The sequence below is a fragment of the Sorex fumeus genome, unplaced genomic scaffold (assembly GCF_029834395.1).
Source record: "Sorex fumeus unplaced genomic scaffold, SorFum_2.1 ptg000111l, whole genome shotgun sequence".
Taxonomy (NCBI): domain Eukaryota; kingdom Metazoa; phylum Chordata; class Mammalia; order Eulipotyphla; family Soricidae; genus Sorex; species Sorex fumeus.
Genome location: NW_026606168.1, coordinates 10,231,752 through 10,303,840, shown reverse-complemented (window position 1 = coordinate 10,303,840; position 72,089 = coordinate 10,231,752). Strand labels below are relative to the sequence as shown.

The following is a 72,089-nucleotide window of genomic DNA, read 5'->3' as shown; positions in this document are numbered from 1 at the left end:
TCCTGAGCGCAGAGCCAGAAATGAACCCCCAAAAGAAAAGGTTTCAGAGAATAAAAGTGTACTTCCCAGGCCAGAGCAGCTGCTGGCTTTGCACGTGGGGGTCCCGGGTTGGCCCCCCAGACGCCCCATGGGGCCCCAGCCCAGGCAAGTGTGATTCCTGTGTGATCCCTGCGGGCAGAGCAGGAGGAGCACTGCCAGAGGAGACAGGGAGGAGGCGGCCAGGAGCAGGAGCACGGCCTGGAGGGGACAGGGAGGAGGTGGCCAGGAGCAGGAGCACTGCTGGAGGGGAGGAGAGGAGGCAGCCAGGGGCAGGAGCACCGCCGGAGTAGACAGGGAGGAGGCAGCCAGGAGCAGGAGCACTGCTGGAGAGGACAGGGAGGAGGTGGCCAGGAGCTGGAGCACTGAAGGAGGGGACAGGGAGGAGGCAGTCAGAGGCAGGAGCACTGCGCAATGCCGGAGGAGACAGGGAGGAGGCGGCCAGGAGCAGGAGCACTGCCGGAGGGGACAGGGAGGAGGTGGCCAGGAGCAGGAGCACTGCCAGAGGGGACAGGGAGGAGGTGGCTAGGAGCAGGAGCACTGCCGGAGGGGACAGGGAGGAGGCGGCTAGGAGCAGGAGCACTGCCGGAGGAGACAGGGAGGAGGCGGCCAGGAGCAGGAGTACTGCCAGAGGGGACAGGGAGGAGGCGGCCAGGAGCAGGAGCACTGCTGGAGGAGACAGGGAGGAGGCGGCCAGGAGCAGGAGCACGCCGGAGGAGACAGGGAGGAGGCGGCCAGGAGCAGGAGCACTGCCAGAGGGGACAGGGAGGAGGCGGCTAGGAGCAGGAGCACTGCCGGAGGAGACAGGGAGGAGGCGGCCAGGAGCAGGAGCACTGCCGGAGGAGACAGGGAGGAGGCGGCCAGGAGCAGGAGCACTGCCGGAGGGGACAGGGAGGAGGCGGCCAGGAGCAGGAGCACTGCTGGAGGAGACAGGGAGGAGGCGGCCAGGAGCAGGAGCACGCCGGAGGAGACAGGGAGGAGGCGGCCAGGAGCAGGAGCACTGCCGGAGACAGGGAGGAGGCGGCCAGGAGCAGGAGCACTGCCAGAGGGGACAGGGAGGAGGCGGCTAGGAGCAGGAGCACTGCCAGAGGAGACAGGGAGGAGGCAGCCAGGAGCAGGAGCACTGCCAGAGGGGACAGGGAGGAGGCGGCCAGGAGCAGGAGCACTGCCGGAGACAGGGAGGAGGTGGCCAGGAGCAGGTGCACGGCCGGAGAGGACAGGGAGGAGGCGGCCAGGATCAGGAGCACCGCCGGAGGGGACAGGGAGGAGGCGGCCAGGATCAGGAGCACCGCCGGAGGGGACAGGGAGGAGGCGGCCAGGAGCAGGAGCACCGCCGGAGGGGACAGGGAGGAGGCGGCCAGGAGCAGGAGCACCGCCGGAGTGGACAGGGAGGAGGCGCGGCGGCGGAGGAAGACGACACACAGGCGCTTGTCCCGGGAGGCCCTACTACGTCCCGCGCACGGTCCCACTGACCTCGGCTGCGGCCACTGGGGGCCACCGAGGAGGCGGAGTGGCCCCCGCCGCCCTGGCGCTGACTCCGGGGCGAGAGCGGCAGGCGACTCCGCGCCCGCCCCGAGCGCCGGCCGGGCGCCCCGGAGCCTCCGCGGGGTCACCAGGCGGCCGCCATCTTCAAAGCGCCCGCGCGACCGCCTGCTGGCGCCGCCAGCCAATGGGAGCGCGCGGACGGAGCGCCGGACGGGCCACGCCGGGAAAGTGCGACCGCCACGCCCGACCCGCCTCCCTCGCTGGCGTTTCTGCGCAGTCCCACAGTGAAGAGGCTCTATCCTCGGGGTGTCAGGGTCGGTGGATAAGGAGGGGCGCCTTTACCTGGAACTAGCCCCGCCTAGAGAAGGCTGGACCACCCTCTAAGAGAGAGTCCAGAAGAGAGGTCAAGAAAAGTAGGTTCTTGTGGAATTGGTGTTGAATATTATCTGTAACAAACTATTGTGAACTACTTTTTTTTTTTTTTTGCTTTTTGGGTCACACCCAGCGATGCACAGGGGTTACTCCTGGTTCTGCACTCAGGAATCACCCCTGGCGGTGCTCAGGGGACCATCTGGGATGCTGGGAATTGAACCCTGGTCAGCTGCGTGCAAGGCAAATGCCCTACCCGCTGTGCTATTGCTCCAGCCCCCTTGTGAACTACTTTTATGAAAATAAAAGATATATATAGATACATATATAGATGGGCTAAAGTGATAGCACAGCGGTAGGGCGTTTGCCTTGCACGCAGCCAACATGGCCGACCCGAGTTCGATTCTTCTGCCCCTCTGGGAGAGCCCGGCAAGCTACCGAGAGTATTCGATATGCCAGACACAGTAACAACAAAGTCTCCAATGGAGACGTTACTGGGCCCGCTCGAGCAAATCCATGAACAATGGGAGGACAGTGACATAGATAGATAGATAGATAGATAGATAGATGAGGTTTAGGGGGCCAGACCCATAGTAAAGCAGGTTGCTTTGCACGCAGCTGACCTGGGTTCCATCCCTGGCATCCCATATGGTCCCCTGAGTACAGCCAGGAGTAATTTCTGAGTGCAGAGTCAGGAGTAACCCCTGAGTACCTCTAGGGTATGACCCCCCCAAAAAAGGCGGGGGTGGGGGGAGTTTTAAAGAAAACCATTCCAACTCAACTCCTTGGCAATTCCCCCTAGCAATAGAACTCTTATCTAGATGGAAAAAAAACCCATGTGGGGCAGCTTGGAGAAACACTATAAGAGCCAACTTAAAGAAAGGAAGGGTGCGAGTCTGTTTGCTGTGTGTGCTGCCTCTGTCCTGGGCCAAGAAGTACTGGGACTCTCTGCCTTTGGAGAAGCGCTGGTTCTTTCTAGCACATTCTCTCTCTCTCTCTCTCTCTCTCTCTCTCTCTCTCTCTCTCTCTCTCTCTCTCTCCTCCCTCCCTCCCTCCCCCACACACACTCCAGATTTGTGTCTTTCAACCATGTGGGCTGCAGAGGGTGAGGCCATAAGGTCCATCACGCAATTCTCAGAGGTTTTGGGGATTCCCTGCTGACTCCAACACCCCCTCTAACCTAGGAGCAGCCTGCTGCAGCTTCCCCCGCCCCTTCTTTCCAGGCATCCTGGGATCTTGGGGACGTGTTATTTCATTAAAGTATTTCTAGCAAGACGGGGGGTGGGGGGGTCCTGGGTGGAGGAGGCCCAGTCCCAATCCGAGCAGGTTTAGAGATCTACGCCCCGGGTCCCGCACACCTGGGTTCCTCTGCCAATTCCTTCATGCATGAGGCTTGTCTGAACGTATGGAGAGTGGTCTTAAGCATAGCTGTGGCTGGAACTGAAGGTCTTCAGCTGCCGGGGTTCTGCTCGGGGTGAGGAGGGAAACTCAACCTACCCTCCTCCAAGGGGCCCCAGTGAGGACAGCCAGGCGTGGAGGCAGAAGACTCTACCAGTATGTAGGTGTTACACCCACCAACTGCTTATTATCTTATCAACATCTTATTATCTTATCAACATCTTATTATCTAGTTCTTACTCTGGAGAACCTGGAAGGCTACCAAAAGTATCCTTCCCACATGGCAGAGTCTGGCAAACTCCCCGTGGCGTATTCAATATGCCATAAACCAGTAACAATGATGGGTCTCAATCTCCTGACCCTGAAAGAGCCTTGAATGTGGCAGTTTCTAAAATTTCAGGGCTAGGACGAAGGAGACGTTACTGCTGCCTGCTGGAGGAAATTAATGAACAACAGGATGACAGTGATACAGTGATTTCTAACAAGAATCATTTCATCTAAGCATCATCTAAGGTTGCACCTTGGCCCTGCACCCCAGACATGAGTCCAAGCTTCCAGAAAGCTCTTGGTCCCATTTCTTGCCCACAGAATTTGTACGACACAGGCTCTTTAACAAGAGAAGTGGTAATGATACAGGCAGGTAGGTTAGGGAAGCGCCCCTCCCCCCCACACAATGATAATGAAATATGTGGAAGTAATAAAGCCACCAGTCCTAAGTCTGACCCACCTTGTGGATACCGAAAGCAAGACTTGATAAGACCTTCTCCAGTGACAGACCCTGAGGGAGACTGGACCCCTCCCTACAGAAAGAGTCTGAAGGAAATTACTGGAGAACCCTCAATTCCTTCTTTTAATCTGATTAACCTTCAGCTAGCCCAGACCAGAGAAGGCTGGACCGATCCTCCTCTGATAGAAGATCCAGCAGGACCAAAGGTCAAGAAAAAGAGTTCTACCCACTTATCAACAACCCTAGCAATGGACTCTTATCTAGGTAGAAGCCCCACGTGGGGGCAGGTTGGAAAAACCTTGACCAAAGGAAGGGCGCGCACATGGTGCCTGAGCCCATGTGCTGCTTGCACTCACGTGGCAGAGCACATGTGGTGCCTGAGCACATGTGTCACCCACACCTCCCCTCTTGAGATGTGTACTTTCATTTCTAATGCTGAGATGTGTGTAAGGGCTCGCTCTGCCCTTGAAGAGGTCCAGATTCTCCCTTGTGCATGTTACTCTCCACTCTCTCCCACTTTCTCTTCCTCCTCCCCTTCAAAATCTCCAAAAAAAATTTGCTTCACTTTACTGCTTGTCTACTCCTGAAATTCTTCTTGCGAGACAAGAACTCAGTAACCCTGGGTCCTGGGTGGCAGAGGTGGATAGGGGAGAAAGTGACCGTCTTTCTCCTCCCCGCTTCACATAAGCCACCCGTGGGGCCCACCGACATCAGTAAGAAATAGTTCATGGAACTTCTGTTTCCATGAGCCTCTAAGAGACCAAAAATCCTGGCCTGTGGGTCTCTGGGAGAACACAAACTGAAACTCTCATCATGTGGGCTTGAAGAGTGTGAGGATGAGGACCTAAGACCAGCATGCAATTCTCAGAGGTTTGGGGGATTCCTTGCTGACTCCAACAAGCCCCGTCAAACCTAGGACAACGTGTTACAGCTTCCCGTACCTCTTCCTCCCATGCAACTTGGGGAAACAACCAGACACAGCTCACCGGGTCTGATCTCAGGACACACCAGGAGCACTGGGGATACAGCTAGTTCGAAGGTGTCAGTCCAGATGCTCAGGAAGGAGAGGCAGAGGATTGGGGGTTCCGCTCAGTGAGATGCTCATGCAGGCCTGGGGGAGACCATATCAAAAGGGAGACAGCAGGTGACACTTTTGCCCACACCCTAACAACAAACCAGAGGTGGGGCAGTGTGGGGGAGCCCTGTTCTGCACTCTACCCACTGTACTAGGTACAGGCCTCCAGTCTTTTCTTCCAGGGAAGAAAACAAACCTGGAAAAGCTGGGCAGAGGTTGGGATTAAATTTCCTTTTCCTGCAAAAGCAGTTCCTGGCTCCAGCCTGAGTCCTTGGCTCTTCCAGAAATTGAATGGTGAGGACAGTCTCAGTGCCTTGAACGTCAGATGGACTTAAGGCACCCTCAGGCTGGCAGGACAGCACCATCTGCTACAGGTGAAGGAACTGCCAGAATTAGTCCCCTCCCTTGTCTCCCACAACTCATCCCTTGACATATGGGATGTCGGGGATCGAACCCAGCTCAGCTGCCTGCAAGATAGACCATACCCACTGTACTGTTGCTCAGGCCCCCTCCACTTAAACTTTTTCTTTTCTTTCTTTTTTGACTTTTGGGTCACACCCATCACACCCAGCAATGCTCAGGGGTTACTCCTGGCTCTTGTCACTTGTCATCACTTGTCATCCTGTTCACTGATTTGCTCAGGCAGGCGTCAGTAATGTCTCCGTTGGACCCTGCCACGTGCTAATTGTAGCCCATGGGCGTCTGCTTACTCCAGGAACACGAAGAGCATCAAACCGTTTGTTCAGGGTCTTGAGGAAGAAGTCCGACCATCTCATAGGTGGGCGGCCAGGTGTTCTTTTGACGTCCCATGGAATCCAGTCAGTAATGGCTCTAGTCCAGTGGCTGTCTCTAAGTCACATTACGTGTCCAGACCATCTGATTTTCGATGCCTTGGCAAATGAGGCAGCATTCCTAATCTTCGATCGTTGATGGAGGTCGGAACTCTGGATTCCTTCTTTCACTTGAGTGAAGCTCGGTACTCCAAGCATAGCTCTTTCAATTCCTCTTTGGGATATCCAAATAGCGTTCTCATCCTGTTCTTGCAGGGCCTAGGTCTCTGAGGCATATGGTGGAGGCGAAAAGATGTGCCCGGAGCTGGAGATTCTTTGTCCTCTTAACAACTTCTTTGATGCTCTTGGAGGCGTCCCATGCTGCTCTCTTCCTCCTGTGCAGTTCTGGCGCCACGTCATTCCTCATGTTGAGTTCTCAACCGAGGTACACATAACTCCTGGCTCTGCACTCAGAAATTACTCCTGGCGGTGCTCAGAGGACCATATGGGATGCTGGGAATCAAACCCAGGTCGACCGCATGCAAGGAAAACGCCCTACCCGCTATACTATCACTTCAGCCCCCTCAATTTTTTTCTAAGTAAAATTTCAATAAAAATTGGGGGCTGGAGCTAGTATAGCACGGAGGGCACTTGGAGTCGCCTCTGAGCATCGCCGGGGTGTGGACCCCCTGAAAAATTCATCTTAAAGAAAAGAAAGGTTTTCTCCCACAAAGCTGTGGGGTAATGGCAAGAGCAAAAACAACACAGCAGATGAGGGATCTGTCTCTGGAAGCTGGCTGAGTACTAAATAAGAGGCAGCTGGGCCAGTTTCCTACCCCCAAATATCTGGCTCTAGACTGTTTCCCACTGGACCTGGCATAAATACAGTTTCCTGAAAGGAGAATTCTGACAAGGGAGCTGCCTTGAATGAAAACTGACCCTGAGGAGCAGCAGATCTGGCCCATAAATTACCCAAGATCACATGTGCACGCGCACGTATGCGCGAGAGCACACACACACACACACACAAACACACACACACACACACACACCTCATCCTTTCTCACCAACCCCCCCCCCCCACACACACACACACACAATAATTCACTTTATTTTCTGGTTACCCACAGTCTGCTAAGCTAGTGGTTCTGGCCCTCACATTCACTCAAGATTCTGGTTCCACAATCACCTGAAGTAAACAGTTCCTGTGTTTACTTTACTCACAAGACAACTGAGAGTTCGCTACCATCTACCCGACACTCATGGTTGTCCTTCCTAAGGCTCCACAATTACCCAGAGCTTTCCAGACCCCACATTAGCTGGGTCCCCACAGTCACCTGAGTTCATATTGCCAACGTCTCCATCATCACATCACTGTATTTCCCACAATTCCCTATAGTGCTGATCCCTGGAACCCACACACCCACATACCTGCCCAGAGTTGGTTGGGTTTTTTGGTGGGGTTGGGGGGCGTAGTTGGGATCACATTCAGCGATGCTCAAGGGGTTACTCCTGGCTTTGTATGCACAAATTACTCCTAGCGGTGCTCAGGATACCTTATGGGATGTCAGGGATCGAACCTGGGTCCTTGGTGTGCAAGTCAAATACCCAACCCGCTGTACTATCACTCCAGCCCCACCCTCTACCCCAGAGTTTTCTGACCCCTGTAATCATCTAAGATAAAATTCCCTTGGACTGGGGAGATAGTACAGCAGGTAAGGCATGAGTCAGAAGTAATCCCCAGATTAGTTCTGACCCGGTGTAGCCTAAAAATAATATAGATAGATAGACAGGTAGAGAGATTTTATTTAATCTTGGGATCAAATCCAGGTTCTTATACATGTGAGGCATGTGCTCTATTTGAAGCTGCATCATTGGTCCTGATTTTATCTTTTTTTATGTTTTCAACATTTGATAAACTTTATAACATCAGCAGGCAACATTTATTACTAGAAATAAAAATGATACAGGATCTTAAGTTTTTGTTGCGGTTTGGGGCCACACTTGGCAGCGCTCAGAGTTTGCCTCTCTGTGCTCAGGGATCACTTCTGGTGGGGTTTGGGATTGAACCTGGGTCAGTTACGTGCAAGGCAAGTCCAGCCCCTTAGGAAGTTTTTTTTTTAAAAAAGCATTAATCTACCCTGGGCATTCGCCTTACAAGCGGCCAACATGGCCGACCCGAGTTCGATTCCTCCGCCCCTCTCGGAGAGCCTGGCAAGCTACCGAGAGTATTGGATATGCCAGACACAGTAACAACAAAGTCTCCAATGGAGACGTTACTGGGCCCGCTCGAGCAAATCGACGATCAACGGGAGGGCCTTTACCTTTACCTTTACCTTAATTCTAAGAAAATACTGGAAGCTGTCAAGCGTTTCTGAAATGATAACACTTATCCACCAGATGGCGCCTTGCCTCTAAGTAAGAGCTGGCTGAGCCTGCATTCGATTTTTTTGTTTGTTTGCTTTTTGTTTGTTTGCCATACTATGGGTGCTCAAGGGGTCTGCCTGGTTCTGCACTCAGTGGTGGCTTCTGAAAGTGTTCAGGGGACCATGCAGCCATTGGGATGAAAACCAGGCCTCCTGCCTATAAAGCACATGCTCGCCTGGTTAAGTCTGGCATAATTCCACCTGAGAGCCCAAAAACCATGCTCAGAGGGTCTCAGAAACTCCTTGCACTCTAATGCCTGCCTCTTTGGTCAGTGATAATAAATATTATAAATTCAAGGGACCAAGATAGCTCCAAAGTCTAAAATGTCAGTTCTGTCTTCAGAAGCCCTGGATTCCGTCCCAGACACTTCATGGTCCCCCTAAGCTTTATCAATAGTGATCCAGGATCCTTGGGCCAGCAGTAGCCCCCAAGCACGATAGTGTTGTTGACCAAACTAAATAAATAAATCAGATGTCTGTTTTCTCCAGCATCCTTTAGCAAGTACCATTTAGTGAGACCTGGGCACCACAAGTTTAAGGAAGAACAGGCTTGTTGCTGGAGGTCAGGGGGGGAGGGGGGAGGATGCACCCTCCCGCCAGACAGGCCAATTCACACGCTCTTTCTCAGAGTAGGAGTTGGGAGGGATGGGGGGGGGGGGGTCTGTGGGACCAGGGGGGAGCCAGCAGAAGCTCAGCAAACCAGACTCCATATGACAGAAGAGCAGAGAACCCTCACGCCTCCACATCACACAGATCTCCAAGGGAAGGAAGGGCCCAAGTGACTTGCAAGCATCATTTGGTTGGTCAGGGGGAAGCAGCAACCCATGCCCAGCCCACGTCTTGCTTCCCTGCTTGCTCTGAACAGATGGGGGGCAGCCCTGGCCAGAAAGCTGGGAGAAGGAAGGCCAGGAAATCATGCTCCTGGGGTCAACGCATCAATGCACCTTCTTGTCGCAGATTCGTGGAAGGAGCATAGAGGAACTCCCCACAAACCAACCAAAGATACAAGAGAAAGAACCTGGGGCTGGAGTGATAGTACAGCGGGTAGGGTGTTTGCCTTGCACGAGGCCAACCCGGGTTCGATTCCAGCATCCTATATGGTCCCCTGAGTACCGCCAGGACTAATTCCTGAGTGCAAAGACAGGAGTAACCCTTGTGCATTGCCAGGTGTGACCCAAAAAGAAAAAAAAAGAGAGAGAGAGAAAGATCCTGGAGGAGATGGTGCTTGGTACTTGGTGCTTCAGTGCTTTGGAGAGTTGGGAGGAGACAGGGTGTGTGGGCCTGGAAGCAGTGGAGGGACGAGCAGAATGAAATGGATGAGCCTGTGACCTGGGCCCAAGCAGTGCTGGGAGGACCATAGATGTCAGGGAAATAAACCCACGATGCCACATGCCAACCAGGTGCTCCAGTCCTTGTGCTGTGTCCCCAAACCTCCATGGGGTTACCTGATGATTTCTGCTAAAGTCATAAAACCAAATAATGACCCCTGTGTTGCCAAATCCACATGATACACTTCTTTAAAAAGAAAAAAACCTCTTTTTTTTCTTTGTTTTTTGGGTCACACCTGGCGCTGCACAGGGGTTACTCCTGGCTCATGCACTCAGGAGTTACTACTGACAGTGCTCAGGGGACCATATGGGATGCTGGGAATCAAACCTGGGTCAGCTGCATGCAAGGCAAATGCCCTACCACTGTGCTATCGTTCCACATCCCCCCTCCAAAAAAAATCTTTTTTTTAGGGCTGGAGTTAAAATACCTAGCACAGCAGGTATGGCACTTGCCATGTACACGACCAGCCTAGGCACTATCTTCAGCATCCTATATGGTCACCACCAGGAATGATTCCTGAGCACTGCTGGCTGTGCCCCCAAAACAAAAACAAAAATTTGAGGGGCTGGAGAGCTAGTACAGGAGGTAAGAGACTTGCATTGCATGCAGTTCCCTCAAGTTAGCTACAAACCTGGTTTGAATCCCAGCACCACACATGGTCTCCTGAGCACTGCCAGGGATCACTCCTGAGCTCAGAGCTAGGAATAGCCTCTTAGCACAGCAGAATGCGGCCCCAACATACCCCCATCCCAGCCCATAAATTAAAAAAAAATTTTTGATGAAAAAATTATAGATTACACTCCTGGCAGTGTTCTGGGGACTACATGGTGCAGGATTAAAGTCATTTGAAGGGCCAGAGCAATAGTACAGTGGGTAGGGCATTTGCCTTGCATGCATCAGACCCATGTTCAACCCTTGGCATCCTATATGGTCCCCTAAACCCCTCCATAAGTGATTTCTGAACACAGAGTCAGGAGTAAACCCTGAGCACAGCCAGGTGTAATCTCAAAACAAGTTATTCGAAGACATGCATATTCCCTACCACTTGAGTCACATCCTCGGCCTTTTGGGGGACTTTGCAACCTGCATCATAAGTGAATTCCCAGTCCCCTGTGGCATTGCTGCCCCATCTTCCTCTTTTGCTCTCCCATGCCTTGAGTCCCCGTCAACATGTCTCCATCTCTATCTCTCCGGCCCCACTTCTCTCTTTCCTTGCACACTGCTCTTCTCTGTACTCTAGATGCTGGTGTGCTCCAGGGCTTGCTTCTGATCCCTTTGCACCATGAACTCTTATCCTCGCCCTCATTGTTGGCTCTCCTGGGCTAATGGGCATATTATATAGGACAGAAAAATGAGGAGAAGAGTGGGCCAGAGCCAGGATCCAGCCCTAGCTCATGGGCACGGGGATGAGCAAACACATCCAGGCAGCTAACTCAGGAGCAGCTACAGTTGCACCAAGGCACAGTCAGGACAAGGATCCGGGCTGCACAGAGGCACATCTCTCAGTGGCTGAAGTGACTGACTTACCTCATCTGTGTCCTGGATTGAAAGAAGGTGGAATCCAAGACTCCACATTTCCTGGGATGGAGGAGAAGCAAGCAGCGTGAGGTATGTTAGAAGACAGAGGCCAAGTGTGAGTTTCAAAGAAGCATGGGCACGCAGAAATTGAACATTCGGTGGCTGAGAACTGTTTCCCTGGCCAGCCCACGGCAATGGATGGACAACTGGAGGACTGGGGGAACGGAGAAACAGGCTCCAGGCTGGTTGGTAGTCCGTTTATTTCTCTCTCCTCCCCAGCGTAGTCCGATCTCTCCCCTTACAGCACAATCATAGTCGTAGTTTTGGTCATAGTCCTTGTCCTAGTCCTATCATCATTAGTCCCCTCTTTCCCCTTACAGCATAGTTATATAGAAATCATACAGGGTGGGGGTACACATAGGTGGGGTTGAACATTGTCATAACAACAGAGGTACAGTCACTCTTTCAGGGGACGTTAAATCTCATCTTAGGGTTCAGCAGTCTAGGTTACTAGGAGATCCTCTCAAGGGCGGGATTCTGTCTAGGGTGTATAGCTTTCTCCTAGTAATCCATTTAACCAATCAGAGTAAATTTACTTCTTATAATATTTCTAGTCATTTAGTATGAACACAATAAGAGACATATTAAACTTAAAGGTTGGCGTTTCCTTGGGGACATCTCGTTATATATCTCAGACTATAGTTCTCAGGCCAGGCTAGTCTTTCCTAACCCTAGCAGGGTCCTTATTCAGTTACTTCTTTTTGGGTCATGACAGAGTTTGTTCCATGACCATGCTCTTAACTTATTATACTTCTTATGGAACTTAGCTTGTTCCCTTCCCAATGCCAGGGTAGCTTACAGCTTGCCATGGGTCCATCCTTGTATCTCTGGGACCCTTAATTTGGGCGTGTTAGGAAGTAAGGGAAACTGAGGCTTAACACAGGTAGATATGACAGATGCCCAGGAGTTAATATTATTTCAGAGTCAATTAACTCCCATGTTACAAATGCATAGCATACTCTTCCTGTGTCTATACAAAAAGGACATTACTGAATAAATCATGCAAATGACATAAAGGAAAGAGCAAAGCAATATAGGGTTATTAATGCCTGATGGAATTGGGTGTGTCTCAGGGGCACTGTTGTGGGAGAAACTCAATAAATCTAAACTCCTTGCGGGACGAGCAAGGACAACCCAATCTTATCCAACAGCCAAAGTCTGAGGGCAGTGCTAGTGCAGGGAGGTGTGAGACTATGACCAACAAGGCCAGCTGAATCCCAAAGCCAGAAGTCCTCCAGCACCAGGGGCCTGGCACATAACTGGATGGTGGCCCCCAGACAGACCTGGATCTTTGCTCCATGGGGCGTGTGAGTCTCTAAGGAAGTGCTCCCAGCTTGGGAGATGAGGCCTGGGGTGCAGGTAGGCTCTGTGCACAGAACCCCTGACACATCCGGGGGGGGTTTAGAGCCTGTTCAGGAACCTTCTGTCTCCCCTCCTTGTTTGTGAACAGGATCACAGTGAATTCCTCAAAGCTCCAAAATGATGGCCACAGAGAAAATAAATCCATTTTGTGCCCCATTAGGAGTTACAGTTGTAATCAAGACCCAAAACTGGGGCTAGAGTGATAGGACAGCATTTGTCTTGCATGTGGCCATTCTGGGTTCAATCCCCGGCACCCAAGATGGGCCCCAGAGTGTAGATTGAGCCCTGAGTGCAGATCTAGGAGTAAGCCTTGAGCACCATCAGGTGTGTGCCCCCTCCCTCAACTCTGGCAAAAAAAAAAAAATCCTAAACTAGCTAAAGACATTTCTGTAACATCTAATTGCTTTTGTTTGTTTGGTTTTGGCTTTGGGGCCCACACACAGCGGTGCTCAGGGCTTACTCCTGGCTCTGCACTCAGTGATCACTCCTGGTGGGATGTAGGGGACCACTTGGGGTGCTGGGGATGTAGACTTCGGCCGACTGTGTGCAAAGCAAGCTTTCTACGTGCTTTCTACGTGCACTACCTTTCCAGCCTCACATCTGATTGCTATTTATAGGAGAATCCCCTAGCCATGCTCAGCCCCAAGGTACAGGCCTGAAGGCATGGAGCTCTGAGCCCTGGCCTGACGGTGCTCGGTGCTCGGGTGCTCGGAGGCTCCTGAGCACCACAGGGCAGCTCAAGTGGCAAATAAAATAGGTAGCCCACTGATCAGATCAGGAGTGCCCATCACTAACGACTTGGAACGATGTTTTGCAATGTATTGTCAGAGAAGAAAAGCAACACAGGGGTCGGAGTGATAGTACAGCAGGCAGGAAGTTTACCTTGCATGCAGCCGACCCACTTTCGGTCCCGTATGGTTCCCTGAGCACCACCAGGAGTAATTCCCGAGTGCAGAGCCAGGAGTAACCCCTGAGCATTACCGGGTGTGACCCAAAAAACAAACAAAAAAAAAAAAGAAGAAGAAAGAAAAACAACAGAACTCTATGTATAATATGATCCCTGTTTTGAAAAAAAAAGTATGAGATTCATATGTGTGTATACATATATGTATATATACACACATATATGCATATATATGTGTGTATATATATATATATATATATATATATCCTAGGTAAAATTTCCACCACAGTCTTGTGACTGAACAATGTTTTAATCAAATCGGGAGAATGAGCACATGACAGATCTCTCTGAAGGCCTAAGTTGGTGCCACCGTCTGCATTTGCGTCATGACCACTGGACCGTCACAAAACACCATGTCACGGAAGAGACTGCAGTCTGAGACACCTGACTTGAGTCAGGGGTTCCTGCAGGGAAGGAGAATTTGGGGAGGGAGCGATTGTGTCAGAAACAACTGTTACACGCACCTTTGAGTCCTTTTTGTGCTTTTTGTAAACATGGCCAAAAAATGCAGTTGGTCGGCCTGGAGTTAGGCGGGAGGGGACAGTGTGCGGCCATGAACAGTGACTGTGTTTAGGTGAGAAGATGAAGGGGATTTTGCATTATTGTTTTTAGAGCATTTTCTCATTTTTCAACAATGAGTGCTTAATGTTTTTACAAGCTGGAAATAAAAGGAGGTCACAGGCTTTTCTGCCCACCAGCTGGACAGATAAGAAGCCTTGCACTGCAGCCTCCTGGATTGACACAATGAGGCCGGGAGCCGGAATGGAGCCCGGGTAAGAATACAATTCCCCGGGGCCAGAGAACTAGTGCAGCGGGGAAGGTGCTTGTCTTGCAGGCAGCCGACCTGAGAGTTCAATTCCTGCAGCCCCTAGGCCCCGCCAGGAGTGACCCCTGAGCTCAGAGCCAGGAGTAAACCTTGAGCACTGCTGGGTGTCAACCCCAAACAATAAATAAATAAATAAATAAATAAAGTCTAAAATGTTTGTGTGCATGTGTAATGTGTGTTGGTTTATTTGTGGGCGGGTGTGTTTGGGCCACAAACAGCAGTGCTCAGGTGTTGCTGGCAGAGTTTGGAGGGCCATATGGGGGGCTGGGGATCAAACCTTAGGCATGCAAGGCAAGTGCCTAAACCCCTGTACTATCTCTCTAGCCCCTGTAATGTATGCATATACATACACACGTATATGTATGAAACACAGTCTGCACTGTGTGTGGGTAGATTTGATTGGTAGGTGTGGTGGGCCTTCAGAGCAGACAGCTGGGGAGAATCGAGCAGTGCACATATTTAAATGCACGATAAAATGTTTTCAGGGGCTGGAGAGACAGTACAGTTGGTAGGGCAGTTCCTTGCATGTGGACAGCCCAGGTTTGACCCCAAAACCCTAAGCACTGCCAGGAGTGATCCTTGAATGCAGAGCTAGGAGTACCCCTAGAACATCACTGGGTATGGTCGAAAAAATGTTTTAAGCATTTGTGTAAAATTAAAAAACAAAACACTCAAGTGGGGCCTGGGATGTAGCTCAGCAATAGAGCACTTGCTTTCTTCATGAGGCTCTGAATCCCGTTTCCAGACTCCTAACACCACACACACACACACACACACACACACACACACACGTATATGTATGTTACATATATATATGTGAATGTGCATATTATGTTTATATGTGTTAAATATGTACCTAGACAAGTATCTGAGGGTTACTATATGCAAGTCCTGTTCTCGGTGTTCTATCAGTGTCCTGGTCTATCAGCAGACCCCTCATCAGACACTTCCCAATCCTAATCAGTTATCCTTGGATCAAAAAACTTGGCAAGAGGAGGCAGCAGAAATGCGCAATGTCTTCCTTGGATGGCCAGCACCCTTCTGGCCTGGTTCCAGCTGGTTCCATTTTTGTGTTCCTTGTTTTGAATCCTGACAAAATCTTTCTTTCTTTCTTTCTTTCTTTCTTTCTTTCTTTCTTTCTTTCTTTCTCTCTCTCTCTTTCTCTCTCTCTCTTTCTTTCTTTCTTCCCTTCCTTCCTTCCTTCCTTCCTTCCTTCTTTCCTTCCTTCCTTCCTTCCTTCTTTCCTTCCTTCCTTTCTTTCTTTCTTTCTTTCTTTCTTTCTTTTTTTCCATACCCGTTGATGCTCAGGGCTTACTCCATGCTCTGCACTCATGGATCACTCCTGGCAGGTTCAGGGGCCATATGGGGTACCAGGAATCATAGCTGTATAGGGCACATGCAAAGCAAGTGCCCTTCATACTGTACCATCGCTCTGATCCAGATTTCTCCTTATTTATTTATTTTTTGTTTGTTTTCTGTTTTGCTTTTTGCTTTTTGGATCACACATGGCAGTGCTCAGGGGTTACTCCTGGCTCTGCACTCAGGAATTACTCCCGGTGGTGCTCAGGAGACCATAGGGGATTGAACCTGGGTTTACCATGTGCAAGGCAAACACCCTACCCACTGTACTATCACTCTGGCCTCCTCTCCTTTTAAAAAAATGTTTACAAAGGGTGCTTTGTGTGGTCGAAGATCTTTAACTGAGCACGTCAGCCTAGCCCTGCTTCTTTGGCAGGTTCTGAGGACTGGGACTGAGGCAGGCACCTACGAAAGGTGCCTGCCCCATCTGAACTGGGTCACGAACGGGACAGTCATTCCCACAAAGAGCAGACAAAGAAGTGAGCAGCTGAGTTGGGAGCAGCCCAGCCCGTACACACTACATAGCACCCACGTCTGACAGCACAAGTCAGCGTCACAAACCTGCCAGACCGGGCTGTAGTTTCTGGAAGTTTTTAACTGTGCTCATCATTACAACTTAGAGCTTACTGATTCTGGAGAGTCTTTCATCTGGAATTCCCAATCAGATTCTGTCCCCTGCAGCTCTGGAGTGTCGGAGAACCATAAATACTACAGCTTAACTTCAAAATGAGTGAGCAAGCCCCAGGCCTATGCACAGCGACTCACAGCTTCTGTACTTCAAGGGTCTGGAAGGAATTTCAAAAGCAGCAATCATTAGTATCCTACACATTTTTTGCCAGGGCTGGGACTGGTGAGCCACACCCGGAGTCAGGGTTTACTCCTGCCTTGGTGCTCAGGGATCACTCCTGGATGGGCTCAGGAGGACCATATGGGGTGCCAGGGATCAAACCTAGATCAGCCGCATGCAAACCAAGTGCCCTACAGCTGTACTATCATTCTGGCAGCTGCTTCCTGATTTAAAATGAATACACTGGCTGATCCTGAGAACTGGAGAGGGACAGGAAGATCAGTTAGGAGGGTCTTGCCATACATATGATGGATTAAGAGCTAGGGGTAGTGACAGTGAGGAGTGGTCAGATATTGTCACGGAATTAATTCACTGAGAGATTGGATGCTTCCAGAGAAAGTGATGCAAGGTGGGCTTTTGGCTTCCAACTTCAGATGCTTTCTGGGTTGGGGCGGGAGGTGCGGCATTGTAGACCGCTCCAGGCAGAAACATGGCCCAGGAATTGTCTCGCTTTAGGAATCTGAGTACTGCCTGTGCTGTTCTTTCAGGCAAGGCTCTGGACTGGTGAGGACCAATCACACACTGGAGCTAAGGTTGGGTAGAGCTGATAAACCAGGCTAGAACAGAGAGCTATCTGCAGGTCAAGGCCAGAAGGGAAGACACTCAGATAAGGAGACACAGTACTGAGAGCAGTCAGAGTTCACGGTTCCAACTGGAAAGGCTGGGACAGTTGTTCAAACATCTCAAGTGCCAATGGTGATTTATTAAACACCAGGCATTCTGCTGAAAGCTTTTGTTTATAGGATGTGTCATTGAATCCCAGTCACCACCCATGAAGTAGGTATCATTAACGCTGGATGAGGAATTCCAAAAGGGTGAGTCTATGAGTACTGGACAGTGGTACTTGGTTGGATCTGACTCAGAGGTGTGTGCTTTAGGACTTATCGATACTATCAGGTTCAGGACTTGAGCTGGCAGCTGATATCATTTCAGAGGTTCAAGTCGGGTAGAGGTGGTGAGCAAAGATCATGGCGGAGTACCAAGGATATAGGCAAATATGGAACCAAACTTGTGGATTAGCCTGGGTGTGACAAAATAGGTTGGACTAGGGGATGGAGGAGAGTATGGCTGGTAAGGCACTTCTTATCTTGTACACGGACAGCCCAGGTTTGATTCCCAGCATCCCAAATGGTTCCCTGAACACTGCCAGGAGTTATTCCTGAGTGCAGAGCCAGGAATAATCCCTGAACATTGCTGGATGTGACAAAAAAAAAAAAACAACCAAAAAATTACAATAAAAATAGTTTGGGTGGTTTGAACAGGGAATTCAAGAGCAGTGTCAGATCTGGACCCCACATCAACGCACTCCCCCCACCCCCTCTCCTCTGCTTCCAGCTGCTTCTGTAGCACCCTGAGCTAAGCAGGAGAGGCCCTGCCCTGAAGAGGCTGACGATGCAAAGGAAGGTAAGTATTGTTTAGCTAGATTTGTAACACCGCAGCTGCACTGTAAGAAAAACATGCAGATCTAATCATGCAGGTCAAGGCATCTAAGAAAAACATGCAGAGCCCAATGAAATTGGTTCAACTTCTGTATTAGAGCTGACACAGCTTCTAATATAACCAGACTCCTGTCTTCTGGGAGGTTATTTGTTCCTGCAACTGGAAGGGTTCACCATTCTCTTCAGCCTTTTTAAAGACTGTCTCCAGAGGGCCGGAGCTATAGTACAATCGGGTAGGGCATTTGCTTTGCAGACAGCTGACAGGAGTTTGATCTCCAGCATCCCATATTGTCCCTTGAGCACTGCCAGGAGTGATTCCAGAGTGCAGAGTCAGGAGGAACCCTGAGCATCACTGGGTGTGATCCAAAAATCAAAATGAATAAAGACTGTCTCCAGGCACTAGATGGAAGGAGCTTGGTAAGTTCCCACTGCTCTTTGGAAGGAGCATGAGTTCCCACTGCTATGGAAAGGAGCGTGGTGAGTTCCCACTGCACTTTCAAAGGTAAACCACCCCGGGGGACCAATACTCACATCTCTTTCATCCTATGAGACACAAAGGATGCAGTCAACAGAAACTTCGCTTCTCAATCATCTTAAAAGGCCATCAAGGGGCTGCATCTATAGCACAACTGGTAGAGCACTTGCCTTGCATGTGGCTGACACTGGTTCAATCCCTGCCAACCTATATATTTCCCCTTGAACCCCTCCAGAAATGATCCCTGAGTTCAGAGCCACAAATAAACCCTGAGCACCACCAGGCATGGCCTCAACACAAACAGATAAAATGTGCATCAATACATCCCGCCCAATAAAGCTATTGTAGAGATAAGGCGTAAGCAGCATATACTGATGATGGCTAATTACTGTGATTCGTATAGTGAGTCACACTGCCCTAGGCTCAAGTAATATGCAAGTTTTAGTTAATAAGGAACTTGGGAGCCAAGAGAGATAGCACTGAGCTTATGGTGGTTGCCTTGCAGGTAGCCAACTCCAGTTCAATCCCCAACATAGTATATGGTCCTTTGAGCACTGCCAGAAGTGACCCTTGAGCACAGAGCCAGGAATAACGCCTGATCTCTGCCAGGTGTGGCTCAAACTCAGCCCCCTCCGAAAAGTTTCTGATGCCAACTATAAAAACAAGCTCACGAGGATTAAGGAAATGGAATAATTTCGTTTTCTGTCTTGGAGGATATGGATGAGCAGAAACTCTGCAATGCTGGCAGGAGTAAATCATTGAAACCACCTTGGACAGCAATATGGCGGAAGAGATGCATTCTCTATGACCTAGCACTCCAACTTCTAAGATGCATATCTGAAGATACTCCACACATATTCGCAAGAGTTATCACTGAAAATGTGTTTGTAGGAGTAAAATTTTGAAAACACATGTCATTTAAAAAGTGAATACACATTGCAACATAACAGTGAAAATGGGATTTGTTAGCACTCAATATCAGTTTCAGACACAGGTTTCATGAAAAAATGCAAGTTGCAAAAAAGGGGGTGTAATACTAGCTCCAAACGAAGCTAGTTATGTAAACTTCAGAAATAGCTCTAAAAATTGTGATGCCAAGTCGTCAGTTCAGAGATGTGACAAATCTAATGACACAAGATCACTCCAAGCCCGAAAGCCGCGTGATAGCTGGAGCATTCATCTAAGTCAAAATTAGCCATTTTTTGGTTTGTCTTGGGTGGCCACACCCAGTGGCATTCAGGGGCTACTCCCAGCTCTGTGCTTTGGGGGCTGCACCTAGTGGCACTCAGAGGGCCTGGGACCAAAGGTGATGCTGGGATCAAATCCCAACCTTCTGCCTGCAAAGTATGTGCTCAACCCATTGAACTCTCCCCTCCAGTCTTAGAATTTGTTTAAAAATTAAATTACCGGGGAGGGCGGGGGCTGAGCGATAGTACAGTGGGTAGAGTGTTTGCCTTGCATGTGGCCAACCCGGGTTCAATGCCTGAGCACTGTCAGGAGTGATTTCTGAGTGTAGAGCCAGTAGTAACCCCTGAGCATTGCCAGGTGTGACCCAAAAAGCAAAAGTGAATAAATAAGTAAAATAAAGTTACCAGGACTGAAAGAACTGGAGTGCATTGAGTTCCTGGTTCAGGTCCTGCCTCTGCATGGTCTCCAACCCCTCCACTCCCAGCACTACTAGTCCCGAGCACTCCAAGTGACACCCAATCTCCCCCACCCATTTTAAAATTCTTCTGTTGGTAAATAGGAGACTAACACCCAAGAGTGACCGAGATTAGTACCAGGAGTTTTGCTCCATGGCTTGGAGGCCAGCCACACATTCTAGGGGAAAAGGGAGCTCAGATAGAGAAAGGAGCACCAAATAAAGGGTGTTGGGAGGATCCTCCCAGGATGAGAGAAGCATGCTGAAAGTAGACTATAGAACAAACATGATTGCCACTCAATGCTTCTTTTGCAAACCACAACACTCAAAAGGAGAGAACAAAAGGGAATGCCCTGCCACAGAGGCAGGATGGAGTGAGGGAATGGGGGGTGGGAGGGATACTGGGACCCGCGGTGGAAAATGGGCACTGGTGGAGGGATGGGTGTTTGATCATTGTATAATTGAAACCCAAGCACAAAAACTTGTAAATCTACCACTGTACCTCATGGTGTTTCACTAATAAAAAATAAATAAAGAAAGAAAAATAAATAAAATTCTTCTGTTGGTGTAATGTCTACTGGTTTTGCCTCTATGGAAAAAAGTATGGAGCTGTCTTAAAGAATTAAAAACTGAACTTACAGATGACACAGCAATTCCACTCCTTGGCTTCTATCCCAACACAAAAATGTCAACTCAAAAAGATAAATGCACACATACATTCATTGCAGCGTTTTGTACAAACCCAAGTTATGGAAACAACCCAAAGAGTCAATAAAATTGTCATTATAGATGGAATACCATGCAGCTCTAAGGAAAGAAGAAATCTTGCCTTTTGCTGCAATCAGGTTAGCGCTACAGGGTATTATGGTAAGAGGGAGGACAGCAGATGACATCCAGGTCAGCTGTGGTATGTAGAAACAAAGCAGAATAGACCCTCCCCACTCCCCTTTCCCGAAGTGGGTGACACTGTCCTTGAGAGGGCACTTGAACAATCCAAGGGAGCAGTAGTTGCCTCAGGCATGTGTGCTTTGTGTTGTTTAATGAAGGTAAGATTTCCCGGAGGGAATGTGGAGTAATCTTTTTCTGAAGCAGGCAGAGAGCTCAATAGATGTGAAACATCCAGAGGCCCACGTCTAATAAAAACCCTTGGTCTTTGTTACAAAACTGGGGATCCCAGGCAGGGGCTAGGGGGTGGGGTGGAGAAATGGACTAGAAGGGGCACCAGGACAGCAGTGGACGATCTTGGGCATTTTGGTGGTAGTACAATAGTTTGTACATGAAACTATAAACATGGGGCTGGAGCAATAGTACAGCGGGTAGGGCTTTGCCTTGCACGCGGCAGACCCGGGTTCCATTCCCAGCATCCCATATGGTCCTCCGAGCACCGCCAGGAGTAATTCCTGAGCGCAGAGCCAGGAAAAACCCTTGTGCATCGCCAGGTATGACCCAAAAACAAAAACAAAACAAAAAACCACCCTATAATCATGAACACAATTTTAGCCATGTTAAAACAAAAAATATTTTTGAATACATGCATGAATAAGAAATTATAGGCTACACTACCTAACAGACTTAACATATGGTAAAAAGCCCTTATGCGAATTACAGAAATCAGTAGTCACAGTACCACAGGTGACTTCAAAGCCAAGAATATAGTTGCGTGGAAACAGTTAAGAAAAGTAATTTCATAACAAGCAGGCCAACCCCTCTCCCATCAGTTTCAAACTGGAAGAAAAGTCAGTGTCACTTTTCATAGTCTGTGTCTGGAAGGGTTGCCCAAACCAACCTAGAGAATGGTTTTGGTCTAGTTGGGCTCAGAGCACTTCTCTGCATGTCTGTGAGCCACAGAGAAAAGGTCGGTGGGTTGTGAGAAGTCAGGAGTTTAACCTTGGGGCTGAAGCGATAGTACAGCGGGTAGGGCGTTCGTCTTTCACGAGGTCAACCCGGGTTCGATCCCCAGCATCCCATATGGTCCCCTGAGCAGCGCCAGGAGTAATTCCTGTGTGCAAAGGCAGGAGTAACCCCTGTGCATCACCGGGTGTAACCCAAAAAGCCAAAAAAAAAAAAAAGAAAAGAAAAGACTTCAACCTCCTGAAAAGAAACCTGAGGTGCCCCAGAGTCTCAATATATAACAGGGCATGAAAAAATGGGGGAAATAGGCCAATCAAAACAACTGTCATAAAGTGAAAATAGATTTATGAATGATCAGATGTGATTCAACATTATCACGAGAGTTGGTATGGTACAAGTTAACAGATACAAAAATCAGGAAGGGGCCAGAGCAATTGAACAGCAAGTAGGGCATATTACTTGCACACAACCAATCAGAATTTGATCCCTGGCACACCCATATGGTCCCCTGAGCACTTAAGAGTGATCCCTGAGCATAGAACCAGGAGTAACCCCTGAGCACCACTGGGTATGGCCCAAAAACCAAAAATCAGGATATATATGAGAAAAAAAACAAAAGAACAAAGATACAAAAAATATAACAAGAACTAAGTAGAAATTCTCAAGCTGAAAAATCAAGAATTGACATGAAAACCTCAATAGAGGGAGGATCAATCAACAGCAGATTTAGCTAGCAGAAAATCAGCAAACTTAGGAGAACAGTTATCTGAAATGAAGTCAGAGGAATAGAAAAAAATGAACTAAAATGAAAACTCAAGGGATTTTTGAGGCATTGTGCAAGACCAAAAGCATGTTATAAAGACAGCAAGTATGAAAGGCCACATACAGATCTGTACTACAGGCCTCGTGGGAAGGGCAGGCCATGACAGAGGAAAACGTGGCTGGGGCTGGGCAGAAGGAATCAGTAAGCCAACGACAAGAGGCCAGCGGGATCCCTCTAGATACCTTGACAACAGACACATCATTACAGTTATTCCAACCTTTATGTAACAGAGTGCACTTGAGTGCAAACTATGAACTTTGGGACATTAACATTATCATGATGTCTCAACCAATGAAGGTTTATCAATTAACAAGTGTGCTTCTCTATTAAATATTGATGATGGAAAAGGCCATGCATGTTAGGGGGGGTAGGTACAGAAATACCTGCACCTTAACCTTGTTGTGAATGCAAAACTGCTCGAACAATCTCTTGAACCTATTAAAAACAAGTATCAAGGGTTGGAGTGACAGCACAGAGGGTAGGGCGTTTTGCCTTGCACGCAGCCGACCTGGGTTCAATTCTCAGTATCCCACATGGTCCCCCAAGCAACGCCAGGAATAATTCCTGAGTGCAGAGCTAGAAGTAACCCCTGTGCATTGCTGGGTGTGACCCAAAAATGCAAAAAAAAAAAAAAAAACCAAAAACAAAAAACAAGTATCAAGGTTTGCCTTGCAAGCAGCCATTTAGGGTTCCATCTCAGGCATATGGTCCCCTGAGCACTGTCAGGAAGAGTTTCCTAAGTGCAGAGAAAGGAGTAGCCCCCTGAGCATCACCAGGTGTGACCCAAAAACCAAGAACTAAAAACAAAGCAAAAACCCCCCAGAATCCCAATTCAGTGAAGAACTAGAAAAATAACAAGTTCTTTTAAAGGACTTGATCAAGATTTTGTTAATAAATTTCATTCCAGAAGCTAGTTTTCATTACCTAAGGACTGAAACAGGAGCTGTATTTGCTGGTCATGTTTTATTTGTCCTTGTTTTCTTTAAACAGGATAACCAAAGATACAGAGTATTCAATAAAATAAAAGAGATGAAACGAATTCTAAGAGACTGCAATGCCACATGCTACATTTAACCTAATTTTATTCATGCTTGCCTTGGGATGGGGAATAGATCATTCAGTAAAAACATACAGTAAAAACAAAACGTCTTATCATGTACAACTTTTAAACTACAATAATGATGTACCTTAATTACTTCCATGCACACATCTAACATTACAGGTTTTATTTTTTTAAAAAATAAACACAATTAAGACTTCTAGGAGCATTTTATAATAAAGTAATTCCTAATTTTTCTTTGTAGATAGATCAAGCACCTCCAAAATACAAATTCCTATACACAGTGAGCACTTTACTTAAAATGGGTATTATGTAAATTAAGTACGCGGACAGCCTTAGTAGGAGCTGACATTCTATCATCAGCCAAGTAGGCAACAACAAACCATAGTGCCAAATGGAAAAAGTGTATTTGCAAATAATTTCAAAAACTAAGTTAACTTTTTAATAATTAAATACAGAAAATATACTGGATTTGCTAAAATAAATAAGAGGTGACGTAGTAACACTTCACTAGAAAAGAACGCACACCAGAACATGTATAAACGGTGAGTGAATCTTAAGAAGAGTTTACTCTAATAAACGCTGGCTAAATAGAAGTGCATATTGTGAAGCACTATGGGTGGTACATGTTTTGCCACATACTTTTGTTACCTTGAGGTAGATAACACATGTGTACCAAACTCGGCATTCATTTTCAGTTGCTGCTGGTATCATGTGTTTTAAGAAATGTGTACAGTATGAAAAACTTGAAAATACTCATGAATGAAAAATGCTTTAGGAAAAAAATAGATATTTCCATGCAATTATGTACAGTCTCACTGTGTAAATTTCAAGGCAAGATTTTTGTTTCCTGTAAAACAGATCATTGTTCTATGAGAGAATGTTGTTTAATTTATCTTAGTGCATTTCTTTTGTCTCCTCCTGCATTGCATTATTTTGCTCTATCTTAATTTTGTGTGCAAACGACATGCCAGTTAAAATGAAAACCATCTCACATGTAGAAAAAAAGTTTGGATTTTAAAAACCAAGAACTAATAAAATCCTTTCTAAATGACACCATCTGATTCAAGTTAAAAAAAAATGACTTAAACACTAATAATAAAAGACAAAACACACTTCATGAAGAATACAGAGAGAAATGTCTGCTGAGTGTTTTAGTTCAGGTGTTTCAGAATGCTGCTGTATGTCTTATGAGGAATCTGAGGGGAAGATTTCATAGCAGAAGGTGTTAATGTGGCCTGGATTGACTTAAGTGGTGAGCCCACTGGACTGTGAAACTGCGGGATACCTATGGACTCGAGCTGCTTGTTAAAAAGAAACTCCCCGCCGTGGTTCAGAAACCCTTCCTCATTTCCTCTCTCCCCCAGCTTTCCCTCCTCCACTGGCTCAGTTTCTAGCATTTCGGCATCTTCTTTCCTGCTAAAGAACTTGTCCAAGTACGTGGTGTAAGTGTTTTCCTTCTCAACCTGTTCATCTTTCCTTACCTCACAACAAAACTGATTTATCAGAAAGCAATCCTCCCCACCACCCACAAACTGGCTATCCCAGGAAGATTGGTACAAGGCTTCTAACTGAGCCAAATTGGCCATGCCTTTTTCCTGTTTTTCTTGGCTTACTGACTTTGATATCAAGCTTTTTAATTCGAGCTGGGACACTGAGCTATTCAAGTCATTTAATTTATCCACAACATCAGATGGCTCATGCTGTGAACTGAGCTGAATCGTTCCTGCAATGAAAGAATCAAAGTCAAACCCCTGATTCTTCTCCCTTTCTTTTTCAGCCAGTTGCTGGGATGCTTCCTCTAGAGCTATCTGAGCCTTAACCAATCCATTCCTTTCACATTTTGACTTGCCTCTCTTATCAGGTTTTTCTTTGCTTTGCTCCTTCCAATTGGAAAGATCTATAATAAGTTTGGGTTCATAGTAATGGTTAACTTCGCTCTCTCTCCAAACTAAGTTATCTAAATATGATGATGACCTCATTTTGTAGTTACAAGTATGGCTACATTCCAAATCACAATATTTGTTTTCATGATGGTCTGAGTACTGCCAACAGGGCTCAGTAGAGTAACTGGTATCAAAAGCAGGATCCTCCAAATACTTCTCACGATCTCCATCCAAGTATTTTCGAGGATCGACTTGTACTTCTTCTTCATCAGTTACATCAGACAGAGCCCTTGGGTCAAGCTGAACTTCATCAATATCAAAATTGTTATGTATGGGCCAGTCATGCTCTGAAAACTGACAATCATGGTACCTGGAAAAAAGAATCAGCAATGCATTACGTTACACCATATGTATGAATCCATTTTCAAATTCACTAAGTGCCAAAAGCCGAGGTACAAGATCCGTGAGATCACAGAGTGTACGTTATAAGCTTTCCCTGCTAATAAGGTAAGATCTGTAAATAAAGCAATTATGCTACTACAACAGAGGATATTAACAATTGCTTCTTCCTGCAGTTGTGTTTCGGTGGGGCTTCCCAAGCAAAGCCACTCCCAGGCCTGAAGTGTTGCTCAGTCCCAGCCATGCTAAGGGACAGCTGGGCACACCCAGTAGTGCTTAGCGTTCAGTGGAATCAGGCAGTGTAGGGGACAGAACTCTGGATCTCTAGACTTTATTGGGGGGTAGAGGAAGTTTGCAATGCTCAAGGGTTACTCGTGGCTCTGCATTCAGGAATTACTCCTGGCTGTGCTTGGGGGACCATACACTGAGAACTGAACCCTGGTAGGCTCCGTGTAAGGCAAACACCCAACTCACTGTACTACTGCTGCAGCTGCTGACTCATTCTATAGATTTTTGATTCAATAACAGTAAATACTATTAGCATGTAGCACTGTCCTCCTGTTGTTTATCGATTTGCTCGAGTGGGCACCAGTAACGTCTCCATTGTGAGACTTCCTGTTACTGTTTTTGGCACATCGAACACGCATGGGGAGACAGAAATAATTAGGGGTCAGAGAGGTAATATCTCAGTGAGTGCTTGCTTTGAATGAGGTTGTCCTGGGGTTCAATCCTTACAGACCCCAGCACTACCAGGAGTGATCCCTGAGCACAACCCAGGGCATAACCAAGAGTAAGTCCTGACTAAACCTCCAAGCTGCATGGAGGCAGAGATCTCGCAAGCCCAGGAGACTGACTGTCACACCCACAATTTGTCTCCAGGTGCCATCTTAGTGCACCAACAGCCCTGGCCCAGACACTCCCAGCTGAATCCCAAAATGAGTTAGTGCTATACAGAGATGTCTCGGGAATCCAACCATCTACAATCTAGAATTTATTTACATTTATAACTGCGAGCTCTCATGATATTCAAAATGAGCAATAGAAAATAAATTATCTAGTGTCTGTCCCTGGTAGCAGGTAGGCTTAAATGGTGGTGGGTAATTTCGAGCAAAACATAATGCCCAAAATGAGAGAGAGAGTTTTAGGGAAATTTTCTGCCATAGAGGCAGGGTGAGGACTGGGATGTGGGTGGTAGAAAATGTGCACTGGTGGAGGGATGGGTGTTTCAGCATTGTATGGCTGAATCTCAAACATGAAAGCTTTGCAACTCTATCTCACAGTGATTTGAAAAAAAGTAATGTGGAGTTTATGCCCAATTCAATCAGCTTAATTAATGGCTGGGCAAATAGCAGTTACATTATTAAAAAAAAAGGGGGGGCTGGAGCAATAGCACAGTGGGTAGGGCGTTTGCCTTGCACGCGGCAGACCCAGGTTCGATTCCCAGCCCATATGGTCTCCTGAGCACAGCCAGGAGTAATTCCTGAGTGCTTGAGCCAGGATTAACCCCTGTGCATCGCTGGATGAGACCCAAAAAAAAAAAAAAAAAAAAAGTAAGTCCTGAGCACAGCTGGGTGTGGGGACTACTCCACTCTATATCAATTCCGGATGGTGCCTGGGGGACCATGCAGTGCCAGGGATGGAATCTTGGGCCTCCCACATGCACAGCTTACTTACACTCAGCACACTTAGGTATCTCTCTGGTCCCAAACTAAAATACTAGAGAGTATCTTTTGTTGGATAATACTGAGTCTTGGATTGGGGTAACATTGAGACTTATCATCTAACATCTTAGATTTTGCTGGGAAAGAGACAGCTCAATGGACTGGAGTGTGTACTTTATACACAGAAAGCCCGGGGTTGATCTCCTGGCAACAACATGGTCCCCGGAGGCTGGAACCAAGAGCAGCACCAGAGCACCACTTGGTAAGATACCCCAAATCCCCTCCAAATATCCATAAGGCCAGGGACATAACTCAAAGGTGGAGATTCCCTAGAGCACTACTAAGCATGGCACTGGGGGTTGCCTAGTACCTCCAGGCCTAAGCAGTACATTAGTGGCCCAAGGCCTCAAAAGGTCAGGCCCACACAGCCAGGACAAGTATCAAAAGGAGTGGCACAGAGACCCTCAAGCAGTGCTGTGGAGGCCACTATGTGCAAGAAAATTGTTGACATTCATCATAAAAGCAATAATTTAAAATGATTCAGGTTTGGGCTGGAGAAACAGTGCGGTCGGTGGGTTACTTGCTTTACATATGACTCACCCAGGTTCAATCCTGGCACCCCATACGGTTGCCCCAAGTACGTCAAGAAATAATCCCTGAGCATAGAGCTATAAATGAGCAAAAATTATTTTAAAATCAAAAAAATTAAAAATTTTAACCAAAATTAAAAAAGAAATAAGAGAAAGGAAAAAGAGGAAAAACACACTGGCTCAGCATCCCAACCCTCAACACTCATTTAAAAGATCGCTGAATTTTTCGGAGCCAGTGCAATATTATAGTGTGTAGGGCACTTGCCCTGCATGCAGCTGGCTTGGGTTGGATTCCGAGAAGACCAAAGCCAAGAATAAACAAACAAGGATCTTTAAATACTATCAACTACATAAGACAATGGCTTTTTATTTATTTTTAAAAAATATTTATTTATTGATTGATGAGACCACTTCATTTATTTATTTTTTTGCTTTTTGGGTCACACCCAGCGATGCACAGGGGTTACTCCTGACTCTGCACTCAGGAATTACCCCGGCAGTGCTCAGGGGACCATGTGGAATGCTGGGAATCGAACCCAGGTCAGCCGCATGCAAGGCAAATGCCCTACCCGCTGTGCTATTTCTCCAGCCCCAGACAATGAATGTTTCGAAGTGAGGGAGAGGAACAAAAAATATTTCAAAGTGGCATTTAACAATTTCATTATATAGACCTTAATCAATAATTTTTTGTTGCTTTGTTTTCAGGACATAACCCGGTAGTGCTCAAGGATCACTCCTAGGGGCCTTCGCCAAGCCACCATACATGCAGTAGTGGGGATCCAACCCAGGGCAGCTACAAGTACATACAAAGCAAGTGTCTTACCTGCCATCCTATCTTTCGAGCCTCTACTTAAATTTTAATACACCTACATTATTTAAATATATAGCAATTTTAAAATTAAATGCACTATATTAGAACTAACTCTGAATACAATTATTTTCTTAATTTAATTAAGATCAATGTACCTTTCCCAATTATAAATGTGACTGTGAGTTTCATCCATAAGCAAAATATCATCAACTTCGTCTTCAATATGAAAAGGATGACTTGAGATTGGCTCATCCATCGGGAAAGAATATATGCTCATGTATGGATGGGAGAGCGCTTCTTCTGCTGTCAGCCGATCCATGGGGCTAAAGGTTAGAATTTGTTCCAGGAAATCCAGTGCTGCAAAAGGATGCAAGTTGTTGAAAAAAGAACTGCTACTGTTTAGAAAAGGTGAAAATTTTTGGTTTCCTTTACTTTTACAACCAGCTGAGTACCTAACAGGAATATAACACCTGTAATTATGCCAGTGGTCCATCAACCCCAAAAGGAAATAAAGATGATTTCAGAGAACTAATATGTGATTCATAAAGTAAAAAAGAAAAATCTATTTAATAAATGGTTAAATATTTGAGATATATACCAATTGTTTATTATGGACAGTTATAAGAATCAGATTAAACTGAATTATATCAAACTTTCTTTTTTTTTTTTGCTTTTTGGGTCACACCCAGCAATGCACAGGGGTTACTACTGGCTTTGCACTCAAGGAATTACTCCTGGTGGTGCTCAGGGAACGATATGGGATGCTGGGGATCGAACCCTGGTTGGCCATGCGCAAGGCAAACACCCTACCTGCTGTGCTCCACCCCCTCAAACTTTCATTTTATGAAAAGCCAAATAAAAACAATTTTTTATTAATAATCTAATACACTGTTCAATATATTAGTTTGAGATTCTTCCTTCTAACTCAGACTGTTAGGTCTTCCAAAATTCCTTACCCAGCCTGAACGTTGTCCCCTTAACACTCACACACTTGGGTTTGTTTTTCTTCGGGGGGGTGGGGTGGGGTGGGGTGGGGTCCACACTCAGCAATCTCCACTTCATGGTTTTTCTAAAACCCTCTTATCCTTACTTCTGTCTCAAAGGAAAATATAGCTCTTTTAAAACTAAAATATAAATAAATATAGCCCTTCTTACTAAAACTCTAGAAAGGAGCTCATTCCCAATTTCCCATATCCTATTACACGAGCAACAGCTGATAGTTTTACTGCTATTTATATTTTGTAAGTGCTTCACATACATTATCTCATTCAATACCCAAATTAGCCCCATACGATGAAAGGGTAGATACTGAAGGGTAATTGCTACTAATGCTCTTCAGTGGCCCAGAGTAGAGGTCAGACAGCCTCTGCCTGCGGGCCTCCCTTTCCCCCTACCTCTATTCTATTTTCCTAACCTAGGAAGTCTTTTACAACACATCAAGCTGTTCTTGATTCTCCTGCAAGTTCATCTTAATTAGTAGAGGGCCCAGGAGCAAGAAGAGTCACTGTGTTTCTGTGACTCTCTGTATCTCCAATTACTCAACAAAAATATACTCTACAATTTCTAGCATTAGGAAATTACACAAAAGAATTAGGAGAAGTAAGGAAAAAAGGTGACCCAGGCTAAGCATACCAGTGCATGCATACATAAAACATTTCCATCACCGTAGAAGGTTCTCCTGAACAGCACTAACCAGACACAGGAAGCATGGTAAACTACAGAGGGGGAGAACAAAAATAAAGGGAGATGAAAACGGGGGATATTCATTTAAAGGTATTAACCAAAGTATGGGTCCTGTTAGTCTTAATGAGCTAATTCCTACCTATTTATATACTATTTACCTTTTTCGTCTGAAAGTCATGAACAGTGTTAAGGAAAGAAAATGTGTTATTTTCGCTTAGTTCACAAATGTGCTCTGCCCCCAAAATAAACTCCAACGTTAATGAAGAATACTGAAGAGCTTATCAATGATCAATCTTTAGTGTTAGGAACTTTAAACATCGTGCACTGCGCTTATATATGCTCAGCCATCCCACTTGTGAACAAAAACTCTTTGCCCAGTAATAAAGCTAGCCCAGCTAATTATTACCCTAGAAACTGTTATCCTGGTTCTGGAGATAGTTCAATGGGCTGAACTGCATGCTTTGCTTGTAGAAGATCTGGATTCAATTCCCAGGGCCATATGATATAACCTGAGCACTGCCTGATATAACCCCTAAGCACAATTGAGTGTGACCCCAAGACAACAAACGGCTGGATGTGGCACCAACCCAAAATTATCTTGGTACAGATTACTACAATTGTTAAAAATTTCTATACCTCACTTTATATTTTAAGAATAAAGCAATTAATTGCTCTTGTGGTCAATGATGTTTTGGTGCTTTCCAATTCCTACTGCTTTCAAGCCTGTTCAAACTTCCACATTTTGTACCTAATACTTCTAACACCAAACCACATGTTCTTATGAAATGTACTTGGCTAATAAGAAGTTTTGCTTTCCCCCAACTCTCCTTTCCCCGAAACCTTTGTCTTCCCCTCTGACTCAATTCTATCAAAGCATTCATATTTAAATCATACTTGTCATAAAATCCTAAGAAAACGCCATTCCAGCTTTGAGTTAAAAATTTAATATGATCATCTATGGCAAGTAATCAGTAGAAGCAGGAGAAAAGGGTCTACTATTTGGAACCTGAAAAATACTTCAGAGGAAAGAAAATGCCAGCCCGACAGGGGGGAAAGTGAGAATTATAATTCTAAGCACTCCATCTGGGAGAAAGTTCACATTTCAGGACAGTAAGGGAAAGCTTCCCTCCACAGATCACAGATTCTGCTTTTAGCCAGTGAATGCGTGTGTGCGCGCGCACACACACACACACACACACACACACACACACACACACACACACACAGAGCATGGCTGCTCGTGAGTCAAATACCTTCTCGACTAACTCCTGGAAGCAGCTGAGTTAAAGGTTTGTGTGGCTCAGTCATGTCATTTCTAATGTAAACTGGAATTACGCTGAGAAGCTCCTGACGATCTTCCTCGTGAACAACAGGAATAGATTCTAAAATCAACTGCATCTGTTCAAGTTCATGTGCACCTAAGACACAAAAACAAAAACCACCAAATACAACATAAACACAGTGCTCAAGGTTAACCTTTTCTGACATTAAACATGCTGAAACTATAGGTAACAACTTCATTTAATTTTTTTGGTTTTAAGTAATAAAAATGTATTGAGCATTCCTGGCATGGCAGTTACTGCCTCCCAACTTGAGGGAGGAACCAGCATTGTCAGAAGCCATTGAGAAATCATACATGGTCCCAATACAGGGGAGGGAAGTCATTGCTCTGGAAATGGGTGAGTCATCACTCATTTTCACCAGGGCAGATGCAGAAGGAGTCATCAAATGGGGATGGGAGGGGGTGGGCCATGAACCACATGCTGATGCCCCCCAAACCGGGGAAAACACATTCACTTGCTCTCTGGGGTGAAGTTCTTATTGGTCAAGGTAACTAGACAGAAAAGAACCACCAGGGGAAACAGCTTTCAAAGAATCACTATCAGCAAGTTTCACTGCTTTAAACATCAGCAATCAGCACAAAAAGCCTATCTTGACCCATCTCTGCTCAGATTTATTTAGTGTTAGCAACTTTATTTCCCTAAGAAACTGCTCTTGAAATTTGACCTCATAGTGGGCCAGGATAGCTCAATAGGTTGAAACATACAAGCAAAAGGCAACACTTTAAAAATATAAAAACACTTTAAAAATAGGGAGGGGTTAAGTCACTTGCCTACCATCTTATTGAACCCTGTTCCAATGCTTGTGACCACATACCCCCAACACTGCCAGGGGGCACACCTGAGCAGAGAGAGAAATAGTCCAGTACCATCAGCTGTGTCTCCCAAACAAAACACTAAAAGGCTGAGGTCAGAGTACAAGGGATATGTATAAAATAACTCAAGGCGTGTGCCCAACCCCACTGAACCCTAGCACCACATGGGCCCCTGCCCTCAACTCACCATCTCTGGGTGTAGCCCTGGAGGCCCCTACATTGTGGACCTAGGGTTAATCTTTGACACCATGAAACAGGAAAAAAAAGAAAAAAAACAACAACCCAAGCAAAAAATGACTACTGCCAGTAAGATAGCTCAAAACCATGGCTATATTTGTCCCCATATTTTTTAGGGGTGTGACACACACACACACATATCACTATATCACTATGTGTATATATATATATATACATACATATATATATATCACTATAGTGATATGTCACTATAGTGATGCTCAGGGTTTTGGCTCTGCACTCAGAAATCACACCTGGTGGTGTTGGGGGAACATACGGGATGCCAAGGGTTGAATCTAGGTTGGCTGTGTGCAAGGCAAGCACTCTACCCACTGTATCATCTCTCCAGCCCCAAGATATTCTTGACTTAAAGGGAAATCCAATTCCCCTTGAGTGTGAGGTGTGCTTAGTGACTTACTTTTAATAAGCAAATGAAATTGGAACAATGTACGGCATGTCTGAGACCTGGGCAACAAAGGGATTCAGTACTGATAATCATGAAGAACACCTTTTTCAACAAAGGGTGGTGGTACAAAGGGACTCTTCCATAGAGAAGAGAGGGAAGGTAAGAGGAGAGGGAAGAGGAGAGGAGAGGGAAGAGGAGAGAAAGACGGGAGGAAAGGAGAGGGGAGAAGAGAGAAGGGAAAGGCAAGAAGTGAAATGAAACTGGACCCCCTCCTCACACCTTACACCAAAAGTGAAGTCAAAATGGACCACAGGTGCCAGAGTGATAGTATAGTGGGTAGGCACTTGCCTTGCACATGGCCAACCTGGGTTCAATCCCTGGCATCCCATATGGTCCCTCGGTCCCACCAGAAATAACCCCCGAGTGCGGAGTCAGGTAAGCCCTGAGCACCATGGGGTGTGGCCCCAAAACTAAAGGAAATGAATCACAGGCTTTAAATTGAAAAGTTGAAACTTAGAACTCTTAAAAAAATGAGGGCCAGACAGATAGTACAGCAAGTAAGGCACTTATCTTGCAAGCAGCCTACCCAGGTTTAGTTTCCAGCTCCAGGTATGGTCCCCAAGCACCCCCCCCCCCCAATAAAAACAAAAAAGGACACCAAAAAGCAAAAAAGTGCAAATTATATGCCTGCCAATTCGGAACTTCAGATAAACAAAATACAGTATATGGGGCTGGAGCGACAGCACAGCGGGTAGGGTGTTTGCCTTGCACACGGCTGACCTGGGTTTGATTCCTCAGGCCCTCTCAGAGAGCCCGGCAAGCTACTGAGAGTATCCCGCTCGCACAGCAAAGGCTGGCAAGCTACCCGTGACGTATTCGATACGCCAAAAACAGTAACAACAAGTCTCACAATTTGTTGTGAGTCGTTACTGGTGCCCGCTCAAGCAAATCGATGAACAACAGAAGGACAGTGCTACAATGCAGACATACAGCAAACTATTAACTTGGAATAAATGTAATACACACACACACACACACACACACACACACACACCTATGTGATATATATACATATATACACAGAGATACATAGAGTAAACTTATTTTACCTCAAAAAAGATATGAAGCACTAATACATGTTACAACATGCAAAATATGCTAAAGGAAAAAATCCAATCACAAAGACCTTATCTTTTTTTTTGGGGGGGGGGCAAAATTAAGTAAAATAAAGTAAAAGGCTGCATTAGTCAAAGCCACAGATCCCTGGCTCTGTGCTCAGGGATTACTCCTGGAGGTGTTTGGACACCACTGACTTCCTAAACTATTTCTCCAGTCCCCAAAGGCCTTATTTGATATGGTTTATTTGTCTGAAATCTCCAGAATACACTAATTTATAAACATAAAGTAAATCTGTGCTGCCAGGAGCTTCAGGAATGAGGAAACAGGAAGTGATCTCTAATGGGTATGTGATGCACTCAAGCGGGCTATGGGAAGGACCTGCATGCTGAGGTGGACTACACCCTCTGCTCCCACTCACAAGCTCTAGAGGAGGCTCCTCCCTTCAGCCAGGCCTTCAGTTGACAGTGGCCCTCAACAAGGAACTGGTGCTGAAACTGTACCCCTGAGGCTCAACCATGAGTAACTTCGTAATTCTGTAATTCAAAGTGATTAAACTTAAAAAAAAAAAAAAAGGAACTGGGGCTGGAGCAATAGCACAGCAGGTAGGGTGCTTGCCTTGGATGCGGCAGACCCAGGTTCGGTGCCCAGCATCCCATATGGTCCCCCAAGCATCACCAAGAGTAATTCCTGAGTGCAGAGCCAGGAGTAACCCCTGAGCATCGCCAGGTGTGACCCAAAAAGCCAAACAAACAAATAAATAACTGTGAGGAAAGAGTGAAAGACCGAAATGATTACATCACCATCTCTTTAAAACTCTTCAGCACCCTACTATTTTCTCGTTTTTCCAAGGTGACTCCTTTGCTTACTGTTTTAATATTTTTTAAATTTAATTTAAGAATCGTGATTTACAAAGTTAATTATAGTTGCGTTTCAGGGATATAATGTTTTAGTACCATTCACACTACCAGTGTCCCCAGGTTCCTGCTTGGCCCCTGAGCCTGCCTCCTTGACAGAACATTTTGAAGTTCTGTGGTTGTATGAATCTCGTTTTCAGTGTTGCCGGGCCTGTGGTTTGGATATACAGCTATACCCCACCCCATCCCCCACACTGCTAAGTGTTCTGGCTTAATTTTTGCTTTTCTGCTTTGTTTTTAGTATCACATGCTCTGGTGCTGGAGTCTACTCCTGGCAAATGCTGGTGGGGGTGGGGGAGAAAAGGAGAGAATGCTTTCCAGGGGCGTGTGCGGGACCCATGTGGTGTCAGGGATCAAACCCAACACTCCCACAAAAAAAGCCTAGCTCTGGTTCACCAAGCAGTCTCCCAGGTCCCTCTGGTTCCTGCCCCACTACCCCCCACCCTGCCATTTTTATTCAGGCACCATGACTTACATCACTGTTGGTCGGAGTTCCAGGCATACAAAGTTCCAAGTCCACACCCACCCCCCAGTGTCCACACGCCTCCACCAATGTCTCATGGTCCCTTCCCCACCCCACCCCCCAAGGAGAACTGTGGTGAGGGTTCCCGTGGCAATGTTCAGGGAACCATTAAGTGCTGTTGGGGATTCAAACTGGAATTGGCAGGATCCAAGGGAAGCATCTTAACCCCCTTAATCTTTGACTTCTTTTTGTCTTCCATTCCAGCCACTGCTCAGGTAGCCAAGTTTGTGACTTTCAGAGTTGGTGCTAAATAATTTTATATAAACTCATATGATTAATCATACTCGGTGTTTTCCACATATTACGCATCTCTTCCCATATTGACTAAGTTCTTTCTCATACTTCTTTTGATTTTTTCATAGCACCAAATTTAGCAAAAAACAAAACCAAAAAAGTTTCCTTGGCTCTTTCTGAGAAAAGTCACAGAAGTTAGGCAGTAATATGACAATTTAACCACTAAGGATGACAGGGGCAAAGAATCACGGGATTTCAACAGCAGCTTAAAAACCTCACCAGGAAGTAAGGGCCAGAGCTGAAGTGGAACAGCACATGGCCAGCATGTGTAAGTGCCTGAGCATAATACCTGGAAGCCCCAGAGCCTTTGGGCCAAGCACTAAACAGTCCGGCCTATACCATCCAGTCAAGCCTTGCAAGGACTGGCCCTGGGCCCCCAAACCAATAGGTTTGGCCTCAGTGTTTCCAAAAGTTTCACCGGGAGAGGCTAACACTGAGAGAAACAGACAACTCTGGTATCACTTACCATATTACCATTACAGATTCACAAAATATTGAGAAATATGATATATTCAAAATAATACTAGCATTCTGACAAAATTCACCAAATAAACAATTTAGTAAGCAAGTTTTAAATAAGCAAAAAAGTTTTAAATGAAATTCACATTTTTACTATAACATCCCAGACTACAAAAATATCACTCTAAAAACTTCTAAAAATCTACTTTCATAAATACAAGCACAACGACATCTCATTGAGGATGGGGGAGAGAGCTGAAACACCGTTTTGTGTGCAGGATCCCCATGTTTGGCCCCTGGCACCAAATGATCCCCTAAACACTGGTAGACGTGACCTGTCTTCCTCCAACCTTTCAGGATAGTTTTTCCCATTTTTCTTAAATTCTCACCTGCAAAAAGGGTTTTACCAGTCAGCATTTCAGCAAAGATGCAGCCTGCAGCCCACATGTCGATGGCTTTAGTATAATTATTAGGAGAAAGTAAAAGACGTGGAGATCTGTACCATTTAGTAACCAACCCTTCAGAAAGATGACCCTAAACAAAAAAAGAAAAGCGTATTTAATTTTTCACTTTAAATTAAGAGTAATACATAGTTTGATTCACTGGAAAATAAAATTCTGGATGAAATCCTGAAACAGCACAATTTCTATACCTATTTCCAAGGTTCTTGCTCTTTTGAAGATGGAGATAAACTCCTCCTAGGACATACCATCTAAAACATGGCAATTACATGAATTCTGGTGACCAAATTGTAAGAATTTAGTGCTAATTCTTGCTATATTAAAAATGTTTTAACTCCAAATATAATTAGGTAACAAGCATACTTCAAATCAATGCAAATAGGGTATGGAAAAGCAATAGGGATGCTACTTATAAAAAATGCCGATCATCTTTCCTAAAAACCCAGAGGACCTGGTTCTACTACAGAGTTCATTCCTACTCAACTTTCTCACTTTACACTTAAAATCATTTGATTAAAAGCATACATATTTGCCATATGTTATCCTCAAAACCCTGAAAAACTGTGCTGGAAGACATTAACTCCTTTTTATAGGGAAAGGAACACAGATTAAGGAAACTACTTAGATCATACATAGCTCATCTAGGTACAAAAATAAAATTTAGTTTTGAATAGTGTAACTCTTAGTGTTCTAACCACAATACCTCACTATTATCCATAATCAGAAGGTACTGATCCACTATATTTTAGTTCTCAATCAGTGTTTAAAAAAAATTGCTTAAAAGTTAAGTTATATTTAATGATAGAGATAAATAAGATTTGTTTGTTGTTTCAGGCGTGGACTATAAAAGCCATGTAATCGGGGCTCCTACAGTTTTACTATAACCAAAGGAACTCTGTTTTATATTTTAAACATAGGGCTCCACATAAAATCTTCCTTGAAAACTAGAAGACTGGGGATCTGCTCAGAAAATATCAAATTCCTGAAAAAAAGACAAGTTACTACGACAAAAGTTACTGTTACTCCTTTTGGCTACTCTTACTGCAAATTTTATCTTTATGCAAAGTCCATTTCAAATTGTTTAAATGGGCAAAACAGGATAGTAGCTAAAAATTCAAAGAGCAGGGGCTAGAGAGAGAGCACAGGGGTTAAGGCACTTGCTTTGCATACAGCTGCCCCAGTGTGATGGCAGGCACGATTTATGGTTCCCTGAGCACCACAAGTGATCCATGAGCCAGGGAACAGTTGCTCCTGACTCTGAGCAGATAGGATCTGACTCCCCCAAAAGAAAAACAAAAATAATGCCTCTTCAGATGGGTCTACACTTCTGCTCTAAAACATACATATATTCCACTTTTAAATAAGGGAAATTCAGTGATAATAAACCATATGTCTCAGGGATTTTATTTAATTAGGATCTTACTACACTTTCTTTTCAAACTCAGAGAGATTATTAACAAAACAGATTCGTATAAAAAAAAAACGTGTGTGTGTGTGTACTGTGAAAATTAAAAAAAAAAATTTACCACAACATATGAAGAGAATACAAGAGCCTATTCCTGATGTTATACATTAGAATTAGAAATAATGCAGTATCTATTCCTGATGATGCACATCAGGAATACAAAAATGCACCTTAATCCACATACCTTATGGGAATAATGGGGATCCATGATGCGTGCAAGACCAAAGTCACCTATCTTCAGCACCAAGTCTTCAGTATTAATGAAAAGATTAGCTGGTTTGAGATCTCTGTGCAGTACGTTTGCAGAGTGAATGTATTTGAGCCCACGTAGCAGCTGATACATGAAAAGCCTGGCATGCTCTTCCAGTAAAGGGCCCTGCTCCAGCACATTAGCCAAGTCTGTCTCCATGTACTCCTGAACAATGTAGACACTGTTCAGTTCGGTAAGAGAGCCCACATCGTCTGTTAACTGGCTTCCACTGGGACCAAGAATTTCAAATACTTTGACAATGTTATCATGGTCAAGTCTTCTAATTATTTTGATTTCACGGAGAGCATGTTTGACACTCTGGGGATCGGTAAGGACAATTTTCTTGATGGCTACTCTTTTGTCGCAGTCATTGTCTACAGCAGAAAAAACCAAGCCATTGCCTCCACAACCCAATGGTTTTAAGTCCATATACCTAGAGCCCAGATCAAAACCATGAATGTTCATGAGACTTTCAAATTTCTCTGCCATTTTGAAACCCTTACTATTGCCTTTTTTCCTTTCGAATTGTTGAGCTTGTGTAAACAAGGAAGAAAACTGGCATCAAAAGGAAAGATCTTTCAAAAAGGGAGAAAAAAAATAATTTTGCTTCCGCAGCAAGATGTTTTCTTGATGTTCATTGCATATGCCAACCAGGCCCGTTGAGTTCCCCTTAGATTTTAATCTCAAAAAGCTCTACTCATATTGAGAATTAAAAAGATTGCAGTACTCATAGTTCAAGAAAGGGGCAGCAACTCTGCAGACATTTAAAGAAAACACTCAAGAAACTCAAACGGAATGAAATGACATACTATGCACTCAGATTTCCTGTGCTAAACGATTTAACATTTAACAAAAACGTGAATAAATATGCACATGACAGGCTCCTATGAACATTCTCCTCACAGTGCAGATACATTCAGTGTTGGACTGGTCCTGAGCAGCATCGTTCTAAGGTGCTGGTGAGCACTATTTCCGTTTTGCTTCTTTTCTTCCTCTGTTGCTATATATTTCAACAGGAAGCCCTGGCAGCTGTTGTTTTAACAGAAGCTGTCTTTTGTTAGTGATCAGGTGGCTCCAGCTCACCACAATCACAATCAAAGCTACCGTCCATCTTATTCTGATACAACCTGGGGATAAGAAAAGAGAAAGGGTCACTACTCAAAGAAATGCGCTCCAACTCTGTGAACTCACAGATTGAGCATTTAGTTATAAACTACTACTCATACATCAACTTCTATTTATAGTCAGCAAATGGAAAAATTAGCTTTTAATGAAAAACAGCAGCCCATGTTGTGAGCAACTAATGAGTTGGCTCAAACCCCAGATCTACCATCCCCTATTCTTTCTAATATTTAGGCTTATTAGATTGTATGACTCCTTTTATATGCCAATAAGCAAAGAAAATGAATATTTTCTATAGAATCCTCTAGATTTTCAGGGTGAAATATCACGAACACCTTTCTGAAAGGACATTTAAGGCTTCTGTTTTTTTGTTTTCTTTTTCGGTTAAAAGTAACTGATTTCTCAGTTTCACTTTATTGGGATGCAACAGAACTGGAGCATACAATGGAACTGGCCTTGGACCTAGCTCCGGTGAAGTAAGAAGATCAAAGTAACAAAGATACAAATTGGAATATTCAGAAATTGAGTACAAATGTTAGACCTGCCTGGATCTGTGGCTAGCAGCAAGACTGCTGTTTTAATTCATCAAAAAACACACTGGGAAGGGGTTGGGGGAGAGGCTCTGAGAGACAGCAGCAGGCAGGGCATTTGCCTTGCATGTGGCTGACCAAGGTTCAGTCCCTGGCATCCCAAATGGTCCCCTGAGCATTGCCAGGAGTAATTCCTGAGTGCAGAGCCAGGAGTAACCCCGAGCATCACTGGGTGTGACAGATAAAGTACAGAAGCTGAAGGCATGCCTTGCAGGCAGCTGATGCTGGTTCAGTCCCTGGCACGACCACACCCGCAAGGCTTCAGCAATGAGCTGCTGCCCACTTGGCCAAGAATCAAGGGAAGATGCCCGAAACCACCTGAAAATTATATGTGTGCCCCACTTCAGGAGGTAAGGAACCCCACTGGCTAGAATATGGTGGAATTAAGGGTATGTACAGTGCATGTGGAGACCCAATTTGACCCTCTGGATGGCACCACACGCTCCCCCACACCACAGTGCCAGTGTGGCCCCCACAAGAACAACATGTCAATTCATTAAATATGTCTATTAGTACCCAAGGAATAAAAATTCACCTGAAAAAGAGAGAAATGTACAAAGCATATTCTTCTATTTATTAAAAAGTGACCCTGAACAGTTAACAGTCCACCTAAAAAAAGGAGTTGGGCTTCCTTGATAAGATAATCAGTAAAATCAAATTACCTTAGAATTTTCTAAGTTCAGGGTTGGAGAGAGAGTACAGCAGGTAAGGTATTAGCCTTGCATAAGACCGACCAGGTACCCCATATGACCCTGAGCACACCAGGACCGAGACCTGAGCACAGTCAGGTGTGGACCAAAAACAAAACAGACCAAAAAAGAGAGAAAAAAGAAAAAAAAAAAGGTTCTCTTATTTCAGATCAGGGGAAAAAATTTAAGAATCTGTTAATATCTGAGGAGGAATGTGGAAAAACAGGAACTCTAATACAATATTAGTGGCAGACTGATCAATTTACTAGTGAAAGACCTCCCAAGAGTACTCAGGTCGAAGTATATAAATTAGTAAAAAATAAGTATGATATTTTCAAGCCACTACCCTTAAAGAAATGATTACAAATACAAATGCTCACTTTTTTTTTGTAATAAGAGAAAATTAGAAATAGCCAAAACCTTCAATAGGAGACCTAAATAAAATACATTATAGTCACACAGTGGACTGCTATTTAATAGATGGTTAAAATCATCAAGTAGATGCTAAATGAAAAAGCAAACTGAAGGGGGCCAGGATATGACTCAGTGACAGCAAATGCTTCATGTGCATGAAAGGTTGCGGTGAGATTTCCTGCATGGAAAAATTAAAAAAGAAAAGAAAAGAAAAAGAAAAAAAATCAATTGCAGATAGAATTGAACATGCTGAACTCTGAAATCTACTCAGAAACATGTAGAATAAACACCATTTAGACATGCATACATATAGCGATAGCACAGCGGTAGGGCGTTTGCCTTACAAGCAGCCAACATGGCCCACGAGTTCGATTCCACCGCCCCTCTTGGAGAGCCTGGCAAGCTACTGAGAGTATCTTGCCCGCACGGCAGAGCCTGGCAAGCTACCCGTGACGTATTCGATACGCCAAACACAGCAACGACAAAGTCTCACGATGGAGACGTTACTGGGCCCGCTCGAGCAAAATCGATGAACAATGGGAGGACCCGTGACCGTGATATATGTAGCAAGAATATGAAACTGATAAAGTAACAAATCTGTAACACTTTCCCAATGAAAGAAGAGATTAGAAACAATAGATAAGACAATAAAAAATATTATCTTTGGAGGCTGGAGCAATAGTATAACAGGTAAGGAGTTTGCCTTGAACACAGCCAACCCGGTTTGATTCCCAGCACGCCATATGGAGCCCACCAGGAATGACCCTTGAGGGCAGAGCCAGAAGTAAGCCCTGAGCAAAACTGGGAGTGGCCGCAAAACAAAAAAGAGAATACTATTTTAATGAGTTATTTTTTTAATGACTGGAAGATGACAAATTACTGAACTCTTAGAAACCTGAGTGTTATGTGTAAGAGGATATATTAAAGTGGGGAAGTTGAGTCAACCTATAAGCAAAACAAAAATGATGAATGACAGTAAGAGGGGTGGAAATATCAAGAAAAGGGGATAAGGGTGGCTAGGGATGACCCTCTGCTAAGCTAACAACTGGAGCAGAGCTCCGAAGAAGTGAATGTTTTAGGGATGAACATTCTGTGGGATTAAGTGTTTCAATGAGAAAACCAAAGCTACGAAGGCCTATGTCTCATGTAAGAAACCAGAGAGACCAATACAGTAGCTCACTAAAATATAAATATATAGGCATATAAACAAGTAATATGCCTAACCCCTAAACATTAAGGCCTTTATTGTTGGCTTCTGATTTTTTGAGTGGGTCTGAAGAAATTAAGAGTCAGGTTCACTACACATTAGTCAAAACAGTCAATACATCTATCACCTTGTTGGTGTATAAAATTAAGGAGTTAATTCTCAGAATGCAGTCACGACACCTGTACCCTTTAGGTGGTTTAAGAGACAAGCAAGACTCTCAGACATCAAGTGTTAAACAATGGTGACACTTTGTACAGAAAAAAAGCCTCTCTTTATTTCCTGCTTCATATTCCTACATACTTTACATATATGAATAGGAGATTCTTCTCCTTCACTGGGACCAATCATAGTCAGGAACAAATAATCTTTAAAGTATTAAGATACTAGAGGTCTTACTCTAAGCAAATCTTTACGCAAAATTCAAATATTAAAAATTTGTGGGGGAACAGAAGATAGTTTGAAGGTAAAGGCCCTAAGGTAAAGGCCCTCCCGTTGATCGTCGATTTGCTCGAGCGGGCGCAGTAACGTCTCCATTGGAGACTTTGTTGTTACTGTGTGTGGCATATCGAATACATCACGGGGAGCTTGCCAGGCTCTGCCGTGCGGGCGAGATACTCTCGGTAGCTTGCCCGGCTCTCCGAGAGGGGCGGAGGAATCGAACTCGGGTCGGCCATGTTGGCCGCGTGTAAGGCGAACGCCCTACCCGCTGTGCTATCGCTCCAGCCCCTTGAAGATCTAGAGTAAATGCCTGGCATGCATGAGGTCCCTGGCACCACAAGCCACCTCCCAAACACCACCTACATGTATTCTGGGTAGGAGGAGTCCTTTGACCCTTGACTTCAGGTCCAAGCAGCACTGTATAATAGCCAGTCCAAAGCCCAGTATTGTTGTGAGTGACTCCCAGACTCCTGTGCACTGCTGGGGAGCCCCCTCCCAACTGGGCTTTAACATCAGACAGAGCTTCTTGGGCTGGCTAAGCCTTCCGGACATGGGAAGGAGAACAGAAGCAGATTGCTAGTGCTCAGCACCCTCCATCTGTTCTCAATGACCCCTGCAAATGTCCTGTTTATGCCCTACTCTACCATCCTTCATATTTAACTTCATAAAGGCAAACATGCAGGAAAGGTTTGCAGTTCAGTATTCCTTTTGCATGTCCACACATTCCAAGTAAGGAAAAGGAAAACTAAGAAGAGACAGTATTACTAAGCCTATCCAGACATGAGAAATACAGATACTCTAAGTCAAGCCTAAGCTCGTGAAACTATAAATGTAAAAGAATGACCTGACTATGCCCCATATCCTCATCTATGAAAGCAGGTATTTTTCTTTCATTTTTTTCTCTTTTTAAGATTTTGGGGCATAGCCAGTAGTGCTCAGGGTTTAATCAGAGATCATTCCTAGCTGGGCTCTGGAGATCATGTAAGATGACAGCGATTGAGTGAACCCAGGTCAAAAGTGTTCAAGTCAAGTGCCTTCATACTATCTCTTCAGCCCCTTATTTTCCTTACTAACCAGAAACAACTTGATTTGTGACAGAAAGGAAGCCTGGATGTGCAATTAAATTCAGGATAAGAGCCTTAAATAGGAAGCTTACTTATTTTTTTTTAACTGTTTCTTCCATCTTTTCCTCCTGCTTTTCAAGTTACATGAGAGTGAGGCTCAAAAAACAATAAACTACAGTTAAAAGTATAATCCCAAAGTTTAACAGACTTTGCCTGTCTGATATATCTGTAACTAGTGTAACTACTGTTAGCTAAGACAAATTCTCAAAGTTAGGCAAATGATTACATGGCTCATAATGGAGTACCTAACTAAAAAAAAAAAAAAAAGTTCAGTTTTCATCCCCTATTCCACAGATAGTCCCCAACATGGACAGAAGAGACCCCAACACTGAACAAGGGTAGAGCCCCTAAGTACCACCAGGTGTGGACCATAAACCACAAAAATCAAATCAAATCTGGGGGCAGAGAGATTGTTGAGGGTCTTTTTCTTTTTTTCCCCCTTTTCGAGTCACATTGGCGATGCAAAGAAATTACTCTTGGCCATGCTTGGGGGACCATATGGGATGCTGGGAACTGAACCCGGGTCGGCCGCGTGCAAAGCAAACACCCTACCCATTGTGCTATCACTCCAGCCCCTGTTGAGGGTCTTAATCCCTTTTTTTTAAACCCTTGGACCCTCCACAAATGTGGAGCTCAATCCTGGCTGCTCTGTCGTCTCTGATCCCTGGAGGCAACAAGTATTTTTCTGGCCTCACAATGGCCAGGTATGTACAATGAACACTTTTAAACTAAAATGGTGCAATTACAACACGTACAACTAGAATCTGCAAGCACCCCAGCCAGGCAGTGCAACCCTGGCAAGCATACACTTGGTGACCAAACTATGGCCAGAATGTGCACAAGCACAACTAAAGGAGTGCAGCATGTCCTAAGCATAGCATGGTGTACGAACACCACAACCCACGGTGTGACTGCTGGAAAGCACCAGAATGAAAACATGAGACACGCACTACAGTTGACCATGTGTGAGCCCCAGTCATTGCATCAACAAAGGGAAAAGGCAGGTTTAGGGCCACACCTAGTGATGCTCAGGCAGGGCTTACTCCTGGCAGTGCTTATGTGGTGACAGGGATGAAACCCAGGCCAGCGATGTGCAAAATAAGAACCCTACCCACCGTGCTACTTCTCCGGGCTCAACAAAATCTTTTCTTCTCCTAACTTTGGATACTAGGGGCCAGAGATATCATACAATGGGTAAGGTACATGCCTTGTACTCAGTGGAGTCAGGTTTAACCCTGGTATCCCATATGGACCCCTGAGCATCGCCAGGAATAACTCTTGAGTGCAGAGCCAGGAATAAGCCCTAAGCATTGGTGTGGTCTAAAAACAACAACAAAAAGACTTTTTTATTTTGGGTCTTAAATCCTCCAAATCTGCCTATAAGTATGTTTTATAAGGAGATAGTTCCTATCAGTTCTCAGGAATACGTGGCCGGCTCAATGTCTGTGCCCAGCAATGCTGTGGTGCTCAGCACTGCTCGGGAATCACACGGGATCAGCCTACCATTACTGATCACCAATACTGACACTTTAAAATAGTACTTGAAAAGTTGGAGAGATACTTTACATCAAGTAAAGCACTTGCCTTGCATGCCATGCCCAACCCAGGTTCAATCCCCAGCAACGCATATGGGCTGTCCCCTGTGCACTAAGCCAGGAGTGCCCTCTCTGTCCCCCCAAAAAAAACACTCATATGGCATTCTCCCAAGACCCTTGTCCTGTGGTGAATTACAGAGGTTTGACGACACTTCAAGAAGCAAGTGACTTGAATCCTACTCAGATGGAAGGAGCCCAAATACATCAGGTGTTATGGCTCCTGTTTCGTAGTACTGGGGTGGTGGGGCAAGACTGCCGCTGACATAGTGTCCTGTATAACCTGACAAACAGGATTATGTAAAAAGTCCTAGCAGTCCATGTAGAACAAGTTGGCATCCTGAAGTTATGCAAGACTTTGGTATTTCTTTAATTTTATTAGTCTTCGGTCCATCCAGGCAGAATCTATGGCATCTCGCACAATATACTTCATTCAGTAAATGCATCAGATACAATTGCTGCAGATTTTTTGGCTAACCCTGGTGAGGGTCTGAAGGTCATGTTGTGCAAGATCATACAAAACATTTCTAGACTCATCAGAGAGAACCACATGTTTGGTTGGGAGAACTTTCCATTGCAGGGGGGGCTTCTTCCAGGAAGGGGAAATGGGCACCTTCCAAGCAGTACACAGGAGGTCCAGAGGTCCCACAGGTAATTCCCAGCCAAGGGAGTTGTCAGATCAGCAAAAAGGCCTAAATGCAAAGATGCTCAGTGGTGCTGGCACCCTTCAGGACTGCACTGGTGATGCTCAGGGAACCATGTGATGCTGGGGACTGAACCCAGGTCTGACATATCCTAGACATATTCCTGAATCCACTGCACTAGCTCGCGGTCCCCAGAGAATCCTTATTTTTAAAAAGTGACTCATAACAAAAATTTTTTGGAATACCCTCCCTTTTTTTTTTTGTTTTGGGGCCACACCCAGTGATGCTCGGGGGTTACTCCTGGCACTGCACTCAAGAATTATTCCTGGCGGTGTTTGGGGAACCATCTGGTATGCTGGAGATCGGCCATGTGCAAGGCAAAATTTCTACCCTCAGTGCTATCGCTCTGGACCCCAAATATCCTTATTTTTCATTTTCTGCAGACCTGGAATAATGCTTGTAAAAATATTTTTAAGTGTACCTTTTCTATGAGATTCATATTAGAATTTGGCACAAATTCCTGCCAGATTTCACTAAGCCATTTTAAAGGGGGGGGAGGGTGGTTAGTTAAAGAAGTGATCTGAGGTCTCGCTTAGGAACTGGCTAAATTATTCGTTTAGGTGCCCCAGGATGACTCAGTGATAAGGTGCCTGCCTTGCCACAGAGTCAAACGGTGCTGCCATCTGCGATCCCTGGCCATCACGACAGAACTGCAATGGCAGTCACAATGAAAGCAAGGGAAGGGAAAATAAACTGCAATCAAAGCATTTCACATTCCCAGTAGTCGGGTCCCTATCAGGAAAATGATGTAGCTAAACATAAGGTTGTGAGACACCATTCATCTCACCTTAGTTATCATGACAAGCTGCATAAAGTAAGTACACTTTTATGGTTTGACTTTTTTTGTGTGTGGTGCTGGTGATCAAACCCAAGGCCTCACACATGCAAGGCAAGTAATCTACCATGGAACTACATCCTTGGCCCTAGAGGAACAGATAAAAAACTTAAAATCAAGATGGAGAGATAGTACAGCAGGCAGTGCTTTTGTCTCGCACACAAAGCCGACCCAGGTTTGATCCCTGGTACCTCATAGACCCCCGAGCACTGCCAGGAATAATCCCTGAGAATCACAGGGTGTGGCCCCTGCAAACAAACAAAATTTAAAAACCTGGGGCTAAAGCGATAATACAGTGGGTAAGACACTTGCCTTGCACGAAGCCAACCCAGGTTTGATCCCTGCCACCCCAGATGCTCCCCTAAGTACCACTGGGTGTGGCCCCCAAACAAAACCATCAGATGGATATGTAATTCAGAGGACAGAATATGCAAGAGACATCCTGCATTCAATCCCGGGCACCCTCTAAAAGTACAAATCATCAGAAAGTCAAATAGGGAAAGAAATCTAAATAAATTAAATTCTAGGAAATGTCAAGTCCTTCGTAAGAGACAAGACCATGGTTATTGGAATTCCTGGCAAAAGGGAAGGAAAACAAGGAATTTTTCAGTTGCAGAATTAAGTCAAACTCAGATTTATATGGAGATAATGGACCAAAGTTTAGTCTGCATGGGGACTTCAGAGGAGCCTAGCTACAAGCCCCACCTGTCAATCCATTCCTGTGCATCTTGCCTGACCGCCAAGTCTCAGGGCAAGGCAGTACAGCTGGGAGACTGTGGGGCATACAGGCCTCCACCATGTCCACGGCAGCTGCCCTGTGAAGGTGGACAACACAGAGGCAGGAAATAAACAATTCTGAGGCACCAAGTATAAGAACCTCTTGGGGCTGGACAATAGTACATCTGCCATAACAATCTTTACAAATTTACTGAAGTATTTTTTATAATTCCTTTAGCCATTTAGTTGTAACAAGCAATATAAAATTAACTACTGTGTGTCTAAGGGGTCAGGCTTGGGAAGTGGTTGGGGAAATGGGGACAGTGGTAGAGGGAAGGTCACTCTGGTGGTGGAACTGGTGTTAGAACATAGGAAGCCCTAAACAACTGTATTATGAACAACTCTGCAACCACAGTGTCTACATAAAAGTGTTTAAAAAATAAATTTCTGTAATTGTACCACTAATGTATTTAAGAGCTAACGGGCCCACTCCATTATCACGTTTCATTGAGTGCAAAGTAATCTCTAATATAGTTTTTCCTTTGAAAAGTTTAAAAAAGGAGAGAGAAGAAAAATGCCTGCCACGGGGGCAAGGGTGCAGAGGGCAGACCGGGGACATTGGTGGTAGGAAATATACACTGGTTAAGGGACTGGTATTGGAACATGATATGACTGAAATCCAATTACGAACAATTTTGTAACTGTGGATTTCACTGTGATCCAATGAAAAAAAAACTATTTTTTAAAAAAAAGTTTGAAGAGGGCCAGTGAGATAGTACAGCAATTGACTCAGTTTCAATCCTTGAGTGCAAAGCCAAGAGTAACTCCTCAGCATTTCTGTGTGTGCGCCCCCCCCAAAAAAAAACAATAAAAAAATTAAAGAGGGACCAGAGATAGTACAGCAGACAACAGGTACCTTGGCTGACCCAGGTTCCATTCCAGGACTCATTATGGTCCCCCTTGGGAATTGATCCCCAAGCAAAAGACCAGAGGGAAGCCCTGAGCACCGCTAAACCAAAGAAAAGCAGAAACATCAAAGATGAGAAGACATGCACTTCTTAAGAGACATCTACTGGGGCCACAGCGACAGTACGACGGGTAGGGTGTTTGCCTTACATACAAAGGAACCAGTTTCAACCCCCCAGCATCCCATATGGACACCCAAGCACTGCCAGGTATGACCCAAAAAAGGAAGGAGAAAAAAAAGTGTCCATTGAACAACTAAAATTCACTGGCATGATTGAGGAAATGAATTTTTAAAAGTTAATTTTTATTCAAATGGCTGAAAGTGGTGAGGTGGCCACCAAAACAACAGTAGAGTTGTTCTAGAGCTCTCTTCAACCTTTTTACACCTGTGGAGTGGACTGCTCCTGTCTGCATCCTATCTGGCGATGGCTAACGACCATGACCCCTCTATGATATACAATATTAGGACCCCTCATGATATACACTATCACTCTGAAGTAGTTTACAAATGAACATAGGTAAAGCAGAGATTTGTACTTTCTGCAGAGGCAGACTTCCCTGAAGTGCCAGGGTTTGAAGAAACAATTTCTGTGATACCATTTTTTCCACGAAAAGATTTCTTTCCAAATTTAAATGAAAATCAATGGGAATGTGATTTGCAATATAAATATTTATTTCCTTACAACTTTCCAGAAGATTATTTGAAAGGCTGATATACATGCTTTTGGGCCACACCAGTGCTGAGAGGTTACTTCTTGCTTTGAACTCGGGAATTATTCCTAGCAGGGCTTAGGGGATCATATGAGATGCTGAGGATGTAACCTGATCAGATGCGTGCAAGGAAAACACCTCCTCCAGCACCAACCGAAAAATCTTTAAAAACTATCAGAAGGATACACAGTAATTTCCAAGTAAGTAATTCATGGAAGGGAAAAAAAAAATAACGTTGACCTCAGCCCACACCAATGTTACCTTAAAACCATCAGCCCCACAAGAAAAGCTACTTCCTGGAAAAGAAGCTACTAACTACAGTAACAGTACTGCTTTTGTTTTGATGAATTCTCATTCTGAGCCCTGAGAACACTAAAAACCTGACCTGAATCCCCTTAGCCCCAACAAGTTGCAATAAATGAAATCAACAATCTGAAGGAGCTGATAAGAGCACAACCAACAAAGCCATGAATGGACTTTTGAGGCATCTTCCTTCTCTTTTCACAGGGGACCCAGAATAACAACAAAGGTTCAAGTGGGCAATGCGAACAAGGAACTGGATACCAGTGCTGAAAAGGCTTATGGTTTCATAAGGCCAATGCCTCACAGAAAGGAGATACTTGGCTTATAAATTCTAAAGGACTCACAACAGCAAATTACTGATATTACTTAAGAAAACACTTGAAAAACACATCCAATCTCTAACTGATAGAATGTCCTTCAAACTTCAAGTCTTTATATTTGTGATACATATTTATAAAGATATATAAATATTTAAAAATCTTCAAATTTTTATTTCCTTTAGTATAAATTAATGTTTTAAAGATAATGAAACTTTTAAAAAGTTCTATATAAATCATGCAATGGTCTCTCAAAATCTCTCCAAGTGAACAGCAGATTTTACTACTCACAACCTCCTAAGTCATTTAGAGATGATATATAAATAAAAACTAGGAGAGAATTTGTACTTCCAACTTCTAACACTATTATTCTCAATCTTTTTTTCAACAACAACTAAATAATATCCATCCAAATAAGCCATTATTTCTACTGACTGTTAATGTAACTCCTAAACTTGGAGCTGTACGGGCATCTTCCCTTTTAAGAAAAATGATTAAAGTGTCTTTATCAACAACCATTCAAGTTTTCTTTATTAAAGTGTAAAATTAAGAAAAAGCACTATGCATAATTCTTCATCAGCATAAAATGCCCATTTTAAAAGCTATTATCTGATCAAAATTTTCTGTACCTTTACATTTGATTTCTAGACACTACAAAGATAACTTTTATAGCATTACCAATATTAACTCAAACCCATTCTATTAAAGCATTTGTCCTCTATAAATCTAGCAAATCTTACATAACATCCGAGAACTGCTAATATTCAAGCACTTAATTGCAAAAACTGACTAGCAATTAGATTTAGTTTCCTCAACAAATGTTACAAAATTCCATCTATAAGATTGAGCCATATTCTTTTAAAATGCAAGAAGATGTTACCTTTTTTTTTTTTGAGAATCTGTGGTTCATAAAGAGACTCATGTGGGAAGGAGCATTTTAGCCTATCATTTAAAAAAGTACAGTGTATAAAAAAAAAAAGGGGCCACGTAGCAGTGGGCAGGATGAGTCATCACCCAACTCAAAACTTGCAGCACTTCGAAGCTTCCTCCCACCCGACCCCATCCCCTGAGTCAGCAAACCTTATTTTGTCAGTTACGAATTCTCGGCAAAGCTTAAGAGAACTTATGTAAAACACCGCAATACTTCTTCAGAGCTCATACTTGTTGTCACTTAGAACATATCGTTTCTCCGCCGCAAATCAGTTAAGAACCTCTGAATCACAGAAAGTGGCAGAAGACAACTTTATAATCCTGTCCTGCAAATACTGGAATTTCAAAATACGGTCAGACGTCAAGGTTCCTAAGAGCTATCATTTATTTTCCGGGAATGCTTCATTCCCTGAATAGTAATGATTCAAGCCATGTCCTGCTCAAATCTGACTGACTTCCTAAACGCCTGCAATTACGGAATTCAGGATTAACAATCAGCATTTTTCTGAGGTCCAAACCCTGCAACGCAGATGGAAAAGGACTTCGCATCCCCGTGGCGCGGGGCAAACCCCACACCAACATCCTGCCTTTGAACGACGCAGTCCCGACAGCGACGACTCCGTCCTCCCGAGGCAGCCTCCTTCCAACCTCTAAAACCCGCCGCTTCTAGGAAGAAAAGGCCGGGGGACAATTCCAACTCGGCGCCAGGCCCTGCTTGGGATGCGACCCTCTGCCTGCTCAGACCCCTCGAGGCCCCGCTTCCCAGAGTGGCGCCCTTCGGAACCAGCCCGAACTTTGAAAAAAATCCGAAACAACAACAACAACAAACAATGAATTAGCCAAGAAAGGCCCTGAACAAACCCACCCAGCCCCAAAATCACTTTAGAAGCCGCTGGCTGTTTTAGGAGGCCCCGCACCCCCCACCTTTCAAGATTTCTGTCCGCGACAAATCCCCGTAGCGGTGTTTTCTTTTTGTTGTTTCAAGTTATTACCGGGACCGACTTCCAACTTATTTTTAGCTCGGGGGGGCTGGGGGCGGGCCAAGGCAGCTGGCGGGCTTCGCTCGGGTCCCACCTCCCCCGACCCTCGCCCCGCGAGCCCCGAGAGGCGGGAGGGGGCGAACACCTGAGCCGGCGGGAGCCTCGCCGAGGCCCGGAACAAAAGGCGGCGGCCCCGACCCCCCTGGACTCGGGGCTCGGGCGGCCGCGGCCGGGGACGCGCCGAGACAAGTTTCCCGCGGGTCCTGCGCCGGGACCCCCCCCCACCGCTCCCGGCGGCCGCTCCCCGGGCGGCCCCGGGGGGCGGGGGCGGGGGGAGTCCCGCCGGCCGCGCCGGGTCCTCGGTACCTCCTCGGGCGGCGGGGTCGCGGGGGACGCCGCGTCGGCGGGAGACTTTGCCCGGCCGGGAGTCAGCTGAGGCCGAGTCACCCGAGCGGGATGGGGGAGGAGACGCGGGGCGCATTCCGGGCCGGCCGGCGACACTCCGCGCCGCCCCGCGCCGCCCGGGCGGCCGCCGCCCCTCGCGGGGCCGGGAGCGAGCGAGCGAGCGAGCGAGCGCGGGGGGCGCGCGCGGCCCGGCGGCCGGCGAGGGGCGTGCCGGGTGGGAGGGGCGCGCGCCGGCCGTTCAGCCGGCCCCACGCGGGGACCCCCCACCCCGGCCCGCGCGGGAACGCGCCGCCAGGCCCGGCGAGCCGGCGGGCGGGCGGCCGCGGGCGGCGAACAAAAGCGCCTTTGTGGAGGCGAGCGGCGGCCGCCGGGGTCACGCACACACAATGGAGGCGCGGGCCGGCCCCGCCGCCCGCCCGCCCGCCCGCCGCCCCGCCGGCGCGCCCGGACACGTCCACACGCGCTCCCCGCGCTCCCGCGCGCGCACACGCACGCCCCCCGCACTCACGGGACTCCTCCGGCTCATCGAGGGAGTGCGGGGCCCGCGGACAGCCCCCGGGGTCGGCGCAGGTCTCCGGCGAGGCTGGCGGCAGCGGCGGCTCCGAGGCTCTCGCTTTGCCGCAGTCGCCGCCATGTAACCCCGACCCGCGAGAGAGGGCGAGGGAGCGGGGGGCGGGGCCTGCGCGGCCACGCCCCCTCACGTCACAGGCTCACTCCACGCCGGCCCCGCCCCGCCGGCCCCGCGCGCCCGCACGCGCCCGAGTTTCCAACGCCCGGGACGGCGCGCGCGCGCCCGCCCGCCACGGGGCTGGAGCGGGGCTGGAGCGGGGTCGGGGCGGGGGGTGTGCCCTCGGGGAGCTCGCGGGGCGCCTGCCCCGGGCCGGGGGCGAGGGAACGGCCCTCGGGGGCTGCGCTTCCGGCGCTCGGCACTGGAACGCCAAGGGGAGAAACTCCAGGCGAGCGTTTATTAAGCACCTATTACGTGCGGGGCTCCGGGTAGCCCCCCTCCCCCCCGCCCAAAGTAACAGGCCTTCGGGGAGCACGGATGGGTGGGATAGCTGGACCTGACAAACGTGTTGGAGGGCTAACAAGGGCATTCATTCTGAGGCTCTGGGCAAGGCCTTCTAAGAGAAGCCACCACGGGGGATCTTTTTTGCGGCATCTGAAAGAACCTGGAATCCAAGGGGGAAGGGAAGGAGACCCATCATCCCCCCCCCCCCGAAAAAAAAAAAAGAAACACGGAGTAAAAAGAAGAGGGAACAGCGAGAGCAAAGACAAAGAGGCAGAGAGTATCTTGCTGGGTACTAGAGCAGGGACCCCGCCAACTTGACTGCAGTGTTGTTTGGGAAGGGTACATTGTGCGGTGCGGTGGCAACTTCTTGTATGAAAAACGAACATTTTTATCATGACATGCTGAATCCACAGAACCATTTCAGGGTTCCAACGTTGGCGATGTGGGTGTAAATAGGTGTGGGTATTTTGCAGGTCGCATGCAATTTTTTTTTTTTCAGGGATTATTCTCCATCTTCAAAGCTCCATGACCAAAGCGAAGGACCATTCAAGATGTCCAACTGGCTTGTTGTGCTTGAATATTGTATGATTTTTTTGCTTATAAGGCAATGCCGCTGGATGATGAGGTATGAGGAGGTGATAAGAAGATAAAACCAAGAGAAAGGGGAAGATTGTTCCCTACAATAAGAGCTCCTTACCTGTGACCACGATGCCCCCCACCTCCACAAGGCTAACTTCCCCTGGGGTTGTAGGACACTTTACCTTCCTGCATCCCTATCAACCACCACCTTAATGTTTGATCTGGAGAGGGGGAAGGAAATATAATGACAAGCATTTGTGCCTCTGCTCAGGGTTCTTATTATATAGCTGAACCCCTGACCTCCAAGGCTGCCTTATTAGCCTCTTGATGGAGTGTGGCCCAGAATAGAGATCACTATATTGAAAGGCAGCAGCATCTTAGAGCCAGAGGTCAAGGGCACCTTAGTTCCAAGATTCAAGTGATCTTTAAAAAAGCTCTTGGGGCTGGAGCAATAGCACAGCAGGTAGGGCGTTTGCCTTGTATGCGGCCAACCCGGATTCGATTCCCAGCATCCCATATGGTCCCCTGAGCACCGCCAGGAGTAATTCCTGAGTGCAGAGCCAGGAGTAACCCCTGTGCATCGCCAGGTGTGACCCAAAAAGCCAAAAAAAAAAAAAAAAAAAGGAATCCCCACGGGGGGGAGGGGGGGGGAGGAGGCTGGGGACCACACCCAGCGGTGTTCAGGGTTTACTCCTGGCTCTGTGCTCAGGGATCAGGAATCACTCCTGGTCAGTTGAGGGAACCATATGGGTGCTGGGGATTGAACCCCACCCACTGTACTATCTTTCCAGCCCCAGGAATCCTTTTGAAGGGGAGCCAAACTGCCACCTCAAAAATAATCGTTGACAAAAGTTACCTTTCTGGGAGGGCCCTGGGCTCTTGCTCCAGGTTTTTTTTTTTTTAAATACTACTACTCACTAATGGAACCTAACATGCCGTTTAAAAAGTACTTAGAGGTGAAACCCTATAGCCACATAAAAACAGGATTAACAACTAAGAATAAGTACATTAACTGACTGTATAATTTGACCTGCATAAACATGATTTTAATGGCTTGTATTCTTCTTGCCCTAGAAGATTGTGAAAAAGTCACAAATTAAGAGATCTGATTGATTTTTATTAAATGATTCATGAATTTAGGTAGCATCTCATCTACCAATTATAAAGGTACAGTCAGGAGTAATATAAAGGGGAATGTTTAAATAAGCAGAAGAGGATGGGATAAGAGTATTTGAAAGAGAAATCATTATTTCCCATAAAGTCACTGTCTCTCCTGGGAAAGCAGTGGTGGGAAGTGCCTTATTATATCACCTCACCAATGCAGATCTGGGAACTCCAGATAGATTAAAATTACAAATGGTGCTGTAGAAATAGAACAGGGATTAATGTGCTTGCCTTGCACTCAGCTGACCAGGGTTCAATCCCTGGTACCCCATACAGTCCCCTTAGCACTGCCAGGAGTGATCCCTGAATGCAGAGCCAGGGGTAATCCCTGAGCACAGTCAGGTGTGGAATTAAAAACAAGCAAATAATAGTAATGTGCCCTAAAACCTCTATGAACCTCCATTTTGAGTATTTTTTTTATTTGGAGGTGGGGGGAAGTGGTGACACACTTGGCAGTGCTTGGGGATCGCTCCAAGGCCTTGCTCAGTCATCCCTATGGTGCCAGGGATAAAACCTTGCCCCTGTTTTTTTTTTCCCCTACCCAGGTTCGATTCCTCCACCCCTCTTGGAGAAGCCCGGCAAGCTACCGAGAGTATCCTGCCAGCACGACAAAGCTGGCAAGCTCCCCATGGCGTATTCGATATGCCAAAAAACAGTAACTAGTCTCACAATGGAGACATTACTGGTGCCCGCTCAAGCAAATCAATGAACAACGGGAGGACAGTGCTACTATTTTTAACAAGATAGCGTGACAAAGAACTCTACTGCCATTTCAGGAACTTCCTCAAAGTCCATTTATCTGAACAACAGCCTTAGTTTTCAGCAGGGTAAATACCCCTTCTTCAACAAGGCTACTTTATCACTTATCAAACCAGGCAATTCAACTAAGGCAATTAATTCAACTAAGGCAGAGGGTAATTTGGAAAGAAAGAGATCAGTTATGGACTGGGAAGACAACCAGGCCTACATATGTTTTTGGCTCCCACGTTCAGGAGACCATATGGGGTACTGGGAGATCGGACCCAGGTGGACTGCATGTAAGGGTACAAGACAGCGCCTCATCTGCTGTGCTATCTCATTCGTTCCCCGCTCCCCACCCCTGACCCTAGACCTATGTAAATTTTGGCTTGCATGTGGCCAAGCTCAGAGCACCACCAGGAGTGATCCCTGAGAACAGAGCCAGGAGTAAGCATAGAGCACATCGGATGTCATGCCAAAACAAAAAACCAAAACACAAAGGAAAAAGAGCAGGCCCAAAATGGAGTTGATCTTGTCAGGTCCCACTCAGGTTTAACAACTTGCAACCTCTCCAGAAAGTATTTCAAATCAATCTGTAGATTCCTAGTGAGATTATGTGCAACACAACCCCTCCCTACCTTCACCTAAGGAGAGCTGGCTGCACCTACAATCTCTCATTTTGCTGATGACCTTGTCTCATTTTCTTTCCTTCCTTCCTTCCTTCCTTCCTTCCTTCCTTCCTTTCTTTCTTTCTTTCTTTCTTTCTTTCTTTCTTTTTTTCTTTCTTCTTTCTTTCCTTCCCTTCGTCTCTCTCTCTCTCTCTCTTTCTTTCTTTCTTTGGGGGGATTAGGGGGAGAGATGGGACATCACCTGTTGGTGCTCAAAGTTTATTCCTGGCTCTGCACTCAGGGATCACTCCTGGAAGGGTTCAGGGGACCATATGTGGTACCGGAAATTGAACCCAGGTTGGGTGCATGCAAGATATACATCCTACCCTCTGTATTATCGCTCTTGTTCCCATTCTCTTTCAGACTATAGAAATCTTCCATTTTGGACAACTCCTGCATTATCTTTATCCTTGCTATATGAGGTGCTGCCCAGTTAGTGATTTGTTTCATAGAGCTCATTAGATTGCTAAATTCATGAATCTTACTTTTTTGTTTGTTTTTTGGTTTGGAGGTCACACCCAGCGGTGCTCAGGGATTACTCCTGGCTCTGCACTCAGGGATCACTCCTGGCTGTACTCGGGACTATGTGAAAACTAGGGATCTAACCATGTTGGCCCTATATAAGGCAAGCTCCCTCCCTGCTGTACTATTGCTCTGGCCCAAGAATGACTTTATAGAGCATAACCTACCACAGACAAGGAGAATCTAATATAATTGGCAATGAATTCCTTGGGTGGAAATTTACAAACCAAATTACAGCTTGTTCTCTAAACCATCTCTAAGAAAGCAATCACTTAATATAACTTAAGAATATAAACATGAGGGGTCAGAGCGATAGCACAGCGGGTAGGGTGTTTGCCTTGCACGGGCCAACCTGGGTTCGATCCCTGGCATCCCATATGGTCCCCAAGCACTGCCAGGAGTAGTTCCTGAGTGAAGATCTAGGAGTAACCCCTGAGCATCACCAGGTGTGACCCAAAGAGCTAAATAAATAAATAAAAATAAACATGAGGTGGAGGGGGTGTGGAGAGAGAGAGACAGAGACAGAGAGACAGAGAACACTACAGGAGGTAAGGTACTTGCTTTGCATGCCACTGACCCAGGTTCAATCCCCAGCACTACATATCATCCTCTGAGCAGTGCCACAGAAAGGATGCTCGTTTATGGAAGGAGAGATGGAAGTAGAAGGTCATATGTGGTTACCTTGTTTGACTTTAGAACAGAACCATGCATAGGGCAACTCAAAATTATACACATCAAGTGACCTGAAGTGCTACAAGGATATCTTGTTGGCATGACAAACAGAAGTGGGCAAATTCACAGCAACGGCAAATGAGGAGGAACTAGGGTTTGAGGATAATGATCGTGAGAAGGATAGATGATGAAGAACATGCCTTCCCTCAAAGTCCTTCAAAGCTGTAGGTGAAGTTCTGGGAGAGGTCAATCACTCGGATGCTTTCTGTGCATTTTCCTTTTTAAGGGGAAACCCCAGAAGTGCTCAAGGACTTCTGGTGGTTATGTCAGTGGTGGTGGTCCTGGTGCATCAGGGAACCCTGCCAGGGTGCCAGCATATAGAGACTGCCCTTTCAGATGACCCGTGGCTCTCTCCCTTGCCATTGAGTACGTTTTTTCCAGTAGAAAGAAAACCAAGGATTTCTTCATCGTCCTTGATGGGACAAGGTAGATCTTACCCCTCAGGAAAATGGAAATAGCATCATTTATCAAGTTCCTGCCAAGGAGCCTGTGTCTGGTAAACACTTTATGGATATGGTATCATTCTCTTAGGCTGTGATAAATGGGATTTTGGAGAAGAACTGCAATAAGCTCTATGCGGTTTTTAGACAAAATCTGGCTTTCCTTGTAATGAAGTTGCCTTGTGAAACAAACAGTTGTTAGATAACATTGATCTAATTTAACACTTAAATGTACTGGAAAATACCTACTGGGATACTTTTAACAAAACCAAATAATTATGAGGACTTTTTTTTTGTGGGGGAAGGGCCTCCCAAGCTGTGCTTAGTAAAGGGTTGGTACATAGAGAAGTTCTGGGGAGTCCATGGGGGAACCATGTGATACTAAGCTCAGGGCTCCACACTTGCAAACTGCACTGCCATCCTTTCAGCCATCACCCCTGCTTTGCAAATCTTTCTTTGTCTCTCTCTCTCTGCTCTGTTTCTCTGTCTCTGTGTCTCTGTATCTCTCTGTGTCTCTGTATCTCTCTGTGTCTCTGTATCTCTCTGTGTCTCTGTATCTCTCTGTGTCTCTGTGTCTCTGTGTCTTTCTGCCCCCCCCCCCCCCCAGTCCCCAAGGGTTTTCTTACTTGCACTCTTGCCTTCCTTCTATCCTGAGATCCCTTGTTAGCCTGAGAACAGACACGCCTCATTTCTGGAGCGAGTCCCCTTGTTTGAAAATTGAATCTCCTGAGACAAGGAGGTCTACTATTACCATCCTCACTTATTCAGCACAACCTGGTTCCTGGCCACATGGCCACTGCAAAGACAAGGAAAGAAGAGACAAGGGCTGGAACCCAATAAACGCTTGCCTTGAATGCATTAGATTCCCACCCGGCACCACAGACTGTCCCCTAAGCACTGCCAGGAGTGAGCCAGAAACAAGAGCAAGCCTTGAACATAGCCGAGTATGGCCCCAAACCAACCAACCAAACCTAAAAGAACAAGCAAGAGTCTCCCAGCCCAACCATAGAGAATGATAAATATTTTGAGTGGTGGACACAAAGCGGCTTTCACTGTACAAAGTCATTTCCCTCCCCTTTCGGTTCCAACAGTGCCACAGTCAGTGGGGAAAAGGAGAATGGCTAATTTATAACTAAGTTCGTGCCCAGAGAGTTATTTACATTGGTCATTCGGAGTGCTCAAGTTTATCAAATGACAAGGAACCAAGTGGAGCCATTTGAGTTTGGGTAACTACAACAGAGTTAGGAGGCTATTGAGTAGCAGGCCCTGGACTTGGACATATTCAGACACATTCCCCTCCGGGAAGGTACTGAAACAAAGCTGACTGGCCACTTTGGACTTTTGTTTTCTTTTGCTGGAGGTGGAGGCTGGGGGAAGGGAGAATGGAGCCCCCCAGTGTTGTTCCAGGTCAACAAGGCATTGCTCAGAAGGTCATGCAGTGTTAGGGATCGAACAACGGGACTGGTCCAATGCAAGGCATTGATTCCATTCCTTTAAGCTATGCCCCAGCCCCCTGCCACTTCCTAACTCAAACAAAAGGACCATTGAGAGATTGAAACTTTAACAAATCTTTACTTTTATTGGGGGCCTAATTTGCATATTACAGCACCAATCATTACTTAACTTTTTGCTGAATTTGCATTGTATTTTTCTTGAAAAAGCCCATCATATCCTGGGGTGGAGAGAAGTGTAGAAGGCGGGTGCTTTGCCTTGCAAGCAGCAGACCTAGGTTCAATCCCTAGCACCCCAGATAGTCCCCCAAGACCTGTAGGAAGTCATCCCTGAGCACAGAGCCAGGAATAAGCCCTGAACATTGCAGGGTGAGGCCAAAAAAAAAAAAAAAAAAAGAAATGAAACAAAAAAACCTCTTCCCAAGATAGACATATCAAGGGTTTCTGTGTGAGGATAAATGTCTTTCTGTTCCTTTTACAAAGTTTTAGTTTCTTGTTTATCTGACTAGTTAAACAATATCATTTAACATCATTTAATAAGTCTGCCTGCCACAATCTCATCTCATCTTCTATTTGGCATCAATTTTGCCAGTTGCTAGTCACCACCACTGAAACAGCCGTTCCTGAAAATATTCTCATCCCCCTGCCCATCTGTTGAGTGTAGCGGACTGCCTCCGTCAATACTAGAATGTGGTTCCGAGAAGGAAAATGCTGAGGCGCCCAGGAGGCCTAAGGTCTGTCTGCCACCCTGGGCAGCTCTACGCCTGTGAATGCCCCCACCCAGGCTTCTTCCTACTTTATTTCCCAAATCCACCATCAAAGAGCATTACACAGAGCCCCACATTCAGAAAGACCTCACGCTGGATCTTAGAACTCTATTTAACACTCCCAATACCTCTCAACACTCTACCAGTCCCATCTTGCAATGCACGTTTCCTTTAACTGTGCTTTTTCTAAGGCTGGAGTGATAGTGTAGCAGGTTAGGGTGCTTGCCTTGCATTTGTTCAGCCAGGATGCAATCCCAAGCACTCCATTTGGTCCCCTTAGCATGCAAGGAGTGATTGCTGAGTGCAGAGGCAGGAGTAACCCCTGAGCACTGTCAGGTGAGAACCCAAAACATATTTATTTTATTAATGTGTTTTCTAATGCAGTTGAGTAGGACAATAACACAGACATGTGAGTAGTAGATAGGCACAAGGTGTCACTCTTGCCAGCTCACTTATTCACATTTGATACAGTCACACTGTATCTAAAGTGCCTCTTGATCTCAAAATTCTCCTGGACCCATTGCTCACTGCTGTTCAAACAAAACAAAGCAAGTAACGGGGCCAGAAAGATTGTACAATGGGAAATGCCTTTGCCTAGCATGCAGCTGATCCAGACCAATCAAAGTTCTCTTGGGGCCCCATCCAGAGTAACCTCTGAGCAAACGCCCAGGAGTAAACCCTGAGCCAGGTGTGGCTTCAAATCTTTGAAAAAGAAATACAAAGCTAAGCAAGTCAGTACAAGGCTTATCATAGCTCCTGTGGAGTAAGTGAGGTGCTAGTAATTTCGAAAGGCTGTGCTTTCCACTACCAGTAGAACAGAAAGAAGGAAATGGTATTCTAAGAACACAAGCGACAGGGAGCGTTATCGTGTCCTTTTATACTTGTGTTACTTCCCTGTATTAGACAACCACTTATGCTAAAAATATTTTCTTTCATTTTTTTTTCTTACTCTGTGTGTGTGTGTGTGTGTGTGTGTGTGTGTGTGTGTGTGTATGACCATTTGTTTTGTATTGGGGCTAGACCTGGTGATGATCAGGGGTCACTCCTGGTGGTGTTTGGGGGACCATATGGGATGCCAGAGTTCAAGCCCTGGCCGTTAGCATGAAAGGCAAGCACCCTACCTAATGTACAATTGCTCTGGCCCTATCCTTTTTACTCCTAAGTGACTAAGTGAAAGTAGAGTGTGTGTAGTAGTATATGCATCAATAATGAAATGGTGGTTATTAAGTCAGTTTTCTATATTATTTTACTGCACTGGTAAGAAAAAAATAGATACGTAGGAATAAGACGCAAAATGGAAATTTTGTCTTTTCCCCCTGAGCACAGAATGAGGGATATTCCCTCCCTAACCCCCACCCCCCCAAAAAAAAGTGAGACAATGGGCTAGAAAGATCGTATAGAGGTTAGGCATTTGCCTTGTATTCTGCTGACCCTGGTTCTAATCCTTGACACTACATAAATTTCCCTGAGCACTACCAGGAGTAATGCCTGAGCACAAAGCCAAGAGTAAGCCCTATGCTCTGCAGAGTATGGTCCAAATACTATCCTCTCATAATAAATTGTGTCTTATTGTGTGTTTTTGGTTATTTCACAAGTTAGATGCTGTTAAATTTGTACTAAACACTTCACAGCAAATGCCTGAAAGATTTGTTTTAAAAGTTCTGTAGGGGCTGGATATACAGTACAATGAGTAGGGCACTTTCCTTGACACTGACCTGGGTTCTATCCCTAGCACCTGCATCCTACCAGGAAGCTGGTAGAGCCAGGAGTAAGCCCTAAGCACTGCTGGGCATGATGCAAAAAAAATAAATAATGAAAGCTTGTAAATCATATTGCCTAATCTTTTTTTTAAATGGGCATTGCACATTTTGAATGACAAGATTCATGCTGATTAGTTTTAATTTTGATTTCTTGGAAACAAATTAAATAGTCAATTAAAAATAACTTATGCCAGGAAAGTAAGATCAGAATAAGGGTGAGGGATGTGTGTGTTTGTGCATGTGTGTGTGCGTGTGTGTGTGTGTGTGTGTGTGTGTGTGTGTTCAGGGAGGTGGGGAAAATTACGTCTTAGTGCCTTTCGCCACCTTTTCTTCTACTTCTGAACAAGGCATCCCAGAAATAAGGTAGCTAGCTTTGAGTGGGAGGGGGCACCCCTGCAATCTCCTGGTGGAGTCCAGGGCTGCCGCACCCCAGCACCCCACGCCTGCCCGCCCACACTGCAGCTACATTTCCGGTAGTAAACACGCAGGCTTCCTTCCTGGGACTGGGGAAGGAAGTGGGGGAGGAAGAAAGGCCTAATTCGGCTGCTGGGACACATTTTCCCATGGAAACGGTGGTGAGGGTCACTGCTTGCCTCTCCTATTCACCCTGCAGCGGGGCTGACACCAGCGCTAAGAGCAGGCCTGAGAACCTAACAAAGTATCTGTTCCTTTGCTTCTCTGGGGAAAACGCATTCTCAGTGCCGAACTGAGCCAAGTGAGAGATCAACTGGTGGGAGTTTAACTCCGGCCATCCACGCAGGGACTGTTTGTACTTGCCTGGCTCCAAAGTAACTGAGGCCACGGAGGAGGGTAGTGACTGCCAGATCCCAGTAGACAAAAGAAATGATCACAAGTCCGTTATTCAGGACAACTTCCCTCGATCCTGAGCGCTGGGCAGGGCCCAGGTCTTCAGATCAGCATCCTGAAGAATCTGCCGAACTTGGCTAACCCCTGGCAATCAACATACACCAGCCCAACTCTACAAACTCTGTGTGCCCGTGAATCCAGGCCAGTCTGTTGGGAACAGAAGGATATTTGTGCTGAGCTTAACTGCATCTTTATTCAGTTGGGGGCCTGGAGAGAATTCAAATGGCTGATGCACATGCTTTGCATGTAGGAGCCCTGAGTTTTATCACTGGTAACAACTGGTCCCCAGAGCACTGTCCAGGAGTAACTCCTGAGTACCTCCTGTTGGGTAGTAGCAGAGCATCGATGTGTGGCCCCCAAACAACAATGAAAACAACAAAGATGACCAGAGCTGGGGCTGGGGCTCAGCCCTAAAGCACTTGCCTTGCATATTTGAGACCCAGAGTTTAATTCCTGGCAAGGAATAAAAAAATTTTTTTTAAAAAATCCACTCTGGGGGCTGGAGTGATAGTACAGCGGGTAGGGCGTTTGCCTTGCACGCAGCCAACATGGCCGACACGGGTTCGATTCCCAGCATCCCATACGGTCACTCGAGCACCGCCAGGAGTAATTCCTGAGTGCATGAGCCAGGAGTAACCCCTGAGCATCACCGGCTGTGACCCAAAAAGCAAAAAAAAAAAAAAATCTACTCATGTTATTGGACAGAGGAGATGAGTCAAACTTGATTGTCTATGCTCAGTTCTGACTCCTGGCTCTGGGATCCCCTACTCAGGGATCACTCCTGGTAGCCTCAGGAGACCATATCAGGGATGGAACCTGGGTGAAAGCAAGTACCGGGGCTGGAGTGATAGCACAGCGGGTAGGGCATTTTCCTGGCATGTGGCAGACCGGAGTTTGATTCCCAGCATCCCATATGGTCCTCCGAGCACTGCCAGGAGTAATTCCTGAGTAGCAGGACCAGGAATAACCCCTGTGCATTGCCGGGTGTGATTTCCCCCCCTCAAAAAAAAACAAAAAAAAAGTGCCTTACCCTTATTTCAAAGTTGTGCCATCTCCCCAGCTTTGAACCAAGATATCATGTTCTTTGTAATCTCTATTGATTCATATGATGCTTGAATCTAGTGGTTTCTTTGTAAATGTTTGTTGAAAATGGCATTATTGAAATTTCAGAAAAGTGAGGAAGATTTTACTTGCTGCAAATAACCATTTATGTAATGCTACTTTTTTTTTTTTTGCTTTGTTTGGGGGTCACACTTGGCAGTATTCAGGGATTATTCCTGACTCTCTGCTCAGGGATTGAGCAACCGCATACATTGCTGGGGATCAAACGTGGGTCAGCCATGTGCAAGGCTAGTGCCTTAGCTATTGTACTTTCTCTCTGGCACCAATGCTATTTTTCATAGGACCTCCCTAAGATCATCCCAGATCCATTCCCAGCCATGCCTGGACCTTATAGTGAGGGCCTGATGGTTCAGAACTTGGGCTTAGGGGCTGACCCAGGTTCAATCCACAGCACCACACAGGAGTCATGCCTGAGTGCAGAGACAGGTGTAAGCATTGAGTACCACCTGCTGTAGCAGAAAAAAAAAAGAGAAAAGAAAGAAGAAGAACTCAGATCCAGCAAGGCAAATGCTAGACCCAGGACATTCTGTTGGAATCCACCAAGACTCCCAGAAATTCCCTAGGGGTCCATGGAACTCAGGCCCTCCCTTAACTAGGCATTTGCTCTACCACTTGAAGACCCCCTCTGGTCACTGGTGCTATTTTTTTTTGTGTGTGGGGGCGGGACACACCCATCAGTGCTCAGGGCTTAATTCTGACTCACTTTAGTTGCCCCTATCTGTTACCATTAATTCTCTCGAAGCAGAATGAGATATATGATCCCAGGCATAGCTTCCTTATGGTGTATAGAACAAATGTTTTCTATTTTGTTTTGCACTTTCATAGCATAGGGCGGCATACCTATTGTTGTTATGTGATTTGAGCGAATAGTCCACAAAACTGGTGGCTAGCCATCTTGAAATAAAGCATTACTCTAAGCTCATCCTCTTTGAAGTATATTTCAGACTAATAAAACCTAAATGCATTTATTTAAAGTCAGAACAGAAGGAAACTCATTTCCTGAACGTCTTTCCACTCATTTATACAATTTATCTTCCATTTAGAAGTGTATGCTTGGTATTTTCTGCTCAGGATATCTGAGCCAGTGACTCTCTTACATGAGCTTACCTTCAAGCAGACCAGGAAACTTTTGTTTTGGGGCTACATTGGTGATGCTCACGGGTTACTCCCGGCTCTGCACTCAAGAATCACACATGGGGGTGTTCAGGGAACCATAAAGGGTGCCAGGGATGTAAGACAAATGCCTTACCTGATGTATTATCTCTCCATGGAGTCCCAGGCCCTGAAACCTTTAACTGAGACACTCTGTGCCCACACTCTGGCAGCTCCACTCAGAAATCAGGAGGATGCACCTGGTGCCCTTCCCTTCATCTACAGTAATCAGCAGACTTGGGTGCTCACCTCAATCGGCCTCCTTTTAGTTCAATTCCAGGAAAACCATTTAATCTCATTTTCATTTTTAAAATTTGTTTCGCTTTTTGGGTCACACCAGCGACACGCAGGAGTTACTCCTCGCTCTGCACTCAGGAATGACTCCTGGCTGTGCTTGGGGGACCATTTTGGATGCCAGGGAATGGACCCCAGTAAGCCGCATGCAAGGCAAATGCCCTACCTGCTGTATAATCACTCGGGCCCCTAATCTCATCTTGAAACTGGTATAAATAGGGCCAGAGAGATGGTACAGTGGGAAAAGTGCTCACCTTGCATGCCACCGACCCTATTTCAATCCCCGTACCACATGCGAGCCCTAGAGATCCACCAGGAGTGATTCCTGAGCACAGAGCCAGATTGAAGCCCTGAGCACAGCCAGATGTGGCCCCAAAACCTTCCAAATATAGTAATAATTATAACCTGGTATAAACAACACCCCCTCAACTCCCTTGCAGACTTGTTGCAGGGATTCCATGAGAGAACATGTGTGAAAGCATTCTGAAAATGCTTAATGCCTGTATAAGATAGGTGTGTTATTCATCTCGTCTGGAAAGCTGCCTGTTCCAACAGGGGTTTCCTGACACCGATCCAGCTCTCTCCTCTTACATTCAGTCCAACCCACAGGTATTCTTTTCATGTCCACTTTATCCCAGACAAACTTTCTCCCCACAGTCTTAAAAGATGTGGTTGGGTCGGGGTTTTCTGTATTTAATGTCTAACGTGAAACCTGCTTTCCCTCCTGTTCCCAAGCATAGCATTCACTATTTCATGCTTATTTATTCCTCAAAAAAAAAGTGGGCAATGAATGAATCATGAGAAATACTTAAGCATGTACCTGCAAAGGGAGAACATAATTTCCGTATCTTCTTACACAAGCATTGGAAAAATATCAGAGAGAGAGAGAGAGAGAGAGAGAAAGGAAAAGAGGGAGAGAAAGTATCTTCTCCATGTAGAAGAGAGAAAGGAAAGTTCAGAGTGAGGTACAGCTAAGGAGAAAGTGAGAAAGGGACGAGAAATCACTATACAACTTTTCAAACTTTAGTAACCAGTACTATAATAATAAATAGACTTACTTACATCATAGCCGCTAAATGCCTGTGGTCCATTCTAGCAATGGAAACTTGCTTCCATTTTCTGAACCCTCTGCTGCAGGTTTATGGAGAACTGTTTCCAAAGGAAAAACAAAAGGCAAAGCATTCTAGAGGAGAAGAGAGAAAGGCAAATGTGTGAAATGCTGTAGCTGTACGCCGGGTTATGAAAGAGGGAAAAGGAAGAGATTAAAATGGTTCTTTCCCTCCTCCCTCTGTGACTCAGAGACTAAAGCCTAAAAATAATCTTCATCCCAGTATGGGGAAGCTGAGCGCAAATGCACATCTCTGCATTCCAAGATTCGTGATGGCCTGGGAGAGGAAAGGAACAGACGGAAGAGGGAAACAGGAGATGTGCGCTATGCACTACTTGCTTTACCGCGAGGCCCTTTCCCTTCCTCGGAGGGCGAGACAGAATGAGGGGCCAGCCCGGCTATGCTGAGGCGGCGTTTTCAGTCCCTGCCCTGTTCTCAGGCATGTGTGTCAGCAAGGATGAAGCCTCGACTTGCCTTTCAGTCTTCACTCCCACTGACTCTTCCGGTGATCCATGTTTTACTCATTCAAATGAATTTTCGTATTTCAATACCATTTTTTCCTTTCTCCTTCCTCTTTCTTTCTCGCTCGCTCGCTCGCTTTTTTTTTTTTTTTTTTTTTTTTTTTTGCTTTTTGGGTCACACCTGGCGATGCACAGGGGTTACTCCTGGCTCTGCACTCAGGAATCACCCCGGGGCGGTGCTCAGGGGACCATATGGGATGCTGGGAATCGAACCTGGATTGGCCGTGCGCAAACGCCCTACCCGCTGTGCAATTGCTCCAGCCCCTCTTTTCTACTTTATTCTTTTCTCTCTCATTCTTTCTTTTCTTTCAATTTTGGGCCACACCTGGTGGTGCTCAGGGCTTACTACTCCTGGTTATATGCTCTGGAATTACTCCTGGCAGGCTGAAGGGACCATATGGGATGCCAGGAATTGAACCCAAGTCAGCAACATGCCAGGCAAGCACCCTACCCACTGTACTATCTCTCTAGCACCCTTCCTTCCTTCCTTCCTTCCTTCCTTCCTTCCTTCCTTCCTTCCTTCTTTCCTTCCTTCCTCCTTCCCTCCCTCCCTTTGTAAGAGCTAATCCTGGGAACCATGAGGTGCTGTGGATTGAACCCAAGCCTCCCATATGCAAAACATGTGCCCAGCCTATTGAGATATCTCTCCAGGTTTCATTCACCATTTTTTTTTCATCAATAAGAAGAAGTGATCTGTATAGTGCTTTTTTGGGGGGAGGGGGATGTTGTCTCCCAAGCACTGTTCAGGGGGCCTAGGGCCCACTCGCAGGGATACTCGGCCAGAGAGGCCAGTGGCTCAATGAGAGGACTGAGAATGTAGTGCTGCCCGGGGCCTGCAGTTCTGGAAGAGGAGGCTGGATTCTCAGGCTACTCCTAAGGGGTGCTCGGGGGCCGTGTGGGACTGGGAGTTGGACTGGGGGTCTACTCTGGTTCAAAAACCCCCATTCTATATTGCTTAGTCCCTATTTTGTTTTTAATTTGATTTTTTAAATTTCTGGTTTGTATTTTTGGGCCACAACCAGCAGTGCTCTGGACTTAATCCCTGGCTCTGCACTCAGGGATCACTCCTGGTGGAGCTCAGAGGATCATATACAACTGCCAAAGTTTGAACCCAGGTTGGCTACATGCAAGGAAAGTGCCCTATTTATGGTACTGTCTCTTGGCCCCTGGTTTTTAATTTGAGGTTTCGGGGATCATAGTTTTATGCATGTAGGGCATGAGCTTTATCATTGAGCCACACCCCTCTGCCCCCAGAAACTTCTATTTTAGGTGTTCCCTTAGTCACATACAAGTGATACCTATACATTTTGGGTCATTTATTTCAAAGCTATTTCAGAAATATAGAGGAATTGCACACATAACATAACGAACTTCTGTTTCACCTGAGCAATTTGAGAATAAGTGGCTGGTCTGGGGAGTGTAGAGGACACGGGGCTGCATTGGTCAGAGACCCTTCCAGAAAGGATTGCTGCCCAGCGGGGGGTCTGTGTAAGAGTCAGTTGCAACTTCCTTCAGGTTTGCTTTAGCTGCAGATGTGCCTCTTCTGGCCAGATCTAATGATGGATGAAGGCAGGAACGGAAAGGTCAGGGCTGGAGCATAGTACAGCAGAGTAGGGTCTGCCTTGCACATGGCAGACCTAGGTTTAATCCCTCACACCTCATATAGTTCCTCCAGGAGTGATCACTTAGTTACCAGGAGTAACCCCTGAGCATCATTAGGTATGGCCCCCAAACAAAAACAAAAAGAAACACGTGGCTCAGTCCACTATAGGAGACTGTTCCTGATGATGTCAGGAACATTCCATAAGGGAGTGACTGAGACTGTCAGCCTTTCTGCTCAACTTTTCTTTTTGCACAGTCCCTCCCCCACACACACATGTTGGACCCAAGAGCTCTCCCCAAGTCCCCATCAACAGTCCTGAATGCTAATGTCTCTCTCTGAATCTGATTTCTTTTTGTGAGGGGACTCAATTTCCAACTATAAAACATTCCATGAAGCTACGGTAATAAAACAGCATGATAGGACAGGTGTACAGATCAGTAGAAGAAAATTAAGAGTTCAGAAATAAATGCATATATCCATGGGCACTCAGTTGACCGGGGTCTGATCCCCAGCATTCCCTCAGGGTCCTGCAAACACCTAGTAAGCCCCAAGCACAGCTGGGTGTGGCCCCAAAATAAAATAAAAAGAAGTCAGCATACAAGTGGAGGGCATTCTCCTATCTCTTTATTTTTTAAAAATTTTTATTTTGGGGCCACATTTGGTGATACTTAGGGCCTGCTCTTGTCTCTGCACTCAGGGATCACTCCTGGCAGGACTTGGGGACCATATGGGATACCATTAATTGAACCTGGCCAGATACCAGTAAGGAAAACATCTCTTTCTCTGCCCCAAGAACAAATCTCCCAACGAATGATGCTGGGATAACTGGATAGACACATCCAAAGGAATGAAATTGTATCCTAGACTCACACAAAATTAATTTTAAAATACATGAAAATGAACTAAACATTCAATCTAGATGTAACTATAAGAACTCACCCTTGAAAAGTCTTAAAAAATATAAGTGAGAAATTTTGTGACTTTAGATTACAGAATGACTACTTTGTGATACCAAAACCAGAGGTCATGAGGTCAATCAATAAATAAGCTGGACCTCGTCAAATTTAAAAGCTCTTGTGCTTCAAGGAATAGCACCTCAAAAGTGAAAAGGCAACCTTCAGAATGGGAAAGGAGTTGCCAATATGTTAAGGTTCTGTTACTGGAAACAGAGCAGCCACAGAGATAAAGGAGGACCCTGCGATTATGCTTCCATGCCCCTAAATGACCATCAGGCCACACTGACATGCTGGCTTGGTCTGGGAATGAACCGCCCCCCACCCTATGATCAGCTGATTCCAGAACTTCAGCTGGAACAAGACTGTTGGATAACACTGGGTTGTCCTTGCTGCTCCTGCAAGGAGTTTAAGGTTTACTGAGCCACTCCCACAACAGTGCAACGAGAGCACACCATCAGGCCATCAGGCACTAATAATTGTATATTGCTTTTTGAGCCCTTTTGAATACAGAAAGAGATAGAACAATGCCCTCCACTTGCAAGCTGGGCTTCTTTTTGTTTATTTTATTTTAGGGCTACTCCCAGCTGTGCTTGGGGGCTTACGAGGTGTTTGCAGGACCCTATGGGGATGCCGGGGGTCAAACCCCAGTTGATTGAGTGCAAGGCAAGTGCCTTACCCGCTATACTCTCTCCACTCCCATGATTCTTATTCAAGGACAAGATAGTGTGTAGATACAGGAAGAAAGACTGACTGAAGAGGGGCTGGAGCGATAGCACAGTGGGTAGGGCGTTTGCCTTGCATGCGGTCGACCCGGGTTCGATTCCCAGCATCCCATATGGTCCCCTGAGCACCGCCAGGAGTAATTCCTGAGTGCAAAACCAGGAGTAACTCCTGTGCATTGCCAGGTGTGACCAAAAAGAGAAAAAAAAGTTTGAAGTGTGAGTATGAACCGAAGGCTTGTGTGTGGGAGTTCTCATGGAAGGCCAGGGAAAGAACTGCTGCTGCTTCACATACTGGACTCTCCAACCCCATGGAGCAAGGGTTTCTGAGGAGGGAGTAACTTGGGAAAAGAAAAATTCATGAAGTATTGAGCACACGTTGCCGGATTTGAGCAGCACTGAGGCTGTGCAGGTGTATAAGATGTTTGCTTACCCATCACTTGTAGCCTTAACATCTCATTATGCAGGTAGGAGGCATGTAAAACACTTGATTTTTTGTTTGTCTGTTGTTTTGATTTTGGACCACCTCTGGCGATGCTCAGGAGTTACTCTTGGCTTTGCACTCAGAAATTACTCCTGGCGGTGCCCAGGAGAGTTTATGAGACTTCAGGGATTGAACCCCGGTAGGCCATTTGTAAAGCAAGTGCCCTACCTGCTATACTATCTCTCAGATAATATATACTATCTCTCAAATAATATATACTTTGGGCTTAATG

At 45.8% G+C, this 72,089-nt stretch overlaps 1 protein-coding gene across 4 annotated transcripts; it reads right to left on the bottom strand.

Moving 5' to 3' along the window:
- Positions 1-23,846: 23,846 nt before the first annotated feature.
- On the bottom strand, positions 23,847-67,695 carry MAPK6 (mitogen-activated protein kinase 6). 4 transcript variants are annotated; one of them, XM_056135354.1, is made up of 6 exons: positions 67,529-67,695; positions 39,089-40,281; positions 37,368-37,512; positions 32,125-32,289; positions 29,344-29,545; positions 23,847-26,097 (listed from the first exon to the last, which is right to left on the bottom strand). In XM_056135354.1, exons 2-6 carry the CDS (start codon positions 39,641-39,643, stop codon positions 24,996-24,998), a joined length of 2,169 nt encoding a protein of 722 aa, XP_055991329.1. In that variant the 5' UTR covers positions 39,644-40,281; positions 67,529-67,695; the 3' UTR covers positions 23,847-24,995. The 4 variants fall into 4 exon arrangements, with proteins under 4 accessions (XP_055991329.1, XP_055991328.1, XP_055991330.1 ...); XM_056135353.1 differs by lacking the exon at positions 67,529-67,695 and adding an exon at positions 53,707-53,863; XM_056135355.1 differs by lacking the exon at positions 67,529-67,695 and adding an exon at positions 53,160-53,300.
- Positions 67,696-72,089: the final 4,394 nt, after the last annotated feature.

Excerpts from the sequence above, each read along its gene's own strand:
- MAPK6 (XM_056135354.1), bottom strand. The coding sequence starts at position 39,643 with ATGGCAGAGAAATTTGAAAGTCTCATGAACATTCATGGTTTTGATCTG. Across the intron at positions 37,513-39,088 it reads ATCCCCATTATTCCCATAAG|GGTCATCTTTCTGAAGGGTT; the intron begins GTATGTGGATTA and ends TTTTTTGTTTAG. Across the intron at positions 32,290-37,367 it reads TGGTAAAACCCTTTTTGCAG|GTGCACATGAACTTGAACAG; the intron begins GTGAGAATTTAA and ends TTTGTGTCTTAG.